Source organism: Rhinatrema bivittatum, chromosome 13, assembly GCF_901001135.1.
Source record: "Rhinatrema bivittatum chromosome 13, aRhiBiv1.1, whole genome shotgun sequence".
Lineage (NCBI taxonomy): Eukaryota > Metazoa > Chordata > Amphibia > Gymnophiona > Rhinatrematidae > Rhinatrema > Rhinatrema bivittatum.
In genome coordinates, this window is record NC_042627.1 from 4734359 (window position 1) to 4806447 (window position 72089).

General features: G+C 43.6%; 2 protein-coding genes across 2 annotated transcripts; both read left to right on the plus strand.

Annotated features, from left to right (window-relative positions):
- The first annotated feature begins 1310 nt into the window (after positions 1–1310).
- Positions 1311–18386, plus strand: LOC115075229 (proto-oncogene Mas-like). Its single transcript, XM_029575510.1, has 3 exons — positions 1311–1407; positions 3810–3961; positions 16052–18386. Exon 3 carries the CDS (start codon positions 16239–16241, stop codon positions 17223–17225), a length of 987 nt encoding a protein of 328 aa, XP_029431370.1. The 5' UTR covers positions 1311–1407; positions 3810–3961; positions 16052–16238; the 3' UTR covers positions 17226–18386.
- A 41881-nt stretch (positions 18387–60267) lies between these two features.
- Positions 60268–63485, plus strand: LOC115075240 (proto-oncogene Mas-like). Its single transcript, XM_029575532.1, has 2 exons — positions 60268–60352; positions 61311–63485. Exon 2 carries the CDS (start codon positions 61627–61629, stop codon positions 62584–62586), a length of 960 nt encoding a protein of 319 aa, XP_029431392.1. The 5' UTR covers positions 60268–60352; positions 61311–61626; the 3' UTR covers positions 62587–63485.
- Positions 63486–72089: the final 8604 nt, after the last annotated feature.

Consider the following 72089-nt stretch of genomic DNA (forward strand, 5'->3'; position numbering starts at 1 on the left):
CCAATAGGGACCCGGGCCGCTTGGACTTAGGTGGGCCTCGCAGGGTCTCCTGGAGAGATGAGAGTCAGGCGTATCCATAGATAGGAAGGGATCGCGGTCAGGTTTGAGACTGGAGGTCAGGTGGAACAAGGAGGACCAGAACAGCGTGGGTGATGACAAGGCTAGGAACAGAGCCAGAATCTTGAGATGTGGTCAAGCAGGCAGAGGTCAGAATCCGGGGATCAATCCGAGGAGTGGTCAGCAAAGCAGGGGTCAGGTTCCGGAGGTCAGACGAGATCACAGGCAGGCCGAGGTCAGAAGGCAGGCAGCAGGCAGACGAGTCTAGGAGCAGACTGCAGTCAGGAGGCAGGCAGCAGACAGGCAGGTCGAGGAGCAGACCGAGGTCAGTACTAGAGAGACAGTCCGAGGGTACTACCTGGGTAGACGAACAGATGAACAGGAACAGGAGGACGCTGGAGAACCAGGATGCAGGAACAAGGCAGGAACAAGACTGGAACAGAAGGATCCTGGAACGAGACTTGGAACAAGGCAGTGCAATCTAGCAAGACACTAACCCGATTGCCAAGGCAAGGAAGTACAAGCAGGGACTTCCTTATATCAGGGAATCAATCGGGGTGCACCGCGGAGCTAGGACCCGCCCCGCCCCTGGCCCTACAAGAGGCCGGGCAGTCGGCGCACGCGCGTGGCCAATGCCACTGAGGGCGCCGAGCTCCGGCGTGAGGCCCGATGCATAGTGGAAGGCCCGGCGACTGTTGCCACCGTGGGATGCCAAGGCCTGGAAGAGCTCGCAGCTGCCACTAGGGAGGCCGACCCGGGACCTGCCGTGGAACCAGAGAGGTGAGCAGGCCCGTGCGCGGATGGGCTGCGTAACAACAAATAATACTGCAGAACGTTTTCACAGTCCTTATCCAACTATTTGTGTACCAAGATGTTTGCTAGGCTCAATCACCTTTCATAAAAAAATTGTTTCTCTTCACTTCAAAACAATTCTAAGCAAGGAACAGAGTATTGAGCGGTCATTACTAAATAACAGAAATAAAAAAAATCCTTTACCCAAATGCTCCCTGCAGATTAAAGAATATCAAGGAACTCTGAAAAAGGTCAAAGAAATAAAGTTACCTCACTGGGAAAATGTCTGTTAAGACTGATGTAGCAGGACTTGTGCAGAACACTGATAAGAGGCAAAAGAGATGGGGGATCAGATGCTCACTGGACAGAGAAAGGGTGAGTAGGATGTAACAGCTGATATTGCAATGTATCTCATTCTCCTTCACTTCCTCTGAGAGTCATAGGAGCTTGAGACTCGATGCTCTGCTTACTAAGGAGAATGAGAAAATGAATTTCCAAGGCAGAGTCCTGAAGGAGGACAGAAGAGGAGCTGTGTATCTCCCTCAGGCTCAGGGAAAGGTGAGCGTCTCCATTCACTCGCTGTGTCCTCTGCTCCTCTGAAGGACAGCACTGTGCACTTATAGAGGAGCTGTGCATCTCCCTCAGGCTCAGGGAAAGGTGAGCGTCTCCATTCACTCGCTGTGTCCTCTGCTCCTCTGAAGGACAGCACTGTGCACTTATAGAGGAGCTGTGCATCTCCCTCAGGCTCAGGGAACGGTGAGCGTCTCCATTCACTCGCTGTGTCCTCTGCTCCTCTGAAGGACAGCACTGTGCACTTATAGAGGAGCTGTGCATCTCCCTCAGGCTCAGGGAAAGGTGAGCGTCTCCATTCACTCGCTGTGTCCTCTGCTCCTCTGAAGGACAGCACTGTGCATCTATTGCTTTCTCTCTCTCTCTCTCTCTGACTTCCAGAAGTAACTGGGCAGTAGGGACAATGACAGCAGCCAGGGACTGGTGCACTCCTGCGTCTTGGGATGAATGGGTTCATCACTCTCAAGAGTTTTCTCATGTTTTCAAGACCTTACTAAGACAGTTAATCGGAGATTTCATTTTTATTCCCTGCAAGCTCAGATTCTGTGTTAGAATCTATTTGACTTTTCTACACAATTTTTGCTTTTAATCTGCTGGTTGATCCTGCCAGTAGCATATGCTTGTCTCAAAGATTAAGCCATGCACGTGTAAGTACGCACGGCGGCCGGTACAGTGAAACTGCGAATGGCTCATTAAATCAGTCACGGTGCCTTTGATCGCTCCATCTGGTACTTGGATAACTGGGGTAGGGCTGGCGGCTTCGACTCATGTGAAAGATAACAGCAGTTGGGCAGGTTTTGACCCACATCACAGATAAAAGAAGTGCGTGCGTTCTATGGGAGTCGAGCTGACCTCCAGGGAGAGTGGCAATCAAGGACCAGATATGAAATAAAATGAAATATTTGAAAAAAAGAAACAACAGAAGAATTATTTTGAGAATAAAGAGGGTGGCCATAAAAAGGTATAATCACAGAGTGGTTATTTCATACATATGGCTACCGCACAAAACCACACATTAGGGTGTTCCCTATACAAGGTTAGTAATGGTTGATCCTTTAATCTACTCATGACAGTAAATATTGACTCAGGAATGGTCGGTGATAATCAAAGAAAATTCTGAGGCTACAAGAATATGGGGCACATGTGTTAAAGGTTTTTCTTATTTTGGATGTGCTGTGAGGGTCGATCTTCAGGCCAGGGCAGTCAGCAGGGGCTATGGCAGGGGGTGTGGTCCCTCAAATGATGCTACCCTTGGTTGGATTCCCCTTTGGATGATTTGGTCGCTTCTTAACAGGCGCATAAATACTCAGAACTGCTCCTACTGCCTCTGTGGCTGCAGCAGTGTCAGGAATCACTGGTGCCCTGCTCCCTGTGCAGGTGCATCGGTGCTACATGAACCCTGCAACTTGGTGAATTGCCTGTCCTGTCCCGCCCTGCCCCTTTTGACAGCCCTGTTCTATGGTAAATATGCTTAGTGCATGGGGTCCACAAACAGCAGCTATTTCTAGCAAACCCAATTGTTTCTGAAGCTGGCAAATGAGAGAGACACAGAGAGAAAAAGATGGAGGCATTGAGAGGAACAGGCAGACAGAGACAGGGGGAGAGATGGTGATAGTGATAAAAAGAAACAGACAGACGGGGACATAAACAGAGACCAAGATGGTGAGAGAAGAAATAACAGATAGGCAGAGAGACAGAAAGTGACACCAAGGCAGGCAAACAAACATAGAGGCAGAAATACTGAAAGACACAGGTACAGGACCTTGTTCAATAAAGTCTGGATTTTATAAACCATGCATTTAAATCCCAGGGTTTACATGTGTGGCCGGGCCTTACGCATGCCGGGCCAATTTTCAAATGGATCCGGCCACGCACGTAAACCCCGGGATGCGTGTAAGTGCCGGGGCTTTAAAAGGGGGCGGTCCAGGGGGCGGGGCTAGAGGTGCCCAGTACAGCGGCCATGTGCTGCTGTGTCGGGGGATCGCGGGCTAGCAGGGTGCCGGCGCGCGCAACTCGCTCCTGCTCCTTTGCTACCTACATCGGGGCGGAGTCGGCCCCGGAAGGGGAGGAGTCGGGGCGTCACCGGGGCCGACTCTGCGAGGACGGCGCGAACAGCGAAAAGGTAAGGAGCCTTTTTCACGCCGAATAACTACACCTTGTATGGTGCTGTTATTCGGCGCGACTCCGGCAGCAATCGCACCGCAGCGGTGCGATCTCTGCCAGCTGTGCAGGACGGCCCCCCCGTTTCGCCCCCCGCCCCCTGTTACCACCGGATCCAGCCCAAGGTCTTCTGTCTGGTGGCTTCTCTGGTGGCTTCTCCCTCTGCATGTCTGTGAACCTCCTTAGACTCTTTCTCTCTCTCTCTCTCTCTCTCTCTGTTCTTTTTCTAGAATGATGGTGGAGATCTCATCACAAAGCAGGATGACAATCCAGTGTTGGAGCTGGCTTCAGCTGTCAGGGGGATGGCTCCAATTGATATTTCTTTTCTTTAAGCTGGCCTCAGGAGGAGAGTCACAAGCGGCACTGGAAATGCCAGGAGTGGGTAAGAGAATACCTCATTTCCAGCTGGGGGGGGTTTTAGGATCCAGGGGTGCAAGACTGGTGGAAGTCCTGGGCCTGAGGTTGCAGATGAGTAGAGGGTGGGGATGAGTGGTAAGAAGAAGCCTTATTACGAAATTAAAAAAACAGACAAGGGGATGGGGGTGCAATCTGTGGGCCATGCATCAATTGTTGTTTAAACTTTACAGATGGGTTTGAGGGAGTGGAGGGTGCTCAGCGCAGCAGGACTAGTATTGAAATATTGCAGGGGGGGGGGGGTGTTGATTATCGAGCCACAGGCCCTTAAGAGCACTTTTTTTTTTTTTGCAGTGCTCTTACCTGGCTCTATCCTTTGGAATACATCCAGCTAAATCTTTAGTTATCTGGTTACACAAGGTTAGATCATTTTAGAGCTGCTCTCAGGCAGGTCTAACGTTATCCAGCTAACTGAGCTGTATACAAATAAAAATCACCCAGATTAGCCTGAGTGCCTCTTTTGTATCCAGCTAAATTGTAATGACTTATCCAGCTAAAATCTTGATAGATAAATGGCACAATATTCAAAAACTTGCCAATTACCCAGATAATTTCTAAATGCCTTTGAATATGGACCTCATGTGACTTTGTGCCTATGAACAGCAAGATGACTCCTAATTCAAGGGACCTCTGATAAAGTAACCAAACAGTTTTTCAATAAGAGAAATGGAAATATATTAGTGGAGAGGCAAAAATCCCTATCATTCTATGTAGTAAGAAGGTGTAAGAAATTCCATAAGTGCTCCTTGAGCTTGTCACGTTTCTTGTATGTCTGAGCCCAAATCAGCCACAGGTTATTAGCAAGGGAATGGTGAATAAAATGGAAAATGTCATAGTGCCTCTCATGGTGAGACCGCATCTTGAATACTGTGTACAATTCTGGTCGCCGCATCTCAAAAAAGATATACGTAATTGGGATGGAGAAGGTACAGAGAAGGGCAACCAAAATGATAAGGGGATGGAACAGCTCCCCTATGAGGAAAGGCTGAAGAGGTTAGGGCTGTTCAGCTTGGAGAAGAGACAGCTGAGGGGGGATATGATAGAGGTGTTTAAAATCATGAGAGGTCTAGAACGGGTAGATGTGAATTGGTTATTTACTCTTTCGGATAATAGAAGGACTAGGGGGCACTCCATGAAGTTACCATGTAGCACATTTGAAACTAATCGGAGAAAACTTTGTTTCACTCAATGCACAATTAAGCTCTAGAATTTGTTGCCAGGGGATGTGGTTAGTGCAGTTAGTGTAGCTGGGTTTAAAAAAGGTTTGGATAAGTTCTTGGAGGAGAAGTCTATTAACTGCTATTAATCAAATTGACATAGGGAATAGCCACTGCTATTATTGGCATCCATAGCATGGGATCTACTTCGTGTTTGGGTACTTGCCAGGTTCTTATGGCCTGGATTGGCCACTGTTGGAAACAGGATACTGTGCTTGATTGCCCCTTGGTCTGACCCAGTATGACAATTTCTTATGTTCTTATGTTTCTAGCAATTGTGATTTCATGCAAAAATACAATCATGCATTTGGGGTATAAAATCTCTCAGAAGCAGAACAGCATAGGAAGAGGTACTGATGGCCCTTACAGGGACTCTGGGAAGCATAGCATACTGGGAGAGAGATAGTAATGCTCCTCAGAATGACAAGGTAGCAAAGATCTCAGGGAGTGTTAAAGTGCATATCAATGGACTCTAGTACTCTTGCAAGCTGCATTATTAAACAACCATCACCCATACAACAGTATAATCGCTTCCAGATGGCAATGTTTGCTTTCCTGTAAATAATTTATTTTTAGCACTAACTCCATTCTCTGTTTGCTTTCAGAAACATTATTAAGTTTCATACAGAAGTTTTCCCGTTGTAGGTTCTTAGAGCAGCAGAAACACGAGCTGGATGCATGGATGGGACATTTTGCATTCGGAGATGACTTAGAAATGTATTGTGTTATAGAGTCCATATTTAAATTTAGCACTGAACTGAGGAGAGTCTTGTAGTTTGCTAAGAGGACTGTTTTTCTGAATTTGAGATTTTTAGGCCTGTACAGCAACTGCAGATTAACGATGTGTGAGCAAACTTCAGAGTCTCAAATCAAAATGACTATGCCCTGCTTCTATCTCTTTTCACAGTATAGAGGGAGAACTGTACAGCTCCTTTCAAGACAGAGAGTTGCAGCACATCTTATAGGACAGACACAAAGAAAGCTGCAGCACCTTGTACAGCACAGTCTAATTATTTTATTAATTTATTTGTTTAGAATATGTCTAGCCCTCTTATCCGCAATTCTAGGGAAGTTTTAGTTAAAACATTCATAATCAAAAATTATAAAACATAAAAACAAGTTAAAATACACTTAAAATTGATCAATCTCAGCCAAAAAACATAAAATATTCAGACAATTAATATAATTGACAGTTTATCCTGGTTCATATTTCTAATTATTCTTTAGATAATTCTTTTGATACTGATTAATTACTGATAATACTCGCAATTTACTACAGCATATACCATTGGAACAGTTGTGTCGGCAATAAACAAAACTCACATTATACAGCAATCTAACTACCTATTGTACAATTCGTGAACCCTATTTTATACACATAACTCTACCAGGTATTATAACATGTTTGTCTTCTTAATAATGAAAGATGGACTAGTCTAATAGCTCATTAACTGGACTAAAATAAATCACATACAAAAAAGAAATCTCTGCAAGAAGACAAAAAACAAATGTATTTTTAGCATGCAAAACCGTCTGTGATTCACACAACCTCAAACACCTGTTTGAAAAAGGTAGGCTTTTATCATCCTACAGTGTTTCACTAATGATTCTTTGGATTTAATTTGCAAAGGAAGGTCGTTCCAAAGGTAAGGCGCCATACCTATGGGTCATCATCACAACTCAATTTGTTGGTCCCTTCAATGAAATCCAGGGAAAGATTGTTTTACTTCATTGAACGGACCGACAAATTGAGCTGTGATGGTGACCTAAGTGTTCTCGCAGGTTGATAAATCTTTAAAAGTGCATTAAAACAAGATGGTGCCAGGTTGTGAATGGCTTTAAAAACATAGATCAACACTTTGAACTTTATTCGAAAAGAGACAGACAACCAATGGAAATATGTGAGTACAGAAGTAATATGTTCCCGAATACCTATACCTGAGACAACTTGAGTCGCTGCATTTTGTATTACTTGCATAGATTTTAGAGAGTCAAACTGGTATTCCGAAATAAAGAATGTTACAATAATCAATGGTCGAAGTGAACAATGCATGTACCTCGGATTTTAAATCCTTCTCAGATAAAAACAATCTTAATTGTCAAAGCAACTGAAGTTTGTAAAACAACTTTGCACTATGTTCCAGATATTTGGCTTAAAAGAAAGAGAGGAGTCTAAAATGACACCTAAATTATAGACTTTATTGGATATATTAATCTTTATCCCCTCAAATAATTTAAAAAAGGGAGGCTTTCAGCAGCTATACCTAAATAAAAATAAAATTTCAGTCTTTTCAGTATTCAAAATGAGTCTGTTGTCAGTCAACCATTTCTTTTCTAGCAAAAAGACAAGAGATCACCTTTTGCAAGCCAATATTCACAGACAAAGAGACAGGGATATACAACTGGATATTGTCGGTCTGCATACAGATGATATCCAACATCCAAACTGGGCAATAATTAACATAACGGGAACAGATAGATATTAAACAAAGTTGCCGATAATGACAAATCTTATGGAACACTAGTTTCTAGAAGAGACATCAATGATTTAGTGCCATGAATAGACATTTATTGAAAACGATCTCATAAAAAGGAGCTGTAGCACCACCAGGAAGACTGAAGGAAAAAGATCTAATAGTGTTATGGTTTTGTGGGTAGTGGTCCCCTGGGTTGACGGCGAGGTGGAACCGCCCACAGGGAGGAGCCCTGTGAGTCGCGCCATCAGCAGGCATGGCCTGAGTAGACATCAGACACAGCTGTGGAACAGAGTCTTTATTAGAAAAGAAAGAGAATGCAGCTACCCGGGGAGTGGGTAGTGTAGGAGAATATAAGTCCGTAGCAGTGGGGTATATCCAAAGAGGGTCTCCAGTGATAATGGTCCGTGGTAATGGTCCGTGAAGCGGGATACATGGAAGGATCTCCCAGAAGAGATGAGTTGAATGAGGCCTGCAGCACAGGATGTAGGAACAGGGTTCTGAGCCAAGGCTGGAATGGAGGTGGCCTGCAGCGCAGGGTACACCGACAAGGAACTCTTGTGAAGCTGGTATCAAGTAGCCTGCTCCCGCCCACACCCCAGCCCCGGCAAGCTAGGCTTAGAAAATGACCCCCTTAGCCTGTTAGGTAGAAAAGCTATCTGGATCACGTTACTCGGGTAACTTTAGATGAATATATTCAGTGGGAGAGCTGTCCCACTGAATATCCATCTCACTTTAGCCAGTCCCTTCCACCAGCTTACTGAGCATGAACTTCAAGAAGACCACAGACATGAGCCACTGGATGTGGGCCAGCAAAATGATCCAATTGCTTCCTATACATCCCAGCAAAGGGGTTTCAGCTAATACTGAAAAAGAATAGGGCAACAACAAAATCAGACCTCTTCCTTCAGACTCCAAATAAAAATTGCCACAGTGATGTAATCCCTAGTACTAGTAACCCCATATTCATATGCTTGCAAGAGTACTAGAGTCCAGGCTAATTTTAAAATGGACAAGTGTGCACCCATACACGCACGTATCAGTTGCGCGAGAGAAGATACGCAGGAATTTTAAAGCACAAGAAGATGATATTTCTATTGAAAAGGAAATACGTGTTGAAAGGATCCGGATATTAAGTAGCAGGGAAGAAGGTTCAGGGAAAACACAAGATAATCCTTCTTCCCTGAGGGTGGTGGTGGTCTGGAATAGCTTCCTGCAGAGGTACTGGCAAGCAAAACTGTGGCAGAATTTAAAACAGGCTTGTGAGTGACAAAGAACACAGTGGTAAGGGCGGATAGGGGCTAGAGGTAGAAGAAATGAGGATGACGGGCTTGAAAGTGGGCCCAGTAATAGTGAAATGTTTGAGGGCTAAAGATGGGGACAACAAGCTTAATATGAAGAAAGTGCTGTTATGGCTGCATCAGGCTCCCAAGAAGGCTGGATTAATCTGTACGATGCAGCCATGGTTGCATCCCTAATGTAGGTAGTACAGCAGCATTAGTCTTCCAAAAAGCCTGGTAACCTACACAGGGCAGCCAGGATTACCACTCCAAGGAGGATTACAACATGGCCTGCCAGGAGAGGGGTGGAGGCCAGCCCATGTGCTTGGGACTGATACGAAGGGCAGTGTTAGGATCAAGGTTGATAGGCTGTGTAAAAGGCATTATTGTGTTGGGGGGCAGCTAGCATGACTTTAAGCCTGGGAATTGTTATGTACTGTAGATAGTGAACTATCTACAGTCCGGAGAATTGATGGACCAGAGGCAACATGGATTCACCAGGGGAAGATCCTGTCAGACAAATCTGATTGACTTTTTTGACTGGGTAACCAAGGAATTGGACCAAGGAAGAGCGCTCGATGTCATATACTTGGATTTCAGCAAAGCTTTTGATACGGTTCCGCACAGGAGACTGGTGAATAAAACGAGAAGCTTGGGAGTGAGTGACAAGGTGGTGACCTGGATTGCAAATTGGTTGACGGACAGAAGACAATGTGTGATGGTAAACGGAACCTTCTCTGAAGAGAGAGCGGTTTTAAGTGGTGTACCGCAAGGATCGGTGTTGGGACCGGTCCTGTTCAATATCTTTGTGAGCGACATTGCGGACGGGATAGAAGGTAAGGTTTGTCTTTTTGCGGATGACACTAAGATCTGCAACAGAGTGGACACGCCGGAAGGAGTGGAGAGAATGAGACGGGATCTAAGGAAACTGGAAGAGTGGTCGAAGATATGGCAGCTGAGATTCAATGCCAAGAAGTGCAAAGTCATGCATATGGGGAGCGGAAATCCGAATGAACTGTATTCGATGGGGGGGGAAAGGCTGACGTGCACGGAGCAGGAGAGGGACCTTGGGGTGATAGTGTCTAATGATATGAAGTCTGCGAAACAATGCGACAAGGCGATAGCAAAAGCCAGAAGAATGCTGGGCTGCATAGAGAGAGGAATATCGAGTAAGAAAAGGGAAGTGATTATTCCCTTGTACAGGTCCTTGGTGAGGCCTCACCTGGAGTACTGTGTTCAGTTCTGGAGACCGTATCTACAAAAAGACAAAGACAAGATGGAAGCGGTACAGAGAAGGGCGACCAGGAAGGTGGAGGATCTTCATCGCATGACGTACGAGGAGAGATTGAAGAATCTAAATATGTACACCCTGGAGGAAAGGAGGAGCAGAGGTAATATGATACAGACTTTCAGATACTTGAAAGGTTTTAATGATCCAAAGGCAACGACAAACCTTTACCATAAGAAAAAAATCAGCAGAACCAGGGGTCACGATTTGAAGCTCCAGGGAGGAAGATTCAGAACCAATGTCAGGAAGTATTTCTTCACGGAGAGGGTGGTGGATGCCTGGAATGCCCTTCCGGAGGAAGTGGTGAAGACCAGAACTGTGAAGGACTTCAAAGGGGCGTGGGATAAACACTGTGGATCCATAAAGTCAAGAGGCCGCCAATGAAGAGTGGGTGACTCGCCAGAATGATGGCTACTGCCTGGAGACAATACCCTTAGTCAATAAACATACACATGGTTACTGTGACTCCAACATCACTCTAAGATTCAACAGCAAGAGGAAATGTGGAAAAAAGGATTTGCACTCACAAAGACGGGAGTAGCTGGCTTGTTACGGCGGTTACTACCCCAAACCAAATATCCAAATTACTACCTCCACCTTCCTCTATTCCTGATGCCTTTCAACTAGCTTGATCACTCCATTCTTATACTTCACTTTCAATGCATATCCAGCATAGTTCTCTGCTTCAACAGCAGGGGAAAAGAAAAACTGTTACTTCACACATCCAGCTCTCTGCTTAAACGGCAGGGGAGAAGAAAAAAGGGTTCGCACTCACAAAGCGGGGAGTAGCTGGCTTGTTACGGCGGTTACTACCCCAAACCAAATGTACCTGATACTTCACTCTCGACGCATATCCAGCATGGCTCTCTGCTTCAACGGCATGGGAGAAAGACTGATACATCACGAATTTCCAGCATAGCTCTCTGCTTCAATGGCAGGGGAAAAGAAAAACTGATACTTCACGCATATCCAGCATAACTTCAACGGCAGGGGAGAAGAAAAAAGGATTCACACTCACAAAGCGGGGAGTAGCTGGCTTGTCACGGCGGTTACTACCCCAAACCAAATGTGCCTGATACTTCACTTTCGATACATATCCAGCATAGCTCTCTGCTTCAACGGCAGGGGAGAAGAAAAAAACTGATACCTCACGCATATCCAGCATAGCTCCCTGCTTCAACGGCAGGGGAGAAGATAAACAACCAATAAGGGCTGTATAACATAATCTGGGTAAAAACAAATAAGCATGGGTGTAGCTTGCTTATTGCGGCGGTTACTACTCCTACTACCTCTAACTAATCAAGCTAGATATTTCACTTGGATGCAGCTCCTCCACCGCTCTCTACATTAATGGCGGGGGTGGAAGGGAATTAGAACCAAGAGCTAAGAGAAACAGATAAGTATGGGAGAAGAAATGAGGGAAGCTTGCTGGGCAGACTGGATGGGCCATTTGGTCTTCTTCTGCCGTCATTTCTATGTTTCTATATATGTTTCTATATCTACCCACAGCAGTAGAGAACCAGAAAGGAAAACAACTAAGGGGTCTGTGAGGGCCACTGGTCCTTATCTGCCCCCATCGACTGATGTAACCTAGCAGACCTTGCTTGAATACTTTGTGAAAGACACTGACCAGGGCATCTGACCATTTCAGGCAATGAGAGCGTGGGAATCATGGTTGGTATTTCAGAATGCAAGTTTTCTCATTATTCCACATGAAATACCCAGAGGATTCCTTCCCCTGAACGTACTCAGAGAATTCTGCTTCAGTGCTCCTGATTCACTGATGCATTTACCGGGTCACAGTTTCTGGTGCATTCAGGTCCAAGAAACATAAAACAGGAGCTCAGATTTCCTAGGGATGCCTGCTCTTCCCAACTGATATTGCCAGGACCTGAGGAGAGACTCACTCCAGCAGAACAGAGGTGACTGCGAGAGGTAGAGGGAAGTTAATTCAATTACACTGTGCTTATAAAGAGTTTTCCTTAACTTTTCAGCTCTCCATTCCTCCTTCCACTCTTCACTGCTTTCCTCACCTCCTTCCCCCTCTGCTTTATTCTCCCCTCACTTTATCTTGTCTGATTCTGTTTCCTCCCTTCTTTTTCTTTCCTTTTAATCTCTTTCTATCTCCCTGTTTCTTTTTTTCTCTTTTCTCTTCCTTATCCTTCTGCCTACCTTTTTCTGCTTTCTTCCATCACTGTCTCTTTCCTCTCTTGCTTTTTTTAAATTTAAAATCTAGATGCAAAATAAAGAAAAAGAGGCAAAAAAAAAAAAGCACCAACAACATAAAGATCCTGACAGATTAAACATCAGACAGCATTTTCTAATCAAATCGTGTAACCCACTCTTGTTTTGATTATGCAGAAACAAAGATCAGTAAATAAAAAAAGATGATAAAAGGCCATACCTTTTTATTGGACTTCTATAATATATTATATTTATATTATACACATATTCTGCTTTTCGGCACTTCAGAATGGATTACATTCAGGTACTGTAGGTATTTCCCTCGCCCCAGAGGGCTCACAATCTCTGTAGGTAATTTTCAAAGGAGTTGCACACGTCCCTGAGCATGAGTCAGGAAATATGTGCATATGTGTGCCCGCATGCCGATTTCAAAGTTACCGTCCCAGTGTTACTTTCAAAGCACTGCCTCTAAATGGCCTGACGTACATCCCAAGGCTGCTGGAAGACTTGCAGTGGGAATGGGGAATGAGACCATTCCCTGCATGGGAACCGTCTCTGAAAGCTCCATGACTGCCTCGTAATCAGGGCATTTTTTGGGGGGTTCTCGGTCCAACTGTGGAATTCTTTGCCGGGTGAAGTATGGCAGACTGAGGATCTAGCTACGTACTCGCAGATGTGCACGTGTGGGTTTGCTTTGAAAATCCTCAGGTAATCGGCTCAGAATGCGCCCGGGTAACCGTGTAAAGTTGCACTTCCTCTTCAGAGGGCATAACTTGCCAGTGTACGCTTATGTGCGTACTTTTTAAGTTCCAACCCTGCCACCCAGAGCTCTTCTCTGACGCCTGTGTAAAAGTACCTGCAGGACAGAGTTATGTGCATAATTTTACAGGCACAGACTCCCGGGCTCTTGTAGCACAGCCATTTGTGTGCAGAAAACTGGGCTCTATGAGCTTAAATGCCTGTAGAAATGATCCCCATAATGTCTGATATTCTAATGATTGTACAAGTGAAATGTTTGCCTCATCTTTGTGTTTTTATTTGGCTTTGCCATTTATATGCTTATAATGTGCCCTGCTTTATGATTTTCTTGCTTCTAGGAATGTAAGAAATAATTAGGTTTTCATCTCCCCTGCCTGTCCCATCCTTCTACTTATTTATGCTGCTTTTTTCTTTCTCAGTCCCTCTTGCAGTTTCTCTTGCAGTTTTCTCTCCACTCCAAGCCTACCAATCCTGATCCTATCCACACTTCTCCGGAAGAACGTGGACTCAGTCCTTTCCCTTATTCTGTTTTTAGTATTTTCTCTCTTCTGACCCCTGCAGTGCTCGATCCTATTCTCAAGAGACCTCCTCTTGACCTCTACTCCCTTTCTATTTTTTATTCTTTATCATTTTTAAAATGCAGAAAATACAATAAAGGAACAGTCCAATGCACTTTCACTTACATTTTAAATAAAAACCATTTTGTTAATTGCATTTATTTTAAGACCATCACTGTACAGTTGGAAGTAATTCAAAATAATGAAAAAATTTACCTTCCTATCCCGTAGCTTCAAAAACATGGCACATGCTCTGGTAACCAACTCCAAATAACAGAGCCAATAATACACTAGAGTAATGTTCGCTACCACAGAAGAAGTGTTTTTTTGTTCCCAGTGGTATCACCCTCCTCTTTCGCAACCGAACGCCCCTGCTGCCACCATGCTGTCTCGCGCTCGGGATGCCGCCGAGCCTCCTGCACCCTAGCTTCCCATGGGCATGCATTCATGCCTCTCTGCTCTATTTAAAGGGCCTGCGGTGGGAAAGGTCCCATGGCCCTTATGGATGACATCACCACTCAGGGGCCATTTAAGGCAGGCCCCTGCGTGCAGGCAGCACCTTGGCAACAGGTCTCCTCTTTGCGGTCTGCTTGTTCCTGAGCTCCTGAGTTCCTTGCCTTCTCCCTTGTTCCTTGGATCACCTTGGCTTTTGACTTCGGACCGGATACTGACCACGAGATTCATCACCTGCCTGGAACCTGACCACGAGATACGCTGCCTGCCTCGACTCTTGCCTGGGACCTGCTCTCATACTTTGCTGCCTGTTCCTGAACTTGGCCTGCTTTCCAGCATCTTCCCCTGGATTTCCATCGCTACAGAGACCCCACATAAGTCCGGTCAGCCCCGGCACCCGAGGGCTCAACCTAAGGGGAACTTGGGCTGGTAGTGCTGAAACTCCAGTGTGGTTTCTGCTCTTCATCCGGCTCGCCTATGAATGATGGAGACCTGTAGGGCTCCTTCCCACAGGTAGCATCAACTCCCCCTCAGTCCAAGGGTTCACCAGCGCAACAACATTCCACCTCCCAGGACTGCTTTTTAAATACATTTTTGTTATTCAAATAAAAGCACACTTAACAGTCTCTATTCCATCAGCCATAATTCTTCTACCTGACAAGGAGCCATGTTTTGATGACATTTGCATCACGGGAAGCCGAGGCACAGCAGCTGGAGGTATCTATTTCATGCCTTTGTGCTGCACATGTTCTTTACTGTGAAGAGAGAAGAGACACGTAAGGTACTTTTTAAACAGGCGGACAAACCAATCAGGTGAACGTTATGGACAAACAATTCATTGGATCAACTGTAAGACAATATGCACTACATGTCATAGATCACATCAGAGGATTAAATGACTGAATGTCACTCCAGTTCTTCATTGCAAATATGATACTGAGCTTGATGGACCTTTGGTCTGATCCAGTATTGCAAATCTTATTTAAATCCCCTGGCTGAACAGCACTGAGTGTAAAAATCCCAAATTGCTTAGGGTGATTGAACTGAGCCACAACATTCCCACACGGCTAGGATGGGGCAATCCATTTGATCACTGTCCATGATAAATCTTGGAAATTATGATGCTGTTCTATACAATGTGTGACCAATGGAGCCTGCAACTTTTTTTGTGTTTTAGCAGCTGTGAGGTTCTGTTTACCCTACCTTAGTTGTCCATTTGAGTGGTCAGCAAAGATTTGATTGCAGGGGCACACAATCAGCTATACATCAGAGGACGGCAGGCAGTCTGACCTTCCTTTTAGCTTGTTCTCAACACCAAAGGTTGGATGCTTCCAAATTGTTCCTTCAAAAGTCTGCAACCACAAAAGGAACATGATCCACATGCCTGATGACTAGAGAGTAAGGGATGATCCATTTCCTCAGTACTGCAAAGTGCAGATTTGACCACCAAACCCCTAATGTTGCATCCCTTGGAATATGCAATACATGTTGAGTCAATAAAGACACAATGTAATGCAAAAACGAGCCATTGCTTAAAACTCTTGGTTTCAATTTCTGATGATTTATTTGACTGGAATAAATAATATGTACAGCACAAAGGCATGAAACAGATGCCTCCAAAATGCATGGACAGGAAAGCCTGCATTCTGAGCTGACTTTAGAAATGTGTCTGGTTGCCCTCAGCCCACATTTAAATCAAAACTGCAGAGAGGATATTCCTGTAGTTAGTTTATAAGCTGTTTCTGTTGCCTCACTTTTTTTGGACAACTCAAAGTTGAAAATGTTTAGATAAAAATTTCAGTCTCACACCAAAATGACCATCTCCCGTTTCCTTCTCTGTTCATAGTATAAAGAGAGAACTGTACTGCTCTATGGACGAGAGAGCGAGCTGCAGAACCTCCTACAAGACAAAGCAACAGACAGTGGAGCATTACCCAGAGGACAGAAATATAAAGATATAAGAGCAGCATCTTCAGGAAGAAAGAGAAAATGTCATCCCACTTATTATCCATATCTCCAGTAAAAATCTTATCATGAATGAGCTAAGCACGGTCTCCCTTTGCACCACAGCGATATCAGGATCTAATGGGACAGGAAACAGCAGTTTTACTGACAATCTCACCACCTTAGGATTAAGTCTGACCTTCGTTTCTTTGATCATCTCTGTCTTGGGACTGGCCGGGAATGGGATTGTTCTCTGGTTTCTTGGCTTTAAGATCAAGAGGAACAAATTCACCGTCTACATCTTGAACCTGGCCATAGCTGACTTCCTTTTCCTCCTCTGCTCTTTTTTACAAATATTCACAGATTTGCCAACCTCTGTAATAGATATAGAGTGGAATTTATCAAACCTTCTGACTGCCGGTTATATCTTAGTGTACAATACAGGGCTCTATCTCTTGACAGCCATCAGTCTGGAGCGCTGTCTGTCTGTCCTTTACCCCCTCTGGTACCGCTGTCAGCGCCCAAAGCACCAGTCCACCATTGTGTGTGTCCTCCTGTGGGTGCTGTCATGCTTGGTTTCTGGAATAGAATATTTCCTTTGCCTTGCTACTCATTTGAGTTTCGCACTTGACCTGAACCAGTACCAAATGTGTAAATACACTGTACTTGTTTCCATTGGTATTTTAACTTATCTTTTCTTCGCCCCTCTCATGGTGTTTTCCAACCTGACTCTGTTCATCAAGATCCGGAAGGGCTCTCAGCATAGGCACCCACCAAAGCTCTTTGTGGTCATCTTGGTCACAGTCCTCATCTTTCTCATCTTTGCTCTGCCCTACAGGCTTGTGCTAATAATGTACGAGATTTATTATGACTTCAGTTCATATCTTCTTGTCCATTCAACTCTCTTGCTCTCTGTCATCAACAGTGCAGCTAATCCCTATGTTTACTTCCTGGTGGGGCGTCAGAACAAGCAGAGGCACCAGGGCTCAATCAAGGTGGCTCTTCAGATGGTCTTCAAACATGAAATGGAAGAAGAGATGTCACCCAGCTCCATCAGAGTAATCACAAAAGTATGAAAAATCTATTATATAAACTAAGACTCCTGAGATAGTTGGAAGAAGAGTTACACATGAAAACTAGAGTGAAGAAAAGGTCATTTCTTCAACCCAATATTGTATCCTCCTCCAAAGCCTCTCTTATTTTATGACAGGTTTGTCAACCATCTTACAAAGTTCTTATTACTTTCTGGTTTCTCAACGATTTTACAAAGTCTTTATTGCTTACTGGTGATAAAACCCAAATACTGGACTCAAAGGCACACAATCAAAGATTTTGAGTTGCAAGAGTTCTCCAGGATAGCTTAATACTTCTGAAAGGTCCAGGGCTCCTTGTGGGGGAAGCTTAACTTAAAGGCCCTTTTTCATGAATCATAAATTCACAGTCCTTATATCCCTCTGCAAACAGCACTGATGATCTTTAAAGTCTATGACAGTGTGGTAATTTGGGCAGCCATGGCTTGGGAAACAGCCAGTGGGATAAAGGAGGCAGATTCTGGCTGTTTCCTTATATACAATTTTATTTACAAAAACTGAAAAAAACAGCTTCCAACGGCTGATTACTTCAGCAGTCCTTCCTTGCAGTTCCAAAAGCATCAAACATAAGTCATCTGGCACCCTGCCTGTTCCCTGGGGCTTCGCTAATCCTTATGGACCCTGAATCCTTATAGTATGGTGAGAGGAGCCCCCCTTTACCCAGAATCCCTTGAGGGGCTGATCTTTAAGGTGGACCAAGATAGCTGTGGCTGGTCCCTTAAGGTGGTTTGAGTGAGTTTCCTGTACACTCCCTCTTAAATATCTGTAAACTGAATGATACATTTACTCCTCAGGTCCTTTCCAGGTGAAATACACTTCTTTCTCATGATGATCCCAAACAGGGGCCCTGGTACCATGGCCACTTAGTCCAGAAAAACAAGAATATAAAAATCTTTCTGAAAGGGACAAACCAACAAGAGACTGGAAGGGTGGACAAAACTTTCTTCTCCTTTACAATGAGACAAATAGTCATAGAAGAAACAAGTCAAAATTTGAACTCCTCTACATCAGATCACTGACTGATCCATCCATTGGAGGTGGAATAGAGAGCAATGGATCTTCCCTAACACCAGGCCTAACCTTTTTTCCCCCTGCAGTTGAAGCAATGAGTTGCTCTGGATATGTATTCCAAGTGAAGTATCAGGCTTAATTGATTCGGGGTAGTAACCGCCATAACAAGCAAGCTACACCCATAATTATTTGTTTACCCAGACTATGTAATTCAGTCCTTGTTGGTTGTTACCTGAATATAAATCCTCTTTTCCTCTTTCCCTCCTGCCGTTGAAGCAGAGAGCTATGCTGGATATGCATTGAAAATGAAGTATCAGACTTATTTGGTTTGGAGTAGTAACCACCGCAACAAGTAAGCTACTCCCCAGGTTTTTTGTGAATGCAAATCCTTTTTACCACATTTCCTCTTGCCATTGAAGCATAGAGCAATGCTGGAGTCGCATTGACAGTGAGTATGTTTATTGAATAAGGGTATTAATCTCCAGGTAGTAGCTGTCATTCCCACAAGCTACCCCCATGCCTCTTCTCTTCATTCACAAACTCATAGAACACTGTTCCAACAGCCTTAAATTTTGAAGGATCTACCATACCTATAGTGCTTAAAGCCAGAAATTTGGGCGTAATCATTGACTCATCATTATCTATTCAACACCACATCTCATCAGTAGTAAGGTTCATTTATTACTGTTACTGATTTGTTTCAATCAAAAATATCTAATACTAGGATCATTTTTTAAAATAGATATTATGTTATTTCTGCTCGCTGTGTTTTTCCCAAAGCTCTCTGGCAAGGGGTACCAGGGCTTTACTGAAGATGTCCAAAGATGTGGTTCAAAAAGAATAAACAATAACAAGATCAGTCAGAAAGGCACAAGAGGGCAACTCAGAAAAATGTAAACTAAAAATCTTCAACATAAATTCAAAGAAATGGTTTATCCTAACTACAATGCTTCATGGCAGATATGTTACAGGCAAAGAATAAGTAAAGTTAGTTCACAAAACAAAAAGTGACTTAAGATGACTTTTTGAATAGCGTCAATAACACAGTAGTAAGGTCATCATTTTACAAAATACAACTGTTGAAGTGCTTAAAACTTCTCGAAGTGCCAGATCTCCATATGGTTCTCCAGTCCTTAATTTTAACAAAAATTGACTACTCAACTCACTGTACCTGGGAATTGCTGCTAATGTTTTTCGACCCTTGCAGTTAATTCAGAACTCTGCCATTCACATTCTGACAAACGCTCGATGGAAAGAACATATTACCCCAGAATTCTCACCTTGCATTGGCTCCCAATAACTTTCCGAATACAGTACAAAGTTCTAATGATAATCTTTAACTTGCTACATAATGACTTTACTACTTGGCTTAGCACCTCACTGCAAATATACAAACCACCGTGACAGTTGCGCTCTGCAGTCAAGAATTTGTTAGATGTCCCTACATCAAAGATGGCAAGACTGGCTATGACAAGGAACCAAGCCTTCTCAGTGGCTGGACCTAAACTGTGGAACTCATTACTAGAAACACTACGAAAGATTACTGGTGTGAAGGTATTTAAAAGGGACTTCAGACTTATTTATTTAAACAGGCTTTTAGTAGTTAATTATCTGCTTGCTTGTTCCAGTAATCGGCGAATGATCTCAGATGCAAAGGTGCCTAAACAGAATTTTATACCTCCTGATGTCAGTCGTGCCGCATACGTCAGGAAGTCATAAGTAGGAATTCTCCATCTTTAGGCAGTTGTGTCTAGCATTGTTGAGAATACGTGTAATTGTTATGATTTGAATGTTTTAATTATTGTGCATGTATATTGTAAACCGCTTCATGTGCTACTGTAGGCTGCAGTCTATAAAAATGTTATATAAATAAAAATGTAATACAATGCTTAAAAACAATGATGTATACTGTCTGTCACTTCACCGCTCAAGGATGTACCATTATAATAAATCCTCTGCAGAGCATCCCTACCTCTGCCATCAGTACCAATAAAAAAAATTATGTTTTGTAATTCAAACTTTATTTGAGACCAAGCAGAAACAGGAAGTAATCATATGACGTATTGAGCTATCACCTGTACAATATTTTCGAATTACAATAATTGGAGCATAATTACATAATTATGGCTCCAAAACAGAAAAGCCTAAGGCTTGAAAAATGATAAGAAGTATACCGCTAAGCTTTCTGTCACAGAACATTATCCATGACCAGCATCTTACTGTAACCATTCTTCACATGTCATATGTTAAGCATTTGTAAGCCTTGTTAAATTACAATAAAACTTCTATTTCCATTTAGTCTCTCCTTTTGTTTATTATGCCCAAAAACCAAATCCCAACCTTCCCCCCCGGGACTGCAATTAAACAAACCATAATCTATTAAATAAATATGTCTTCTAAAAGGGGAAGGTGGCCCTCAGCGATGTGTTTGCTTTTATTTCTATAGGCAGTTACTTTGCACAATCTATAGAGTTCTTCAGTGTGATTCTGAACTAGGGCTAGGGTGGGCACTATGCTTGCCCTCCATTTTCTGGCCATTTCACATCTAGCTGCTGTAGAAACAAATTTTATAAGTTGCTATTGCTGTTTATTCCCCGTAGCATATGGGTCATTTAACAATGCTGTTTTGGGTGTCAATATAATCTCAGTTTTAGTAATCATGCTCAGCCAATTGGATATATCCTGCCATAGTTTTTTTACTGCTGGACAATTCCACCACAAGTGAAAGAACGTTTCATGATCACCGCATCCCTTCCAGCATTTATCTGACACACTGGGATAGATTCGACGAAGCTTTGATGGAGTATAATACCATCTATATAAGAGTTTAAGCCCGCTTTCAACTAGTGTGGTGGATATCAGGCCCTTACTCAGCTTGCCATAAGTACTAGGCCAGAAATCCTCGTCTTGTTCCTCTCCGAAATCTGTCTCCCATGCCCGCACAAAAGTTGGTGTTTGTTTAAGTTCCTGATTTAATAATTTATAAATCCTGGACATTATTTTCTGTGGTCTTTCCACTGATTTACAATATACCTCAAACATGGTGACGTTTTTTGCAAGATCCTGTTGTACCAATGGGATCTGTAGGAAGTGCCGAAGTTGCAAATAATGAAAATACTCAGACTGGGGTAAATCATATCTAATCTGAAAGGTATTGAAATCTAACAATCCACAATTTTTCCACACCTGCGCGCAGCTATAAATACCTTTCTTTATCCAGGTAGCAAAGGATTGAAAGGGCCTCCCTTCCACAAAATCCTTACGATAATAGAGGAGGGTATTAATTGACCAAACCTTGAGGCCCACTAAAGTAGACTTCCACTTATTCCACGTTTGCAGAGTATGTAATAGTGTGTCAGGGAAAGCTTGAATAGGTGGCCATATCTTTTTGGGTTGCAAGGTAAGGCCTGTAAGGGGACATGGCCAATAATTGCCTGTTCAAGGGTCACCCATGGTTTACGTGGTGTCGTCTTATGCCAATCAATGATTGCTCTTAATTGTGCAGCGGCGTGATACCATAAAAGGTGGGGTATAGCCAAACCTCCTTGCAATTTGGGTTGAAAAATAATTCTTTGAGCTATCCTGGGATGCTTCCCTTTCCAGATAAACTTCATTATCCTGCGTTGCCATTTTTTCAGTAACTCTGATGAAATATTGTAAGGGATGGTCTGAAAAAGATAACTAAGCCTGGGCAGGATATTCATTTTAAGGTAGCAATCCGGCCTAACCATGATATGTGGTAGCAGTCCCACTCCTCTAGATCCCGGTATATACATGTGATTAAAGGTGGAGAATTAAGTTGAAAAATATCCGTCTTAGCACCAATATAAATTCCGAGGTACTTAATTTTTTCCCTTGTCCACTTGAATCGGAATCTTTGTTTAAGCTCCTTTTCTTGTATATCTGGAAGTATTATGATGAGAATCTCGGACTTATCCCAGTTTATTGAAAACCCGGATACAGTGCTTAATTGCTCTATATCCTTGACAATCTCTGGCATGGAAATCATAGGCTCTGTGATTGTGAGTATCACATCATCTGCAAACATGGATAGTTTTGAGGAGAACTCACAGACTTGTATGCCACTAATCCTGGGATTTTCCCGAATTTTTTGAGCTAGGGGTTCTATAAATAAAGTGAATAGGAGTGGGAATAAGAGGCATCCCTGGTGCGTACCACGTTCTACCTGGAAAGTTGCAGAATATCCCCCATTAACCTTTATGCAGGCCAGAGCGGAGTCGTAGAATTGTTCAGCCATTTAATAAAGAAAGGGCCGAACTTCATTTTTTGGAGCACTTTAAACAAGTATGGCCAATGGACCAAATCAAAGGCCTTTTCTGCATCCACGGCCATTAGTAAGAAGGGAATATTTTGCTGTTTCATCCACCATATACAGTCTAGGATTTTCTGGACGTTGTCTGAAGCCATGCGACCAGGAATAAAGCCCCTGGTTCTTGTGTCCTGGTTTGGCCTCTGTTGGAAACAGGATGTTGGGCTTGATGGACCCTTGGTCTGATCCAGCATGGCCTGTTCTTATGTTCTTATGACTGCAAAGAGCCAGGGTAATATTATGATGGATCCTCAAAGTTGCATCATTAAACAATCATTACTTTGCAACCACTTGAATTTGAGGGCAATTTTCAAATGTCAATCAGTAGCTGCAAAGCTGGAAGGTACTTTTCCCTGTGGACTTTGCAGTTCTCAAAATGAAACTACACGTATACTTTTCCATTGAAAACTACCCAGGGAAAAAATACTGTATCCACAGAGCTCTACTCCTGTTTCTTCTGCATGTAAGTTGTTTTCCCCCTTAAAACAACTTACATAGTTTCCAAAAATGTAAAACTATATGTGGGAACACCTCACCTCAACCTTGTTCTACAATGTGTGTGATTTTAGCTGTGAGGTCAGAGGGCAATTTTCAAAAGCCCTTTCACCTGGGTAAATAGCCATTTTGAGGGAGGGCAGGATTTGTAAAGAGGAAATAGTTAATATGGATGAGAAGACTAGCTAGACTTGCTAGTATGTTTTGAAAATTGCACTCTTTTATTTGGAGCATGCTAGCATGGTTTTCCCATCTACTTTCAGAAACATTATCAAGTTTGTAGCCAGAAACAATTCCTAGATCAAGTCCTCTGTTCCTGAGCTAGCCAAGGTTAGAGATTCTGCAGAGGCAGCATTCACAAGGATTGGGAGGAAGGCGTCCCAATCATCATGCAACAGCAACGTCTAATGACCATGATTGTAGGGTTGCAGGGAGACCTGCTGCATAGCCTCTGGCCCAGGATTGTCACTGCAGTGTTTGTTCCAAATGATTTGAAAGAAGGTTATAAAATTAAAAGAAAAACAACTAGATTCAAATTAAGCGTTATGTCATTATAGCCCAGTGAAGGCTGGTTCTAGTTGAGCTGGAAGTCCAAAGGAGCATATCTGTGCATGCCTCTCTAAAAGTGGATATCCCCCAAGAGTTTTGGCGGCTGGTTGAGCAGCCGAAACATACAGGATGCTTACATCCTGAGGTGAATTTAAAAGTGCATCATTGCACCAAGTTCATAGATTACCAAGCCTACATTTCAAGCAAACACCACATTGAACATATCTTTATTATTGGTTCAAAGCATTGTTTAATGAACTTGAATTTTGTGGCCCTAAACAACAATTCTGAGTTGGCAATGTTCTGACAAAGCAGAATCTCACATCAAAATGACCATGTCCTATTTCTTTCTCTGTTCACAGTATAGAGATCTAACTATACTTCTCTCTGAAGGCAAGAGAGAGAGCAAGAAGGAGCTGAGTAAGCCTCGGTCCAGAGGGAGTGCTGAGAGCAGAACCTTCAGCTGCTGGTGGTAAGTTTGGACTTGCTAGGAAGAAGCGTTTACATCTTAAGACAAAAAAAATTTCTTGAAGGACTAAACCATTACTGGCTGTTTATATTGTGTGCTAGTTTTAAGGCTCGTATTTGTTTGCCAGAGTTAGAATTGTCTGTGTAGTCATAAAATAAAATTTGAGTCTCTGAGCTAGTAAAAGAATTGTCTGCGAAATGGGAAATAGACTTCAATCCTCTGAGCTAGTTAAAGATAGCAATTTATTTGAATTGAGAGTTTGCAAAGGTCACTTATTTGATCTGAGAAGGTGAGAGTACTGGTTCCTGGACAACTAGTTACTAGTTTGATTCCTACCTTCCCACCCAGCCCAGATACTGTATATAGATTATCCCTTACACTAAGAGGAAAGTCTTCAAAATAAATCAGTCATTTAAAATAACATTCTAATTAACCCTGATTTTAGTGATTGACAATTTTAGTTCTGTTGTTGATCATCACTAGCATTAATCACTCTGTCACCATGACTTTTAAAAGACTCCTAATAAATTTAAAAGCCTTAATCATATTTAACAACCCTTAAATTGATATATGCCTACTCCTTAATCAGCTTTTAAGACTTTATCAACTCAACAAATTAGATGTATTGACCAATGATTTATGTCTAGCCACACATTCTTTATATTGTATAATGTATATTGGACCCAAAGACAAGCCTGGGAAACATTTTAGGGAAGGGGGAGCCTATTTTGACGAGATGGGTTCTACTTTAACCAGAGCAGAACAAAGATACTAGTGCTAACTTTTAAAAAGGAGCTAGAGCAACTTTTAAACTAGATCATAGGGGAAAGCTGACAGTCACTCAGCAGCACATGGTTCAGAGGTAGGTATCCTCAAAGGATACTAGCAAACCAAGTACCTGATTCACTAAGGTTTCTTCCATAGACACAAAATGGGAGACCAGCATTAATGAATCTGGCCCACAGATTGTAAGTTAGAATGTTCCAATAGAGAGGTGGTTATAAACGCTGAACCAATGTTCCAATAGAGAGGTGGTTGTTAAAGCTGAACCAATCTTCCAATAGAGAGGTGGTTATAAACGCTGAACCAATGTTCCAGTAGAGAGGTGGTTATAAACGCTGAACCAATGTTCCAACAGAGAGGTGGTTATAAACGCTGAACCAATGTTCCAACAGAGAGGTGGTTATAAACGCTGAACCAATGTTCCAGTAGAGAGGTGGTTATAAACGCTGAACCAATGTTCCAACAGAGAGGTGGTTACAAACACTGAACCAATGTTCCAATAGAGAGGTGGTTATAAACGCTGAACCAATGTTCCAATAGAGAGGTGGTTATAAACGCTGAACCAATGTTCCAGTAGAGAGGTGGTTATAAACGCTGAACCAATGTTCCAACAGAGAGGTGGTTATAAACGCTGAACCAATATTCCAGTAGAGAGGTGGTTATAAACGCTGAACCAATGTTCCAGTAGAGAGGTGGTTATAAACGCTGAACCAATGTTCCAGTAGAGAGGTGGTTATAAACACTGAACCAATGTTCCAGTAAAGAGGTGGTTATAAACGCTGAACCAATGTTCCAATAGAGAGGTGGTTATAAACGCTGAACCAATGTTCCAATAGAGAGGTGGTTGTGTCAAAGCTCCCCCAGATGAATTTAAATGCAGAGCACACAGACAAAAATAACTCCACACTGCCTGTATCATTTGATAATGAGCAGGTTGTTGGTGCATATAAACATAGAAATACAAAAAAAAACCTACTTTAAAATGTCTGCATGCAAATGCCAGAAGTCTTAAAAATAAGACTGGAGAGTTAGAATGTATGGTGCTAAAGGAAGATATGGACATAATATGCATCTCGGAGACCTGGTGAAAGGAAGATAACCAATGGGATATTATGATACCAGGGTACAAATTATATTGATATGACCGGGAAGATAAAATTGGTGGAGGGGTGGCATAGAGTCAAGCAAGATAAAAGTTTTCAGGAAACAAACTGGAATCCTTATGGATCGAAATTCCAAGGGAAGAGTATAGCTGTAGGTATATATCACTGCCAGCTTGGCCAGAACAAGGAACCAGACTGTATAATGCTAGCAGACATTAGATTGGTTAGCAAAATTGGTAATATTATAAAAATGGGAGACTTCAATTGCCTGATTGGGTAAATGTCACATCAGGACATGCAAGGGAGGTAAAGTTCATGACTGCTCCATGCAGCAGTTACTTATGAAACCGAGAAGGGGAACTCTGTGAGACCTAATTCTCAGTGGAAAGCAGGACCCTGGTGCAATAGATAAAAGTGGTGGATCTGCTTGGCAACATTGATCATTCTGTAATAAAATGTGACATAATCACTGGAGGGTGAATACTAAGGAAAAGAACCGCAGAAGCATTTAAATATAAAATGGGAGACTATGACAAAAGGAGGAAAGTACCAGTTGATAGAGTGTGTTTGGATTTTCTGAAGGCTTTTCACAAAGACTCTCATGAGAGACTCCAGAGGAAATTGGGAGGTCATGGGATCCGAGTCAGTGTCCTATTGTGGACTGGCACCTGGATAAAAGACAGGAAACGGTTTCCTGGTCGGTTTTCCAAATGGAGAAAGGTCATACGTGGAATGCCCCAGGGGTCTGTATTGGGACCTGTGCTATTTAGCATATTCCTAAATGATCTGGAGAAAGGAATGGGTGAGGTGGCCGAATTTCCAGGCAACACAAAATTGTTCCAAAAGTTAAAACATCAGCAAATTGTACAAAACTGCAGAAGGACCCTCTGATACTACAAAATTGGGCTTCAAAATGGCAGATGCAATTTAATTTAAACAATTTAATGCACATAGAGAAAAATAAATCCCAGCTACAAGTACACGGTGCTGGGTTCCCTGTTAGAACTCACTCACCACCCAGGAACAGGACCTCAGGGGCCTTGTGGGTAATATCCTGAAATCTTTGGCTCAGTTGTGACGGTGGCCAAAAAACAAATAGAACATAAGAACATAAGAAGAACATAAGAAAATGCCATACTGGGTCAGACCAAGGGTCCATCAAGCCCAGCATCCTGTTTCCAACAGTGGCCAATCCAGGCCATAAGAACCTGGCAATTACCCAAAAACTAAGTCTATTCCATGTTAACTGCGAATATGCACTAACTGAGAATGTGGTTCGTGCAGTTAGTATAGCTGTGTTTAAAAAAGGATTGGATAAGTTCTTGGAGGAGAAGTCCATTACCTGCTATTAAGTTCACTTAGAGAATAGCCACTGCCATTAGCAATGGTTACATGGAATAGACTTAGTTTTTGGGTACTTGCCAGGTTCTTATGGCCTGCATTGGCCACTGTTGGAAACAGGATGCTGGGCTTGATGGACCCTTGGTCTGACCCAGTATGGCATTTTCTTATGTTCTTATGTTCTAAAGTTACCCGGGGTAGCGACCCTATGGGGCGGTGGAGAGGAGAGAGGCAGGGGCGCCTTGGAAGGATAAGGGTACTTAGTGGCGATACCAAAGTCAGCTGAGAGTCAGCTGAATGGGGGAGCTAGAAATTATATAATTGAATCCTACTAGTTAGGTATACTTTGTGAAGGGGGAAGGGAAATCGGGGTAGGCCTGAACGAACAACCAGGTTTTTAGTTTTTTTTTTAATTTGGGGGTGAAGGTTTCTGTGCGTAAATCGGGTGGTAGAGCATTCCACAGGGTAGGGGCAGCAAGGGAAAATGCTCTGCTTATAGTAGAGGTCAGTTTGATTGAATTGATGGAGGGTGCGTGGAGAGTTCCTTGGAGGGCAGTACGAGTAGGTCTTGAGGAGGTGCGGGGAACGATAGGAGGACTGAGCCAGTTGAGATTTTCATTTGTGAGACTTTTATGTATGATAGAGAGGGCTTTGTAGTGTGTTCGTGCTTGTATTGGGAGCCAGTGGAGTTCAATGAGCGTAGGTGTGATGTGGTCCCTTTTTTTGCAGCCTGAGAGAACACGTGCAGTAGCGTTTTGTAATAGTTGTAAAGGTTTGATATGAGTCGAAGGGAGGCCAAGGAGGAGAGCGTTACAGTAGTCTATTTTAGAGAAAATAATAGACTGGAGGACAGTGCGAAAGTCAGAAAAATGCAGTAGAGGTCTGAGTTTTTTTATCGTTTGAAGCTTAAAATAGCAGTCTCTAATGATGGAGTTAATAAGGGTTTGAAAGTGAGCTGATTGTCGATGAGAACACCTAGATTGTGGGTGTGTGAAGAGAAAGAAGTAGCTGAGTGTTAGGGGGGGATAGAGGGAAACGGAAGTTTGTTGGAAATGATTAGGAGTTCAGTTTTGTTGGTGTTGAGAGCGAGATGCATATCTGTGAGTAGTTGGTTGATGGAAGAGAGGCAGGATTGCCAGTTTTGGAGTGCAGTTTGTAGGGAGCCAGTGAAGGGGAAAATAATTTGCACGTCATCTGCATATTTGAAGTGCTTGATGTGAAGATTGGTGAGAAGGGTGGTGAGGGGGAGCATGTAAATGTTAAAGAGGGTGGAGGAAAGAGAGGAACCCTGGGGGACACCCTGAGGGAGACTGATAGGTTCAGATTCAGTGTTATCAGCTAGGACCGTGAAGGAACGATTTTGTAGATAGGATTGTATCCAATAGAGTGCGTTACCAGAGATCCCAATACTGGTGAGAATGTTGAGGAGGATAGAGTGATTGACAGTATCAAAAGCAGCTGAGATGTCAAGCCTAGCAATCATATAAGAGGAGCCAGTGTCTATTCCTTTGATAAGGGTGTCAGTGAGAGAAATTAGTAATGTTTCAGTACTAAGATGCTTCCTGAAACCATATTGTGTTGAGGGAAGAATGTTGTGTTGTTCGAGGTGTAGAGACAGGCGAGAGTTGACAAGTTTCTCAAGGATTTTAGCTAGAAGGGGTAGGTTGGAAACGGGTCTGAAATTAGACAAGGTGGAAGGATCAAGATTAGGTTTTTTGAGTAGGAGTTTGACTACTGCTTGTTTGAGAAAATTAGGGACTGTACCTTGCTCCAAGGAGCAGTTGCAGATGTTAGACAGGGGTTTTGCAATTATTTTGGGAATAGATAGAAGAAATTTAGAGGGAATAGTTTCAGAGGGATGTGAGGTAGGTTTCATCTTTCTGAGGATGTTCTCTATTTCCAAAGAGGAAGAAGAGTCGAACGTGGAGAGGGTAGCTGGGGAGCTGAGTACAGGAAGAAACACATTGTTGGTATTATGTGAGAAATGAGCAGTGATGGAGGAAACTTTGTCTTTAAAGAAGTGTGCTAGGTCATTGCAGGGATTCTTGGCGGTAGTAGTAGGAGTCTGAGCATGGGATGGGTTGGTGAGGTCAGTAATCATAGAGAATAGGGCCTTGGGATTATACTGTAGACCATGTATCTTTCTAGCATAGTATTCACGTTTATTTAGGAGGATGGAGTTTCTGTATTCGTGCATGCATTGGTAATAGGTAGTTTTGGATGCTGGGAAGGGGTGCCTGCGCCAACATCTTTCTGCAGCTCTGAGCTGGGTTTTGAGAATTCTGAGGTCAGGTGTGAACCAGGGTTTTCTATTTGGACGGGCGGGATTGATGGTTTTAGTTGTTAATGGGCATAGCTTATTGGCAATATTACGTGTGAGGTCGACCCAGGAGGATGTGTAAAAAATGGTATAAGGGTAATATAAATCCTCTGCTAGAAAATAGGGGAGAGATGAGAGATTTGGAAGAATTTGCCACTTTCTATAAATGGGTAAGTACAATTGATCAAGATAACAGAGTTTTCAAGATGGTTGTATGTGATGTAAATGTTTCCACACTTATTAAGAAAACAAACAAACCATATTCATAAAACATTAAACAGGTTTGCAAGAAACGATACAAGATCTAGGTTACATTTTCAGTTCTTAAACATAAATAAGAAGATGAGGGCCTTGTTTTCCTGGACTTGTGGCTGTAATTTGGCCTGGGTATTAAGCTATGCAGGTGATAACACTGATTTATCACACCCCTGGAATTTGTATATCAAAGATTTCAGCCTCTAAATCCCAGCTGTGTTTTACTCGCTGGGTGACCCTCCTCCCCCCAGCCCCTCCCAAGCTCAGCCAAGTTTTACACAAAATGCACCCTCCTTTTTCCCCTCCCTACCCAACTGGACTCATCTTTTGTTGGAATTGTAATGCTCGCAGTGAGATCCCGGCAATGATCACCGTTGCTGTGATAGCAGCACAGGAAACGTAAGCTACCAAAACCACCCAGCAGAGCACTACACAATTTCTTTTGGAAAGTGCTCTTGCAGGGGTTTCTGAGGGTAGCGGTGGGCTTGGCCTGGCAGGGCCTGTTTCTAGCATATTGGTTGGGGGTCAGGGAATCAGCCACAACCCCGTTCCTCACTTTAAAAATAAAATAAAATAACTGTGTTACCCACCCAGCCAGTTAAGTCTAAAGTTATCCAATCATATGTGGCCAGATAACTTTAGGATTGCTCTGAGGCAGGTCTAAAATTATTCAGATAATTTAGGGCCTGATTTACTAAGGCTTTTCTCCCATTCTAGCTCTATGGGAAAAATGCTTAGTAAATGTTGCCCCTAGACAGATACAGCTGAAAATCAGCTAATTTAGGCCTAGATTTATTAAGCCATAGTAGAGCAAATCATGACTTAAACAGCATGAAACATGCATTAAATACTATTTATTACATGATATTGCCATATTGCGGCACTAATCACACGATATTGTGTGACAGAAGATTTACTCCCCTAGGGAAATAAGCTAATATGCATGTATTTGCATGCATAAAATTGCCTAGTGCATGCAAAGCAGCTTATTCATACCCAATCCTATAGTTTGAGGGAGGTGTAGTTATTTTCCCAAGGAAGCTTCAGGTTTCTAACGCAGATCCCCGATGGTCCCTTGGAAAAAATAAAAGGCCAAGGTGCCCAAAACATGCCCCCCCTCCAATAGTCCCAAAATCCAGATCACGCCCCAACTCTGCTCCTTGGAATTCCTATTTAGTAAGCACGTAATAATATGCGTGAAATCCTGTTCTGTGTGTACGTTTATGCGCTGACATCCCAGGGCTATCCTCAAAGAGTCACTTATATGTATAAAATCTGGTTTTATGCAAATGCATTTAAAAATTATCCCATACATAACTCTGTCTTATCTGCTCTAATTATAATACAGATAGAAAACTGTACTGCTCTTGGAGATCATAGAGCGAGCAAGAGAGAGTTACAGAACGATACAGAGAGCTCCATTGCCTCCTACAGGAATAAGAGACCCCGACAGCTGCAGCGCTTCCTAAAAGATAAACACAGAGAGCTCCAGTGCCTTCCAGGGAACAGAGGGACAGAGAGCTTCACCTCCTACAGAACAACACAGATTTTCAAGATCTGTATGAGGACAGAAGCTGAACAATATAATGACAGCCTGACTCAACACACCGAGAAAACATCAGCCTTCTTACTACTTATCCATCTTCCCACACCAGAAACCACAGGATGACTGAGCTGAGCACCGTTTCACTCAGCACCACTGGGATAATAGAAAATAATGGAACAGGAGAGAGCAGATCTGGTGAAGAGATGCTGAGCTTTAGTCTGTACTGCCTTTCTTACATTATCTCTTTCTTGGGACTGATTGGGAATGGGATTGTTCTCTGGTTTCTTGGATTCAAGATGAAGAGGAACAAATTCACCGTCTACATCTTGAACCTTGCCATGGCTGACTTCTTTCACATCGTCTGCTTCTCTATCTTGCAACTGTTTTTGCTCTCTTTGCCTGAATCATTTCTTTTCTTATACTATCCCGACATGATCCTGAATTTTGGCTATTTCTTTATGTACAACACAGGGCTATTCCTCCTGACAACCATCAGTCTGGAGCGCTGTCTGTCTGCACTTTACCCACTCTGGTACCGGTGCAGACGCCCAAAGCACCAGTCCACCATTGTGTGTGGCCTCCTGTGGGTGCTCTCATTTTTACTCACAGGAATAGAACTTTATCTTTGCAATTTTCTGAATAATTTTGAAAATTGTACATACACCATGACGATTCACATTGGTGTTTACAACTTTCTTTTTTTGACCCCTGTGATGGTGTTCTCCAGCCTGATTCTTTTCATCAAGGTCCAGAGGCGTTCCCAGCACTGGCACTCACCGAAGCTCTACAAGGTCATCGTGATCACTGTTCTCATCTTCCTCATCTGTGCCCTGCCTGTGAAAATGATGCAATTTATATTTTCCTATCAATTTCTCCCCATTCCAATAACTGTTCACCAGTTCTTTCTCTTGTTGTCTATCATTAACAGTACAGCCAATCCCTGCATATACTTCCTGGTGGGAAGCAGGAGCAGGCAGAGGGGCAGGGTCTCAATTAAGGTGGCTCTTCAAAGGGTCTTCAAGCAAGAGATGGAAGAAGAGATGACCAGCACTTCCAGCAGGGCAGAGACCCAAGTCTGAAAGTTATGTCATTGTAATCCAAGTCTCCTCACAGTTGGGAGACAATTGGACATGGGGAGAACTTTTTATATGAGTGGAGGTTTTGAAGGAATTTCTGCAGAAAAAACATGTTTTTCTACGTAAAAGTCCCTCAAAAAATTGCTTTTCCCCTGTGCAAAACATAAGCCAGGATGAGACGGGATAGGGGTTTATTATGATATCCTGGCATATTCTTTTTTTTTTTAATTTATTTTTTATTGAGTTTTCAAATTATGCATAAAGACACTGTTATTTACAGAAAAAATAAAATTAACATAAGAAAAACACTTTTCCATTCAGTTCTAAACCAGTAACAAAGTCTGATGAAAGCTTATAAGTAATCTAGGAGGCAAGCTAATTTTAAGCAGAATACTTCTAGGTTAATTTATAACAAAAAGAAAAAACATAGAACATGCTCCGTTTACATTTTTCTATTAACCATCATTCTCCTGAGAATACATTAGGACTGGGAATCTAAATATTGTCTCAACTGCTCCACTTCATTGAATATATATCTATTACCTTGATAGACAATTATACAACGACATGGAAACCTTAAGTAATATTTTGCTTCTCTAGAAATAACTTCATTTCTCATCTGAAGAAACAATTTCCTTTTTTGCTGCATTGCTCTTGTAATATCGGAGAAAATTCTTATCTGTTTCCCATAAAATAAATGTTTCTGCTTATGAAAATATACTTGCAATATTCTGTCTCTATCTGAAAACCATGAAAAGGTCACCAAGAGCATAGCTCTTTTCTCTATCACTGTCTCAAATGATTTTTCAATTATATCTGACAAATTATCTTTTGATTATTCCTCTTGCTTCTCATCTTCTCTTCTTGATGGTAAATACAATATCTTTGAAATTTGGGGCAACGAAGTTCTTTGTGTGGAATCCATTTTGTTTTAGGGAAATTGAGGAACCTTATGTTAGGCCTCCTCGGCTCATTTTCAAATTATTCCACTTTCTTCCCCATAATGGAGTCCAATTTAATCAGTTCAGCTTGGATTTCTTTAACTTTTTTTTTATTTTGGCCCCAATTTCTGTTATTTTCATTTCACTTTGAGAAATCCTTTTTTCTTGACTCTGAACATTCATTCGATTTTCTTTAACAGTTTTTGTCAAGTCAGCAATAGCTTTATTTAAGGTCACAATAGCTTTCCATATTACTTCTAAAGTTACCTTCTCAGGCATTTCAAGATTCAAATTTAGATTCCACCTTTCCTTTCTCAGGAGTGCGTCGACCCTCATACCGATCATCGGAGCCCCTGTACCTCTGGGCTCCCCGAAGTATCCAGCTCACTGGCTGAACTTCTCGTGATGGTCGGTGTCCTCGGGGTTAGCAGCTCCATCAGCGTTATTTGTTGTTGTTCGCCCCTCTGTTCACCGTAGGGCCCTGATGGAGGAAACAACTTTGTTGGTTGTCCGGGGCTGAGGGATGTTTTAGCTGGCCCGGAGTCTCGCAGCTGTTCCCCGCCAGGATCTCCAGTGGCCCCTGCCACCGGTAACGGCAGCATGGGTCTTCCAAAGGCGTCTTCGATCCTGAGTTGCCTTGCCGCTTCAGTTGGAGTCAAGGTAATTTCTCGGATCTTTGCCTTTCGCTTCGTGTGCGGCATTTTTAACAAAGGCAATAAGCAAAGGTAAATTCTAAGTATAGGCTTCCCAGGAGCTTCACAGCCTACGTCCTGCTATGCGGTGGCCATCTTGCCCCCTCTGACATATTATGGCACCAGTAGCCCCTGTCACATCGTAAGGGCAAAGAGCCTCCGGCACCATTTTGATTCATGGCAGGCCCGACGGCCTGACAGCCCGAGAGGCAGAGATCGCTCGCAGGACCCCGCTGGACCACCAGGGCTTTTAGTGAGTCTTGGGGAGGGATCGGATGGTGGGGGGGGGGGGGGTTTGTAATAAAGTAAAATTGAAGGGTTGGGGTGTGTTTTTGTTTTTTTTTAATAAATGTGCCCCTCCCCCCCCGCACTAACCCGAAAAATGAATTTTCCCCGAAGTTCAGAGAAAATCCGTTTTGGGGTTCGGGTCCCCCGAACCAGGAAGAATTAAGCAATTTTATTGAAATTGCCTAATTCGTGATAAAAGAATGCACATCTCTAACTGGGATAGCTGCTGGGGAAAGCAGGGGGACTAGGATATAGGGAGGGGAGGGGAGATAAGGTAGGTGGACAGTAGGCTCAGGCAGAAGTTAAAACTGTATACTAAGAGTTTGTCCAAAGCACAGTATGTAAAAAGAATCACTGCGTACTCTGCTGCATTATGTGTTACAATTTTGAATAAAAAGATGTTAACATAAACTCACAAATAACAGATTGCAGTAATCAAGTCTGCAGGTTATTAGCACATGAATAATTGAGGCTGTTGAATTAGGCATAATTGGGCAAAAGAAACTCTTGATATAGCAGATACTTGTGAGATCACACTAAGGTTGGAGCCTATAATGATGCCAAACTATAAATCTTCCCCACAACATGGTAAGCAAACCCAGTCCAAAGGTAAAACAGGGACTAGTCTCCAGTTAATAGTTTCTTGATCCATAAAATGTCAGTGTTGGCAGGACTTCATTTCAGTTTATTACAATCCAGACTGAGATATTTTGTATGCATTAGTTTAATGTATTCACTGCTGTGGAAGCAGGAGACAGTGACTGCAGGACAACAGTGAATAAATAGGAAAGCACCCATGGAGACAGATCACCTTTGGTCTGACCCAGTATGGCAAATCTTATATTCTTCTGTTCTTAAACAGTAATGCATATGGGATAAATGTATGATGCAGTTTTGAGGATGAGAGATTTTCCAGTGATTCTATAAAAGCAATGGTAACCGTTTTTCCAAAATAAGAAAGATTTGACAGAGCCAGCATCCTATTGAGCTACAGTATATCCCTATGTAACTGTGATGTAAAACTGTTGGCGAGGGTATTAGCTAGTAGATTGAGGGTAATTATTACATAAGAGCAGGACAGGGCGTAGAGCTGATGACTTGCATAGAGCATTGTGTACATTTTGATGCTAAGATGATGTTTGAGCATGTCTCATGGTCATATATGTTTTATATCCTAGAGAAAAGGGGATATAGATCTTCTTAAAAAGATTTAAGATGTTCTTACAAAATCACAAATCCTCTGTTTTGGTTAACAAACTTTTGTCTGCAGATTTGTTTTTACAAGTGAAGAAAGCATCATGGATGTCCATTATTCCCGCTATTGCTTCTTTTAACATAGGAAACATTATTTAGGGAACGTTAAGCTGATATTAAGATTAGCAACATGGAATTTAAGCTGCTTGCATATGTGGATGGTGTTTTCTTGATCATCACATCTCTATGCACATCACTGGAAATGCATAAACAAAACTAAATATGAAGCCTTGAACGTAGGGGAACAGCTTAAACATAACTGCAAGAGACAGTTTCTCTTAAAGCAGGCATCTGACCAATCTACAGGGTGGCCCATGGAAAAGTAGCCTGCTGCCAATGCACTGGTACTGGAGATGGGCTCCCTTTCCATTGTTGAGTTTGAAATCACCCTTAAGGCGCTTCTCCACATGGGACACAAGGATACCAAACCAAATTTAGAAGGAACAAATATAAATCTATTATTGCATATCCTTGGGAGACACAGGCAGCCAGACCTCTGCTTATGTAAAGCACCAGCTCCTGTCTCTCATTGTATGTCAGTGAGTGCTGCGTTTTATAGGTTTAAAACATACAGTGATGTCTATGAGCCTATGATTATCACTTACTGAGTTTGTCATATTAAAATAAGATGAACTAAACCTATGTTAATCTGATCCCTTTCCACCCAAATTAAGGGCCCCCTTGCTTAGCCAGATGTTCGCATCAATCCTCTGATAGTCCTTTGTCCTGTCAATCTTTCCATCCTCAGGGAGAATTGCAAACTCCAGTTTCACTGGGGTCCGTGAAGTTGAGACGTATCCTGTGAGAACTTGACCTCCTTCATTTGCCATTTGTGACCTCATGATCCTCCATCATAAGTTTTGGACAGCTCCATATGCAGTCCAGATGTCTCCCAGAGTCTCTCCAAACTGGGGTCAATTTAAGGTACTCGTGGCCAGAATTGCAAACAGGCCAAGGCAACAAAGGATTCTGGGGTCAATCATAGTATCCATGTTGGTTTCAGACTTAGGCTCACATATATTATTTCCCTCTTGTGCCACTTTCACATGGTAAGAGTGGCACACCAAAGCATCAGAGAAGCTGAGAGGTCAATGAAGATAGACCATGGCAAGGAGGCCTAAAAGTGTAGTCTAGCAACTAACCTTGGTATTTATCGGGTGTAGAGAACAGTTGTATGTGACCCTCCAAATTCCTAATAGGTAAGTGATACTCATACATGTATAAGCATTTACCAGTTAATGAAATGGTAACATTAAGACTGAATTACAATAGAGATCATCCAGCTCTGTCGTTGAGCTGTAAGTGTGACAGCATTGCAAAAGGTGTTATGGCCGCCGGCCGCGGGGCTGACTGTCATGGCCGCCGGGTCATTTGCCATTTGTGACCTCATGATCCTCCATCATCAGGCCAAAAGGGACCGACAGTGAAAAATAAAGGCAGAAGAACAAGCCCTAACTGGTACACAATATCTGATGCAATACGTGACATACAATCACTATACACTGTACATGTGCAACACAAACAATCAAACAATTAAGAAATATATATAAAAAATATATATACTCACAGGTTGATTATGTGGATTTGGGTCTATACTTACAAACAGATCTGTCATCCGCTTACTAACAGGGTGCGAGTTTAAGCCTCTCCTCTCTCTCTCTTTTGCTCTGTATCTTCTGGGTATCACTGCTCAATCATTGCTCATCCAAAACACTTAAGTCTGGTTAAATTCCTTCGGATGAGAAGCTAAATTTATGTCCAAGTACCAGTGTTGAATCTGACCCTGTCCACCAGATTCAGATGCAAGACTACACAAAGTACAGTAGCTGCAGCCACTGCTAGGTCCTTTCTTGGTCGCCAGATGTTGAGTTTTAATATACCCTTAAGGCATTTCTCCACATGAGATACAAGGATACCAAACCAAATTTAGAAGGAACAAATATAAATCTATTACTGCATATCCTTGGGAGACACAGGCAGCCAGACCTCTGCTTAGGTACAGCACCTGCTCCTGTCTCTCGTTGAATGTCAGTGAGTGCTACGTTTTATCACTTACTGAGATTGTCATATTAAAATAAGATGAATTAAACCTATGTTAACCTGATCCCTTTCAACCCAAATTAAGGGCTCCCCTTTCCTAGCCAGATGTTCGCATCAATCTTCTGATAGTCCTTTGTCCTGTCAATCTTTTCATCCTCAGGGAGAATTGCAAAACTCCAGTTTCACTGGGGCCCCTGAAGTTGAGACGGTATCCTGTGAGAACATGACCTCGTTCATTTGCCCTTTGTGATCTCATGACCCTCCATCATAAGTTTTGGACAGCTCCATATGCAGTCCAGATGTGTCCCAGAGTCTCTCCAAACTAAGGTCAATTTAAGGTTCTCATGGCCAGATTTGCAAATAGGCAAAAGACAGCAAAGGATTCTGGGGTCAATCATAGTCTCCAATTTGGTTTCAGGCTCTTATATATCAACACATGTCGTATGAAAAATTTAGTAAGCTGCAGTGCTGAAGGAATACCAGCCAGAGCCACAAAATGGGCCATCTTTGAAAAATGGTCGATGCTGACCCAGATAGTGTTGTTGCCATTGGAGGCAGGCAGATCCACTATGAAATCCGTGGTGATGTGGGTCCATGGCTCACTCAGAATAGGCAGTGGTTGCAAGAGTCCCCACGGTCAACCCACAGGAGACATCTGGCGGGCACAAGTGGGACAGGACTCTACATAGGCCTGTGGGTCTTTTCTCATGGCAGGCCACCAATAAAACTGCTGGCGTGTGGACTGGCTTGACCGGTATGTCCTACAGTCAAGGAATCATGAGCCCTTTGGTGTAGTTGACGAGGAACCACCATTTTTCCAAGTGGTACCGGAAATGTGGCGGAGAGAATGATCTTAGCAGGGTCAATTATATGCGGTGTGTTGGGAACGTCTTCTGTGATGAAGAACCTGGAAAGAGCATCGGAACGGCAATTTTTGTTGGCAGGTCAGTAGAGCAGCAGGAAATTGAATCGGGTGAAGAAAAGGGACCGTTGAGCCTAACGATGGTTCAAACAATGAGCATGGTGCAGATACTCAAGGTTTTTGTGATCAGTATACACGTGATCCGGTGTTGAGCTCCCTCCTGCCAGGGACGCCACTCCTCAAAAGCCAGCTTGATGGCTAGTAGCTCCTTATCCCCAATACCATAATTTTGTTCTGCTGGGGAGAACACCTGGAGAAGAATGAACACGGGTGTAATGTATGAGTAGTCGAGTATTGGCTTAGAACCGCTCCTACCCCTACGTCAGAGGCGTCAACCTTGACTATGAATGGACACTTGGGGTCTGTGTGGCGGCGACATGGCTTGTGAAGGAAGGCGGCCTTAAGATCTTGAAAGGTGGTCATGACTTCCGGCGACCACTGAGAAGGGTTGGTGCCCTTGCAAATCATGGCTGTGAGTGGTGCGGTCAGGGTAGAGTAATGGTGAATAAAAGAACAATAGTAATAGGCAAAGCCAAGGAATCTCTGTAGCGCTTTGTGGCCCATAGGTTGAGGCCAATCGCGAATACTCTGTAATTTCTGGGGATCTATCCTGAACCCTTGACTGGAAACCACGTAGCCAAGGAAAGGAACGGGTTCTTGCTCGAAAGAACACTTTTCAAGTTTAGCATAAAGCTGACTGTCCCGCGGATGCTGCACAACTTGAGAGACATCCTGGTGGTGGCTTTGTAAGTCTTGAGAGAAGACTAAGATGTCATCAAGGTACATGAGAGGCTTCTAGGAAAAGTAAAAAGTCATGGGATAGGTGGCGATGTCCTTTCGTGGATTGCAAACTGGCTAAAAGACAGGAAACAGAGAGTAGGATTAAATGGGCAATTTTCTCAGTGGAAGGGAGTGGACAGTGGAGTGCCTCAGGGATCTGTATTGGGACCCTTACTTTTCAATATATTTATAAATGATCTGGAAAGAAATACGACAAGTGAGATAATCAAATTTGCAGATGACACAAAATTGTTCAGAGTAGTTAAATCACAAGCAGATTGTGATAAATTGCAGGAAGACCTTGTGAGACTGGAAAATTGGGCATCCAAATGGCAGATGAAATTTAATGTGGATAAGTGCAAGGTGATGCATATAGGGAAAAATAACCCATAATTACACAATGCTGGGTTCCATATTAGGTGCTACAAACCAAGAAAGAGATCTAGGTGTCATAGTGGATAATACATTGAAATCGTCGGTGCAGTGTGCTGCGGCAGTCAAAAAAGCAAACAGAATGTTTGGAATTATTAGAAAAGGAATGGTGAATAAAACGGAAAATGTCATAATGCCTCTGTATCGCTCCATGGTGAGACCGCACCTTGAATACTGTGTACAATTCTGGTCGCCGCATCTCAAAAAAGATATAATTGCGATGGAGAAGGTACAGAGAAGGGCTACCAAAATGATAAGGGGAATGGAACAGCTCCCCTATGAGGAAAGACTAAAGAGGTTAGGACTTTTCAGCTTGGAGAAGAGACGGCTGAGGGGGGATATGATAGAGGTGTTTAAAATCATGAGAGGTCTAGAACAGGTAGATGTGAATCGGTTATTTACTCTTTCGGATAGTAGAAAGACTAGGGGGCACTCCATGAAGTTAGCATGGGGCACATTTAAAACTAATCGGAGAAAGTTCTTTTTTACTCAACGCACAATTAAACTCTGGAATTTGTTGCCGGAGAATGTGGTTAGTGCAGTTAGTATAGCTGTGTTTAAAAAAGGATTGGATAAGTTCTTGGAGGAGAAGTCCATTACCTGCTATTAAGTTCACTTACAGAATAGCCACTACCATTAGCAATGGTTACATGGAATAGACTTAGTTTTTGGGTACTTGCCAGGTTCTTATGGCCTGGATTGGCCACTGTTGGAAACAGGATGTTGGGCTTGATGGACCCTTGGTCTGACCCAGTATGGCATTTTCTTATGTTCTTACTACCACACATTGTTAAAGTATGTCTCTGAAGACCGCATTCATCAGATTCTGAAAAACCGCAGGGGCTTTGCAAAGGCCAAACGGCATCACAAGGTATTCAAAGTGGCCGTCATGAGTGTTAAACGTGGTTTTCCAATTGTCACCCTTGTGAATATGGACCAAATTGTAGGCTCCTCTGAGGTCCAATTTGGAAAAGATTTTCATTCCCTGAAATATGTCGAAAAGCTCCGAGATTAAAGGTAATGCGTAGCGGTCCTTTTGGGTGACCTCATTTAGGCCTCGGTAATCGATGAAAGGACGGAGGTAGTTGTCCTTTCCTACAAAGAAAAATCCCACTCCTGCTGGAGACATAGAGGACCAAATGAAGCCTTTGGCCAGATTCTCGTGGATATATTCCAACATGACCAGAGCCTCTGTTAGTGGTAATGGATAGATCCAATCCGCTGCGAATTAAACTAGGAAGCAGCAATAGGAAGGGCACTGCTCAGCCCTCCCCGGAAGCCCCGACGCCTCCCCAGAGCCCTTTAAAGGGCTGAAAACGGCTGCAGGTACTTCCTTACCTTCGGCGCCGCCGCCCTGCACAGCCCCCTTGGTCTGGGTCGGCCCTCCCCGCGCGATTGGCGTCGGTCCATCGGGGCCAGGGGAGGTGGACCAGGAACAAGCATCTCGCGAGCCCCCGAGGTTAGCAACCAAATTTTGAAAAAAATTAATAAAATAAGCTGCGAATTAAACTAGGAAGCAGCAATTGGAAGGGCACTGCTCAGCCCTCCCCGGAAGCCCCGACGCCTCCCCAGAGCCCTTTAAAGGGCTGAAAACAGCTGCAGGCGTCTCGCGCCTAAGGAGCGCGACAAAGGGGCCTGCCCCTTTGTGCGCCCCTTAGTGCGCACCAACACATAGAACAATAAGCTACCTGTGCCATATTATGCCTAATCTCCATTAATCTTACCGCCCTAAGCAGTTTCTCCTCAAGCATCCTTCCAGCTCCTCCAGAATTCAGCACCCAGCACCCAGCATTCATCCAGCCACCCCAGAATCCAGCATTCATCCAGCCACCCCAGAATCCAGCATTCATCCAGCCACTCCAGCATCCAGCATTCATCCAGCCACCCCAGAATCCAGCATTCATCCAGCCACTCCAGCATCCAGCATTCATCCAGCCACCCCAGAATCCAGCATTCATCCAGCCACTCCAGCATCCAGCATTCATCCAGCCACCCCAGAATCCAGCATTCATCCAGCCACTCCAGCATCCAGCATTCATCCAGCCACCCCAGAATCCAGCATTCATCCAGCCACCCCAGAATCCAGCATTCATCCAGCCACTCCAGCATCCAGCATTCATCCAGCCACTCCAGCATCCACCACCCAGCATTCAACGTCATTCAACATCCAGCAACTAACCAGCCCCTCCAGAATCCAGCATCCACACTCATCCTGCCTCTCTAGAATCTAGCACCCAGCATTCAACCAGCCCTCGAACATCCAGCAGTCAACCAGCCTCTCCAGTTAATCAACATGATGCAAACCTTCCCTATCCCCATCATCCCGCACTCCTCACTCAACAGAGTTAATTCTCCCTTTCCCAAGATACAACGCGCTAAGAGATCCTTGATCCCCATCATGATCTCCCCTCTAACCCAATTCCTAGGCCTATCCTTAATCACACTAACCCTCCTCAACTCTCAATCTCTATCAAAAAAGTCTCACTTGCTCAATGACTACCTACTGGACACCCAACCGGACCTGTGTGCCATAACTGAAACATGGTTAAAAAACACGGACATACCACTAATCAACCAATTACCAACACAACTTTACGATTTTTTCTCCATCCCTAGAACAAAAAAAAGAGGGGGAGGATTACTGCTAGCTGCCAAAAAAGAACTTAGACTAACCCAGCATGCAATTAAAACTTCAACTAAACTTGAAATCGGGCTTTTCAAATCTAACCAACTCCAGATCTGTCTCATTTACGCCCCGCCTGGGCTCCTAGAATCCGACCCATCACCCCTCATAGAGCTTATAGCCAAACACATCAATACCAACTCACCAGCGATCCTGCTAGGAGACTTCAATATTCATGTGGACTCCCCATCTCCCTCAGCCAACTGCGAAGCCCTCCTCTCATCCTTCATGGCCATGGGCTTCAAACAAATTATTAACAAACCCACGCATAAAGCAGGACACACACTAGATCTAATATTTACAAATGATCCGATCTCGACCACTGCTCTTCCTACCTGCACCCCCATCCCATGGTCAGATCACTCAATTATAGAAACGGAAATTTCCATAAAGAATAAACCCACCAACAACATCTCCAAATCCACAATCCAATTTAGAAAAACCTGCTCCATGGAAACTCTCAGCAACACGCTCTCCAAGGAACTAACTAACTTGGACCTCACAAATCCGGACACCGCCATGAAATCCTGGCTAACCATCACCCACGCAGCAGCTGATAAAATATGCCCTTTGACATCCAAAAATATTAATCCTGCCTATAGTAACAAAAAACCCTGGTTCTCACCAGAATTAAGAACACTTAAACAAAACCTTCAACATAAAGAACAACAATGGCGGAAGAACCCCACTAATACGGCACGGGCCTCCTACAAAACCACTATGAGCTATATAGGACCACTATTCTTCGTACCAAAAGAGGCTTCTACGCCAAAAACATACACTGCTTCATATACGACCCAAAAACACTCTTCTCATACGTTGCCACACTCACCACCCCTATTCCTCCTATCATCCCGGAAGAAGAAGCACAAAACAAATCCACCGAGCTGGCAGTCTTCTTCGACAACAAAATAAAAAATCTACTTATCCCGCTAACATCCCCCAACCCCACCCCTAACCCCAGTCACAACTCCCAGCCTCTTCCGGACCAAAACCACGCCCCATCGACTCACAAACGGTCCCTAGAATCTTTTGATTCCACTTCTTCCTTGGAAATAGAATCCATCATCAAGAAAATGAAGCCCTCATCGCATCCAATAGACCAAATTCCGACCAAACTCCTTCTTACAATTCCTAACATCATCGCCAAACCTTTGGCCGACATTATAAACTGTTCACTCACAAACGGAACAGTCCCAGACGCCTTGAAAACAGCTTCGCTGAAACCTTTACTAAAAAAACCCAACCTGGACCCATCTAATCCCACAAATGTTCGCCCTATCGCTAACTTACCTTTCATAGCCAAGCTAATGGAAAAACTGGTCAATACTAGACTCACAGACTACCTCGAATCCCACGACATCCTATACACATCGCAATTCGGTTTCAGGAAACGCAGAAATACAGAAACTCTCCTACTCTCATTAACTGACAACATCCTGTTGGGCCTCGACAAAGGTCAATCATACCTTCTAGCTCTGCTAGACATCTCGGCAGCGTTCGACACAGTGAACCACACAATCCTCATCGACCGTCTCATGGAAATAGGTATCTCAGGTGCTGCTCTCCTCTGGCTAAAATCCTTTCTAAGCGACAGATACTACAAAAGTAAAAATAACCAACAAGGAGTCGCACCCTGTAGCTGCCAAACAAGGAGTTCCCCAGGGTTCCTCGCTCTCGCCGACCCTATTCAACATATATCTTCTCCCCCTATGCCAACTCCTCGATAACCTCAACCTCACATACTTCATCTATGCGGACGACGTGCAGATCCTAATCCCCATCAAGGAACCCGTCTCCGACATGCTAAACTACTGGAATAGCTGCCTTCATGCCATCAACCTCCTTCTCACAAGTCTCTGCCTCGTTCTCAATACGTCCAAGACCGAACTGCTAATCATTTCCCCTAATGATAACAACATACTAGCCATCAATACTAACATACCTCTAGTAAATCAAGTGAGAGACCTTGGAGCCTTCCTAGACTCCAGAATGAATTTTAAAAAATTCATCAACAACACCACCAAAGAAGGCTTTTACAAACTACAGGTATTAAAACAACTTAGACCTCTCCTTCACTTTCATGACTACCGTTCGGTCCTTCAAGCCATACTATTCTCAAAGATAGACTATTGTAATGCGCTGTTACTTGGTCTCCCGGCCTCTTCTACCAAACCTCTTCAAATGCTGCAAAACGCAGCAGCCAGGATCCTCACAAACTCCCGCCGCATGGACCACATCACCCCGATTCTAAAAATACTTCACTGGCTACCCATTCGCCACAGAATTCTCTTCAAGACACTTACTATTATCCACAAAACCTTATTTCAAGAATCCTTGCTCCAACTTACCATACCCCTCAAACCTCACTCCTCTGCAAGACCCACCAGATCTGCATATAGAGATTCCCTCCAAGTTCCCCCCAAAAAATCCATTTTTCACAACTCTATTGAAAAACGGGCACTATCAACTGCTGGACCGCTTCACTGGAACTCCCTCCCGCCAGATCTCCGCCAGGAACATTGCCATATCACGTTCAGAAAAAAATTAAAAACTTGGCTGTTCGCCCAAGCTTACCCCTAAAAAAAGCCTCTGGGTCACCCACACAGTCTCTTACCTCACGGATGCGTCCATTTCCGCAACTCAAAGGAACTGTTGCCCGACTAATTGCACTATCTTATAATTTGCTTAATTTCATATACACTATGTAAATTTGTAAATTTGCTTAATTTTCATATATACTAGGTAAATTTGTACATAATTCTTATCCTGTAAGCACCCTCTCCTCCTTTTGCCCTTCTCTCCAGTTAGAATTTGTTTAACTTAACTTTTAAAATTTGTTAGAATTTGTTTAACCTATTTTTTCTCTAACAGCCTAGTTCTACATTCCCTGTTATAATGTAACTTTTGTTGTTGTTTGCTCTGTTAACTGGTTACCCCTAGTTTACTGTAAACCGGTACGATAAGACCTGGTCTTGAGCATCGGTATATTAAAAGAATTTAAATAAATAAATAAATAGATAGATCCTACCCCGAGGAGGCTCTGTGTTGGGCAAAAAGTTGATTGCGCAGTCGTAGGAGCGATGTGGGGGTAAAGTATCCATGGCCTTCTTCGAGAATACATCAGCAAATGAAGAGTATTGTGGTGGAAGGCCGGGAGGAGAGAGTGAAGCATTCAGAAAGGCAGAGGTGAGACGGACTCCAAGCACTTATCATAGAAGGAGGAGCCCCAACGAGAGAGCTGTAGGGTGACCCAGTTGAACTGCGGTGTGTGTTGTGCAGCCAGGGCAGTCCTAGAACAACCGGATGTATGGCCTTGTTCATAATGTGAAATGAAATGGTTTCAACATGCATAGATCCTGTACAGAGCTGAATGGGAGCTGTGGTGTGGGTAACCTCACCAGGTAGGGGTTCTCCATGAATGGATGAGAGGAGTAATGGTACTGGGGAGTGGATGGTGGGGATCCTGAGATGCTTAGTAAGTTGTTTTAAAGTAAAGTTCCCACCGGTCCCAGAATCCACCAAAGGCAGAGTGTGGAATTCCTTACTATCCATCTTAATGGAGACAGGTACTGTCAACGGAGGAGAAGGCGAAGTCAGACCTAGGTTCAGCGAGTCGTCCTCTTGCTGAACCTAGAACGTGGAGTTTCCTGGACAGACAGGGCAGGAGGCTATGGCATTTCCGGATTGGCCGCAGGACAGGCAGAGGCTGGATTGCTGGAGACGGTGACATTCCTTGGGAAAAAGTCGGCTGCGGCCCATCTGCATTGGTTCATCCTCAATTTTTCTCTAGGCTGCGTTCAGCCAGGGCGAAGAGGAATGTCGAGTCTGGGACGAACCTGGAATAGATTTCTTAAACACTCTGGTCTCCTGTGAACGCTCTTGCAGATGGCGATCGATGCGACCAGCTAGGTCTATCAGATAATCCAATGAGGCTAGCAGTTCGTGAGACGCTAACTCATCCTTAATCCGTGAACTTAGCCATCGAGGAAGATGGATCATAAGCAGTCAGAGTCCCAGTGAAGTTCCAACTCAAGGGTCCTGAATTCTATGACATAATTTGTTAATGATCGAGAACCTTGATGGAGATGGAGAAGAGATGTCCCGGAGATGGCTCTAACTCATGGATTATTGAAGATGGAGCGGAATAGGGCGAGAAAGCCAGGCAGGTCTCGAAGAACTAGGTCAGTGTGCTCCCAGAGGGGTGACACCCAGGCCAAGGCCTTACTATCCAAAAGGGACAGGATGTAGGTCGTCTTGATGATTACATCTGGGAAGTAAGCCGGTTGCAGGCAGAAGTGCATATTACATTGATTCAAAAAACCCCTGCACATGACGGGATTCCCTGAATAGTGTGGAGGTGCCAGCAAGGGCACGATGGGCCAGGGAACCATCTTAGAGGTGGAAGAAGTAAGCTTGGTAGACGTCATGGTTGCAGTCATGGTAATGTCTAAACGAGAACTCAAGTTATCAATGGCTTCTGCCAGTGTTTCCAAGAACTTTTGTTGCTCACTAATCTTCTGTGCCAGGCCTGGGATAGCCAGGATAGAAGAGACCTCTGCTGGATCCATGGACTTGGCAATCTGTTAGGATTCATGGGTTCGTGGGTCCTTAGCCTGAGGTTAGGGTTGGTACCACCTGTGGGGAGGAGCCCCACAAGTCCCCACTGTCGGCAGGCAAGATCAGCTGTGGTAGGAGATACAGTAGTGTAGAGGAATGGAGCGTCCTGCATCTCAGCCATGTGATTGTAGGTGCAGTAAAGGGAGTACTGTGGGAGATCCCAAGGAGCAGGGTGAGAGACACAGTTGTGGGAAATCCCACAGTACACTTGCTGAACTATAGAGGCAGGTAACAGAGCAGGAGCCTCCGAGAGAGAGAAGTGCTGGGCAGGACCCGAGGAGTGGGGAGTGCAAGACAGAAACGTCTGGAGTTCTGCAGCGGAGAGTGACCCGAGGGGTGGGGCTGTGCAGCAAGAGAGGTTCTGGTGTGGTGATGTAGGCCATCCTGCGGAGTGGGGAAGCCCAGGTGAATATCTGCAGTAGTGACGAAAACAACCCCGGGGAGTGGGGCTGCGCACGATGGAATCTCTGGCAGAGAATCGAGAGCACTACCCCGAAGAACGGGGGTGCTGAGTAAGGTCACTCCAGGAGAGAGGGGGCGCCAGCATAGCCATTTGGCTAGGGCTTACAATGTTCAAGAGGCCTACTTTTCTTGGCAAAATTTTAAAAAATGCTAAATCTATCTATTTCTAACATGATTAAATAAAAATTTCAATTGTAATTGAAGAATTTGCTAACAAAATAGCTAGTAAAGCCTTCTTAAATAAATAACAATTATTTGGAAAATTTAGAAAACGATTTCTCTTATTAAGTATCACATCAGAACATTACATAGGGGCCTACTTTTCTTAGCTGGCATGGGCCTAATTCCTGCTGTCTCTGGCCCTGAGTAGGGTCACTGAAACAGAACTGAAGCGATGCCCCGAGGAGCGGGGAAGCACAGGCACAGTATCTGTGAATACCGTAGGTGCTACCCGAGGAGCGGGCAGGCGAAGGTACAGTCTCTGTTGTAGAACGTAGACACTGCCCTGAGGAGCAGGGAAGCACAGGTACCGACGTTGTTGTAGAATGTAGGCACTGCCCCGAGGAGCGGGGAAGTGTTGGTATTGTCTCTGTAGAACATAGGTACTGCCCTGAGGAGTGGGGAAGCGTGGGTCCCGACTCCAAGCAGAAGGTGGTTCCAAGGAGCGACCCTAGGGAGTAGGGAGGCCGGTAGGCAGAAGCTCTGGGAGGTGCAGGGCTAGCACGAGGAGTGGGGGAAGCCAGGAGACGGAGTCTCTCACAAGAGCGCAGCAGGGCCCCCGGGGAGCGGTACCCGAGCAGAGGCCAGAGACAGGTAGAATCGATACAGGAACCACGGATCCGAGAAGCCAGGAGCAGGTATCAGTAGTGAAGGAACTCAATGCCAAGTCAGCTAGCAAGGGGCGAAGGTGGTGCTTAAGAATCCTGGCCTGGTGACGTCATCAGCCAGGGACATCCCTGAGGTTTCCGCCCTTGGGTCTTCAAAGGAAAGGCTGGTGGTGCGTGCACGTGCCTAGAAAGGCCCAGAGTCAGCGTGGATGGTGGTGACATCCCGGACGCCATGAGAAGTCTGGGAACTCAGAGGGATGCGGCGGTAGTGGCTATCCTCAGCCGCGAGTAGGCCCGGAGACGAGAGCTGATCAGTACATGAAGTGAGTTGCATCGGTCGCAGCCGTCTACGACCGATGGTCATAACAGTAGTTTTAGTATATGTATCCTATTTCCTGAGAAAGTGAGACAGACACCCCCCCCCCCCCCCCCCAGCCGTCCAATTGAACAAGCACTGAATGTGCCTCTTATTTGTAGCAGTATATAAGGCATGCTCAGAGGACTCAGAGTGCTGGTTCAACAGCCATCTTGGCATCTGCCCTGTGGAAGTGCTATTGTTTTGTTTCCTGATTTCCAAGCCTTGCCGTGTCTAAGTATCCAAGCCTTGCTCTGGTTAATGTTTTCATGTTCCAAGGTTCTTGCACTTGTATTTGAAGAGTCCTGCAACTTGTATTTATGTACAGCACTCCTGCACATAAAGCCTCCTCTTTCTCAGTTCAGTCTTCAGTGTCCTGCTTGTGTCCGTATCCAGTGTTCCTGTTCCATGAGTTTCTCCTAGTGATTCTCCAGCTCCTGACCTTGCCACCATGTCTCCAACCTGCCTCTCTAGGAAGTACCCTCCCTTCAGGGCAGCCCGGATTGCCAAGCCCAGACAAGTATGACAAACATCACCAGTTTCTGTATGGCATGTGAAATCAACCCAAATTCAAGACATAATTTCCTCCAAGCAACTTTCAAATTTGACTTCATTCCATGCCTCACCAATGTTCTTAACTGCACGGTAAATGTTGAAGCCCTTCCATAGTTCTTTCAGACTCTTAAATTTCAGTTGCCTTGATAAACTGTGAAAATGACACTAGGACTTTAAGGATGCTATACCCCCTGGTCCATGGGCTGCCATAGTGAGAGGGTGTTAGATGGTAGAAAGACCACTTTGAGGGTGAGGATCCATGTTATCAAGGATGGGAGGATGACATGAGATGTTGTCTATGATTAACAATGCATTAAAAGCAAGATAGGTTTTGATGCAATGATTTCTGACACACTGTACAAATTGATAATTAAACCAGCCCTCAAATATGTTTATAATTGCCTTTCAATATCACTGGAAATTGCCTTTCCATATCTCTAACAGAAATACCTTGGAATATCCCTTTAAAAGCCCTGGGGTTTTAAAATGGTGAATAAGAGAAGTTTTACTCTTACAATTACTGGTGGCATTGAAACAAGCATAAGTCTGCACTTAGTAGTTTTGTAACCTGGCATGAGTTTCTCCTCTTTCGCAATGTAAAGTCTAGATCTCATTCTGCTCCAAAAAAAGCCCAGTATCATCAACTTTAAAAACATGTGCACAGAAGCCACCTTCCTGAATGATTTTTGGAAAAGTTACAGGAAAAACACGAGCTGCCTCCTCATCAGCAACAACCCTGCTGTGATGCCAGTTTGCCCTCGCTTTAAATTACATAAACCAGCTCCACCATTGCACTCATAGGCCCAGTGGTAAGAATCTCTGCTTGTTGTCCCTTAGATTGGTGTAAAGACTTCTTGCTTTTGCCTGAATTATGCCCAGACTTTGATTCTGATCCTCCAATCAAATGATGAACAGTTTCTCAAGCTTTGCAGTAGGGCTGATTATGTAACCCCAGGGCGAGACGGATTCATTACTTGGCACCTGAGGCACAGAGAAAGAAATGTAGAGATGGACTCGCACCCGATGGAGCGCACGGTTAGCCGGCGTTTGGACGCGCGTTTTGGACGCACTAGCTTTATCCCCCCATGAATATTCCCCCCCCCCCCCCCCCCCCCCCCCCCCCCCCCCCCGAACCTAATAGTGCCCGCAACATGCAAATGCATGTTGTGGGCACTATTAGGTATTCCCGCGCAATTCAGTAATTTAGTGCCTGCTTTTCTGTGTACCCTCCTCCGACTTAATATCATGGCAATATTAAGTTGGAAGTCCCGAAAGTTTAAAAAAGTAAAAAAATTTTGAAATAGGCCTGCGGCTCGTGGGTTGGAAACCGAACATGGCTGTCAGCGGGCTCGAGAACCGAAGCCAGCAAAATTGAGCGTCGGCTGTCAAACCCGCTGACAGCCGCCGCTCCTCTCCGAAAAGAGGCGGTAGGGACGCGCTAGTGTTCCTAGCGCCTCTTTTTACCACCGGGCCTAATTTAAATAAATGTATTTACTGTATCGCGCGCACAGGAGAGTGGCTCTCCCGCGATTTTTACTGTAACAGCAGCACAAACTCTTTCCATAAAATCCTACAAAAAAGACAGAATCTGTACAACAAACTTATTACATAACAGTAGTAACACCAAGAACTCAAACAAGAACCCTACCTGTGAGAAAGCAGTACTGTGAATATTACACTGGGTCCTAGAATACCAATACACCACCTACTGAGGAAACAAAACAAACCTGATTACTATAGATCCCTACACAGACACTACACACTAGCAAAATATCTCACCTAGATCACACGCAGAGAGCAGAGACAGACCCTCACCAAATACAGAATAAAGAATCACAAATTAGAACCAGCAATATGCAAACAAAAACTGAAATGGAAACTCCAAGAAGCCAGACTTTGTCTACAGTGTAACAATGGAAAAACAAAACCACCATTCCTCATAAAACAATAAAATCAAGAAACATAAAGAATCAATTATAATAGTAAAATCATACTAATTAAAGAATCAGAAATGCCTTCTACAAAAAATACAAAATGTAAAAAATTTCTATCAAAAGTAATGATTTATTTATGGTATAAGTAATTGACTAATCATTGTTTACTTTATAGTTTTTTAAATTTATTTTTATTTAAAAAGACTTGTTACCCGTGCCCTCCAGAGTTTGGGGCGGGTTACAAATAATAACATTCACAGTAAAATCACAATAGGTAAACCCTCATCAAAAGCTTCTGAATTATACTTTCTAACTTATTTTCATTTGCAGCTGGATACCATCATATGGTACTGATCCTGGGGACCTGGTCCCTTAGCATTTAAAGGTTTTCCTTTCATAGGCTATGTGTAAGGATCAGAGGAGCAGTACTGGAAGTCATGAAGAAGATCTCCACCCTGGAGATCAGAGGATGGAGTTAAAGTGTATATAGTAGAAGGCATAAGATGGTTAAATACGCTCCCGGGTATAGTACAATCTTTTCTATAATTCTTTAAAGTTGTGAACTGTAGATAAATAAACTTAAGTTTCAATTCAATGCTATTTTTGGTGACATGGCCTAATCACCACCCCTTACTGTTGTGAGGCATCTGGAACAAGTGAATCCTGCTCTTGCTATGGCCTAGGATGTCCTAAGCTTTGTTGGTGTGAGGAAGGGGTAAGAAAAATACATTCAGTATCTTTCCAATGTACACCAGTCCATTAAAGTATTTTAATATTATGTTAATTCAATAATGCAGAAATAATGCAGAAATTAAACATTTGTAAAAAGTGTTCTTATGTTCTTATGTAATAAAGAGAATGTTTAATAATTATGTTTTCCATTTCTCCAAAATATTTCTAAGCAAGGAGTAGTATACTGGGTGCTCTTTAGTAAATAGCAGGAATTTCAGACCTTTGACCCAAACATTCACTACAGATTCGAAACAAGCCAGGAACTTAAAAAAGGACAAAGAAATTACCATATTTAACTGGTAAAAAAAATAAGTCGTTAGACTAGTTGAGTCAAATAGTTCTGCAGAGCATTGATAAGAAACCGAAGAGATGGGGTCTGAGACACTCATTGGATGAGTAAAAGATTGGACAGGAAGTGACTGCTGGCAGTTCTGTATCTCTTCATGAGCTTCCCTTTATCCGGCATCATGAGAACCTAAGATCTGATGCTCTGCTTACCAAGAAGAAGGAGATTAAGAATTGCCAAGGAAGAGCCCTGAGGAAGGGCTGAAGAGGAGCTGTGTAGCTCCCTCAGACTCAGTGAAAGGTGAGCTTCTCTCCATCCATTCACTCTTTAGTCTCACATGTTCTGTCTTCTGCTCCTCTGTTTGTTCATCTGTCTGGTGTTTTCCTCCTGTGGATCTATAGCACAGATTTGCAGACAGGAGCAGGAGTGACTATATTATACCTCAGCAGTATCTCTTCCCCTAGTATTTGCTATTAATATCTCTTTTAAGAATGACGATGAGAAAAATGAAGTATAGGAAATAAACGAGCTCCCTATCTATCTTTCATGCAGATTCATTATGGGAAATTAGTTTCATTATACTGGTAGCATGAGGGCCAGTGGCGTGAGCTGAAATTAAGTAGCACAGAAATGATATTATAAGCTCTCTCGTAGGGACAATGGCAGTTGTTTAGCAGTGATAGGGAGAGAGACAGCTGGCAGGCAGGACAGACAAATGCCTCAGTGACAAGGACACCTGCAGCTGAGCAGCAGTGACAATGGCACAGGCTAGGGACAGGTGAGTCCATTAGGTCCTGAGCTGAATGCATTCCATTGCTCAAATTTATGTAATAAAACCAGAAGATAGACCAGGCTGAGTCAGACCAAAGATTCATCAAGTTCTCGACAGATCCCAAAGCATAGATCCCTTTCTTGTTGCTCACTCCCAGGGATAAACGGGGGTTTTCCTAAATCTACCCAGCTAATAACTGTTTATGGACTTTTCCTAAAAGAGCTTTCTCCGATTTGTTTTAAATCTGCTGGTTCTTAGTTTCATGGAGTGTCCCTTAGTCTTAGTATTGGAAAGGGAAGATATCTATCCCCTACTGACCTATTGCATCTCACTGATGATTTTATAAGCCTCTCTCATATCCTCTTTTATTTGCCTCTTCTCCTCATTCTTAAAAGAGATATTAATAGCAAATACTAGGGGAAGAGATACTGCTGAGGAATAATATAGTCACTCCTGCTCCTGTCTGCAAGCTAAAGAGCATAATCTGTTAACCTTTCTTCATAACGGAGCTGTTCCATCCTCTTTCTTACTCTTCTTTACAACTTTTCTTTATTTTTTGAGATGGGTGATTAGAATTGCACCTGATACTCGCACCATGGATTGAGACAGCACAATTACTAAATGCTGATCTATTTCAGACATTAATACATTTGTATTTAGCTGATAACTGGATCTTACGTACAGCATGAGGTATTCCCAGAGAAGGTAAAACTATGACTTAGTCCCACAGCAGCTCTGTTTGTTGGGGGTTTTTTTATTTTATTTTTATTGCATTTTCCACAATTATATAACATTACATTATAAATAGAGTACAGGTATTGACAACAATTAAATAATCTATTGAAACAAGATACAGTTATAATATAAGTCTCATACCTCTTCTTTATATACAAAATACGAGCTAACGTATTTAAGCTGATAAGTAAATAGGGATCTACATTCCACATTAATTATACAATCAGAGTTTTTACACTGGATAAATAATGAATTGCTTCAAGCCATTCTCTGTCATAGTTGGAGTATGAGAGTCCAAGAATTTTTGGAGCTGAGACACTTCAAAAAACACATATTTATGATTAGAGAAATAAATCTGACATCTACATGGAAATTTCAAAGTCATTCTAGCTCCAGTAGCTTCTACTTCTGATCTAACACTCAAGAAATCTTTTTCTTCTAACCTGTGTTGACCTAGCCAGGTCTGGATAAATCCAGATCTTTTGGCCATGAAAAAGCTGCATTCGTTGTTTCAAAAACATCTCAAAACAGTATCATGGTCAGCTGTAAAACTAAAGTATACACATGGGGGTAGATTTTCAAATAGCGCGAATTGGCCTACTTTTGCTGGCGCAACAGGCGCCAGCAAAAGTACGCGGGATTTTAGCAGATATGCGCGGAGCCGCGCATATCTGCTAAAAACCTGGATCGGCGCACGCAAGGCTATTGATTTTGTATAGCCGGCGAGCGCCGAGCCGCGCTGCCTACCCCCGTTCCCTCCCCTCCCTTCCCCTACCTAACCCACCCACCCGGCCCTGTCTAAGCCCCCTTTACCTTTGTCGGGGGCTCTTGCGCGCCGGGACGCAACCTGGGGGCGGGTACGGAGGGCGCGGCCACGCCCCCGGACCGCCCTGGGCTGTAGCCACGCCCCCGTACCCGCCCCCTAAACGCCGCGCGGTTCGGGCCCGCCCCCGACACGCCCCCCTCCGAAAACCCCGGGACTTACGCAAGTCCCGGGGCTCTGCGCGCGCCGGTAGGCCTATGTAAAATAGGCTCACCGGCACGCAGGGCCCTGCTCACCTAAATCTGCCCGGATTTGGGCGGATTTAGGCGCTCAGGGCCCTGCTCGCCTAAATCCGCCCGGATTTGGGCGGATTTAGGCGAGCAGGGCTCTTAAAATCCACCCCATGGTGTAGTCCATGTTTTAATTTTGGTATCTATTCTAATGATATCTCCAAAACATCAGAGACATCAATTGATACCTCTGATGTTACCCCTTCAGCTGATCTACCAGATATAGGTTTTATTGGCAAATAATCGACTTTTGAGACAACAGGTAAATTTTGTTGCTGCATCTTCAATATGGGGCAGATTTTAAAAGCCCTAAGCGCACCGAGTCTATTTTGCGTAGGCCCGGCGACACGTGCAAGCCCCAGGACGCGCGTATGTCCCAGGGTTTGGAAAAAGGAGCGGGGAGGGGGCATGGCCAGAGGCCTCCGGAGGGCCACTAGGCCAGGGAATCGCGCACCGGCACTCAACCGGTGCGCGCAAGCTACGCCTGCTCAGAGGCGGACGCAACTTGAAAAATAAAGGTGAGGGGGAGTTTTAGGTTGGGCTGGGAGGCGGGTTAGGTAGGGGAAGGGAGAGGAAGGTGGGGGGGACGGAAGGAATAGGGAAAGCCATTGGGGCTCCCCTAGGGCTCAGCGCATGCAAGGTGCACAAGTGTGCACCTTGCATGCGCCGACTCCGAATCTTATAACATGCGCGCAGCTGCACGCATATGTTATAAAATCGGGAGTACATTTGTGTGCGCCGGGTTGCGCCTACGCGTACCTGATAAAATCCGGCCCTGTGTGTATTAGGTATCTATCGAACATTTCCTTTGCTGAAGTTAATCTAACCACTGGAAAATGCAGAATCCTAAGATGCAAATATTTTTGAGTTTTCCATGAATTCTAACTTTTTTTCATTTACCAATTCTGAATTAACAAATTTCTGTTGAAATACTTCCACTTGTTCTAAACGTTTTTCACATTTTAATATATTTGTTTTATTTAAGGAAACTGTATTCTCCAAGTTAGAAAAGCTCTGCTGAGTACTCATAATGGGGTAGATTTTTAAAAAATGTGCGATCGCGTACTTTTGTTCGCGCACCAGGCGCGAACAAAAGTACGCTGGATTTTATAAGATACGCGCGTATCTTATAAAATCCTGGATCGGCGCGCGCAAGGCTGCCGATTTTGGGCAGCCGGCGCTCGCCGAGCCGCGCAGCCTGCCTCCGTTCCCTCCCCTCACCTTCCCCTCCCTTCCCCTACCTAACCCACCCCCCCGGCCCTATCTAACCCACCCCCCCACCTTCATCCATGGATTTACGTCTCCCTCCGGGAGACGTAAATCCACGCGCGCCAGCGGACTGCTGGCGCGCCGAGACTCGACCCGGGGGCGGTTCCGGAGGGCACGGCCACGCCCCCGGAACGCCCCGGGCCGAAACCACGCCCCCGGGCCCGCCCTGAAACGCCGCGTCGATCGGCCCCACCCCTGACACGCCCCCGACACGCCCCCCAAAAAAACCCCGGGACTTACGCGAGTCCCGGGGCTCTGCGCGCGCCGGCGGCCTATGGAAAATAGGCCGCCGGCGCACAAGGCCCTGCTCACGTAAATCCGGGCGGATTTACGCGAGCAGGGCTTTTAAAATCCCCGCGAATATTCTGGGATAAATTTACAATGGCTTTCTCAAGAGACTTTATCGCAGTCCATAGTAAACCTAATGTAATCTCAAGTACATCTTGAGGTATAATAATGTTCTTCTTCACCCCCCACAGCCTGGTCTCCACTCTTCCCACGTTCCATAGTCAAAGGTGATATGTTGTCAGGACTGCTCGTCCCAAAGAGAAAGTACAATTACTAAATGCTGATCTATTTCAGACATTAATACATTTGTATTTAGCCGATAATTGAATCTTACGTACAGCATGATGTATTCCCATAGAAGGGAAAACTATGACTTAGTCTGATAGCAGCTCCGTTAGCTATGTACATTTCTCACAGTTTCTGTACCTTATGAATAATAATGTTATCCTTACCTACAGATTGTTCTTCTTGAAGGGCCGGATTTTAAAAGGGTTACGCGCACCGAGCCTATTTTGCATAGGCTCGGCGGGACGCGCATATGTCCCGGGGATTTCCGGGGGGGGGGTCGGGGGCGTGTCTCGATCCGCATGTCATCGGATGCGTGTCGAGAGGCGTGACGTGGCCGGTGCGTCATCCGGGGGCGGCGCCGCGGGCGTGGTTTCGGCCTGGGGGCATTCCGGGGGCATGGACGCGGCCTCCAGACCAGCTCCCGGACCGAACCATGGAGCGCGGCTGCCGGCCCGGCACGCGCAAAGTTACGCCTGCCTCGAGCAACTTTTTCAACAAAGATAGGGGGGAGTGTAGATAGGGCTGGGGGGGTAGGTTAGGTAGGGGAAGGGAGGGTAAGGTGGGAGGAGGCCGAAGGAAAGTTCCCTCCGAGGCCGCTCCGAAATTGGAGGAAAAGGGCAGCGCGCAAGTTGCAGAAATGTGCACCCCCTTGCGCGCGCCGACCCCGGATTTTATAAGATACGCGCAGCTACACACGTATCTTATAAAATCCAGCGTACTTTTGTTCGCGCCTGGTGCACGAACAAAAGTACGCACGCGCGCTGTTTTTTAAAATCTGCCCCATAATGTTTACTACTGATGGTAAGCAGATTCTATGACATCTGAACGGTGAACTTAAGCTTGGCCTTGGAAAAAGCACAAACAGGCAAAAGGCCAGCTTTCTAAAATTCTGCACTTTATAGAGAACCCTACTGGGTTTCTATTAAGAAGCCCGTGCCATTAGGGTAGGCAGAGACAAAGCATTCCTAGTGGATTGCAGATCCCCCAGGTGGGCTGCCGTGTTGGTTACTTCTCACTAATATAAAAAGGAGAGACACCTAGATGAGGTGTGCATTTTCAGTTGCACTTTCTAGCAGGCAGGATGTTACTGTTCCTGCTCTTGTTGTGTTTCTTTTTTTTGGGGGGGAGAGGACCCTTTGGGTCTTATGGATTTAGACCTGGGTATGGAAAGGTAGAAGGGGTGCTTTTAAGGAACGTTATTTCCTCTCATTTGAAATAAGTTTTGAAGGACGTTTCTATCCATCTTTCCTTCCTTTTATTTGGAGTTTAATGACTGGTTTTTATTTTTACCAGCCAAGCAAATTCTTCTTGGCCAAGAGAATTAAGTGGCCATCATCTGGAGAAGTTTCCAGAGGAGTCTCTCACTCAGAGATGATGCATGGAATGGATCTTTATTCTTTCCTGGGAGCAGGAGATGATGGGAAGAAAGGAGAAATGTGGCGCCAATCTGGGAGGAATTTGGATAAGAAGCTTATTCTTGAAATTTGAATTAAAGTATTGTTAGAACCACTGATGTGACTAGCAGGAAGTGTGTGTGAGATATAGACCCAGGAGAGACCAACCAGTGATAATATATTATTTATTATAGCTCTGGTATATATAACAGAGCCCACGGTAAGCCATCCCCACAGAAAACATCTTTCAATGCCTAGCTACGTCAATGAACAGGAGCTCTCTCTCACCCAAGCCAGTCTCTTCCCATTTTGGCCAGAAAAGAAGGAAGCAGGATGCCAGTATCTGGTCAGTAGTTGGTTGCTGCTGGTGCTCCTGTTGCTGCACTCTCGATGCTGCTGTACTTTGTGTTGTTTTTGACTCATGTTACTACAGTATTTTCTTTCATAGACTGAACTATGTCCTAGGCTGACGTTTTTCCTCTTAATTAGCAGTAGAAACTATTTGATCCATGCTTGGCTGAGCTGTTTCAGTGGCTGGTTATCGACTTCAGAAAACACACAACTTCCAACTGGCCATAGGTTAAAGAGGCTGGGAGAGAGAGCAGAGGAGATGTCACGGTATGGCCTAAGAACAGTCCTCCTGCAGGACCTATGCCCGTCCATTTTCCGGACGAATGGAGCATGTGGAGACATTATGGCCGGGCTGACCACCGTACATGCAAAGGTCGTGCTTCTTCAAACTCTTCTCTCCTTGGAGGTCAAGTGTCCATGACCAAGTTGCATAGGTTCATCTGTATCAGCAGCAGGAACTACTGGAACCATCTGAGGTGTAGAGACAGCATTGGCCTAGTTTCAACCCGGGTAACACCCTAGGCCGGAGTTCCTTCACCTTGTCCTGGAGCCGGTGATCAATTCGAGTGGCCACAGCTATTAATTCATCCAGCGAGTCAGGTGTCTGGCGAGCGGCCAGCTCGTCCTTCAAACGGTTATCCAGGCCTCTGCAAAAGAGAGTCTTCAGACATCTAGGGTCCCAGCGGAGTTCTGCCGCCAGTGTTTTGAATTCTATGGCAAATTCAGCTAATGATCTGCTGCCTTGCTTCAAATCCACTAAAGCAGAACCAGCTACAAATATTCGAGCAGGGTCTTAAAAAACTGATTTAAATATCCTAAAAAAAGGGGATATTGTGAAATGGATAAAGATCTTCTTAAAAAATCACAAATCCTCTGTTTTGGTTAACAAAATTTTGACTGCAGATTTTATTTTACAAGTGAAGAGAGCATCAAGGATGTCCATTATTCCCGCTATTGTTTCTTTTAACGTAGGAAACATTATTTAGGGAACGTTAAGCTGATATTAAGATTAGCAACATGGAATTTAAGCTGCTTGCATATGTGGATGGCCTTTTCTTGATCATCACATCTCTATGCAGATCATTGGAAATGCATAAACAACACTAAATATAAAGGCTTGGATGTAGGGGAACAGCTTAAACATGACTGGAAGGGACGGTTTCTCTTAAAGCAGGCATCTGACCAATCTACAGGGTGGCCCATGGAAAGGTAGCCTGCCCCCAATGCACTGGTACTGCAGCTGGGCTACCTTTCCATGGGCCACCCTGGTAGTTATTTCCGGGTCCAAATTCCAAAAGATGTGTAAAAAATGGTATAAGGGTAATATAAATCCTCTGCTAGAAAATAGGGGAGAGATGAGAGATTTGGAAGAATTTGTCACTTTCCATAAATGGGTAAGTACAATTGATCAAGATAACAGAGTTTTCAAGATGGTTGTATGTGAGGTAAATGTTTCCAGCACTTATTAAGAAAACAAACAAACAATATTCACAAAACATTAAACAGATTTGCAAGGCATGATACAAGATCCAGGTTAACATTTTCAGTTCTTAAACATAATAAGAAGATGAGGGCCTTGTTTTCCTGGACTTGTGGCTGTAATTTGACCTGTGTTTTAAGCTATGCAGGTGATAACACTGATTTATCACACCCCTGGAATTTGTACATCAGAGATTTCCGCCTCTAAATCCCAGCTGTGTTTTACTCGCTGGGTGACCCTCCTCCTCCCCCAGCCCCTCCCAAGCTCAGCCAAGTTTTACACAAAATGCACCTTCCTTTTCCCCCTCCCTACCGAACTGGACTCGTCTTTTGCTGGAATTGTAATGCTCGCAGTGAGATCCCGGCTACGATCACCGTTGCTGTGATAGCAGCACAGGAAACGTAAGCTACCAAAACCACCCAGCAGAGCACCACACAATTTCTTCTGGAAAGTGCTTTTGCAGGGGTTTCTGAGGGTAGCGGTAGGCTTGGCCTGGCAGGGCCTGTTTCTAGCGTATTGGTTGGGGGTCAGGGAATCAGCCACAACCCCGTTCCTCACTTTAAAGATAAAATAAAATAACTGTGTTACCCACCCAGCCAGTTAAGTCTAAAGTTATCCAATCATATATGGCCAGATAACTTTAGGATTGCTCTGAGGCAGGTCTAAAATTATTCGGCTAATTTACAGCCTGATTTACTAAGGCTTTTCTCCCATTCTAGCTCTATGGGAAAAATGCTTAGTAAATGTTGCCCCTAGACAGATACAGCTGAAAATCAGCTAATTCAGGTCTAGATTTACTAAGCCACAGTAGAGCAATATCATGATTTAAACAGCATGTTACATGCATTAAATGCTATTTATTGCATGATATTGCCATATTGCGGCACTATCACACGATATTGTGTGACAGAACAGAAGATTTCCTCCCCTATGGAAATAAGCTACTTTGCACGTATTTGCATGCATAAAATCTCATAATGTATGCAAAGCAGCTTATTCATACCCAATCCTATAGTTTGAGGGAGGTGTAGTTATTTTCCCAAGGAAGCTTCAGGTTTCTAACGCAGATCCCCGATGGTCCCTTGGGAAAAATAAAAGGCCAAGTTGCCCAAAACATGCCCCCCCTCTAATAGTCCCAAAATCCAGGTCATGCCCCAACTCTGCTCCTTGGAATTCCTATTTAGTATGCACGTAAAAATATGCGTGAAATCCTGTTCCGTGTGTACGTTTATGCGCTGACATCCCAGGGCTATCCTCAAAGAGTCACTTATATGCATTAAATCTGGTTTTATGCACGCAAATGCATTTAAAAATTATCCCATACATAACTATGTCTTATCTGCTCTAATTATAATACAGATAGAAAACTGTACTGCTCTTGAGATCATAGAGCGAGCAAGAGAGAGTTACAGAACGATACAGAGAGCTCCATCGCCTCCTACAGGAATAAGAGGCACCAACAGCTGCAGCGCTTCCTAAAAGATAAACACAGAGAGCTCCAGTGCCTTCCAGGGAACAGAGAGACAGAGAGCTTCACCTCCTACAGAACAACACAGATTTTCAAGATCTGTATGAGGACAGAAGCTGAACAATATAATGACAGCCTGACTCAACACACCGAGGAAACATCAGCCTTCTTACTACTTATCCATCTTCCCACACCAGAAACCACAGGATGACTGAGCTGAGCACCGTTTCACTCAGCACCACTGGGATAACAGAATATGATGGAACAGGAGAGAGCAGATCTGGTGAAATGATGGTGATCCTTAGTCTGATCTGCCTTTCTTATATTATCTCTTTCTTGGGACTGATTGGGAATGGGATTGTTCTCTGGTTTCTTGGATTCAAGATGAAGAGGAACAAATTCACCGTCTACATCTTGAACCTTGCCATGGCTGACTTCTTTCACATCTTCTGCTTCTCTGTCTTGCAACTGGACTTTCTCCTTTTGCCTAAAATGATTCATTTCTTATACTATCCCGTCATGATCCTGAGTTTTGGCTATTTCTTTATGTACAACACAGGGCTATTCCTCCTGACAGCCATCAGTCTGGAGCGCTGTCTGTCTGCACTTTACCCACTCTGGTACCGGTGCAGACGCCCAAAGCACCAGTCCACCATTGTGTGTGGCCTCCTGTGGGTGCTCTCATTTTTACTCACAGGAATAGAACTTTATCTTTGTGATTTTCTGAATAATTTTGAAAATTGTACATACACCATGATGATTCACATTGGTGTTTACACCTTTCTTTTTTTGACCCCTGTGATGGTGTTCTCCAGCCTGACTCTTTTCATCAAGATCCAGAGGAGTTTCCAGCACGGTCACTCACCGAAGCTCTACAAGGTCATCGTGATCACTGTTCTCATCTTCCTCATCTGTGCCCTGCCTGTGAAAGTGATGCAATTTATATTTTCCTATCAATATCTCCCCATTCCAAGAATTGTTCTCTCTCTCTCTCTCTTGTTGTCTATCATCAACAGTACAGCCAATCCCTGCATATACTTCCTGGTGGGAAGCAGGAGCAGGCAGAGGAGCTGGCGCTCAATTAAGGTAGCTCTTCAGAGGGTCTTCAAGCAAGAGATGGAAGAAGAGATGACCACCACTTCCAGCAGGGAAGAGACTCAAGTCTGAAAGTTATGCCATGTAATCCAAGTCTCCTCACAGTTGGGAGACAACTGGACATGGGGAGAACTTTTTTTATGAAGGCAAGTTTTAAAGGAATTTCTGCAGAAAAAATACGTTTTTCTACATAGAAGCCCCTCGGAAAATTGCTTTTTTATTCTGTATGGTCCAGCGTACACCGGATCTTTCCACATTCGGTAGGTAAAATTGTGTCGATAAACTAAATCAACAACTGCATACACCCTCGAGGGTTCTAGCACTTCGGATTGCTTAACTCTACCAGCATGTATTTGCTGTGTTGCCACCTGTACACTTTTGAGAAATACAAACAGGTAATCTGGTACCTTAGTATGTTTCTGATACTCAACTTGTTGTGGTAAATTCATAGCTCTGCCCATATACAGCTCCAAAGGTGTGACTCCTATAGATCTCACCAGGCTCATTCTAAGTGCCATCAGGGCAGCTGGTAAGGCAGTAAGCCAATTTTGCTCATAAGACAACATCAGTTGTCTTAACTTAGTTTTAAGAATCCCATTCATTCTCTCTATCAAACCTTTAGAATTTGGGCGATACACAGAGACATGATTGCATATGATGTTCAGATCTGATGTTAACGCATGCATTAATTCATTTCTGAAAGGTGATCCATTATCTGTCACGATTTTTACTGGTACCCCAAATCTGGGTATAATGTGGGTCAGCAATGCTTTTGCCATACAAGTACCTCCTTCCGCTTTACAGGCTATGGCCTCCAGCCATTGGGTATATGGACAGACACACACAAGTAAATAGCGATAGCCAGAACAGGGTTGGCCATTCTAAATGCCATTCTAAATAAGGTCCCTGTGGTTTTGGAATATGTCCACTAGGGGCCAATGCACTTCTACAGGGATTTGCAGTAGCACATATTGGACATCTGGTCACATATTGAGAACAAAGTGTCTATAAATTTGGAGCCCAGATGCTTTGAGACAAATTGGTGTACATGGTATTTGCACTGTTGTGCATAGGCCAGTGAGACTCATGTAACATCAGATTTAAAATATTCAAAGCACAACACAGAGTACCAGCTGGATGCACCCAGCCTATATCCTTGGTATAAGTACAGCCTGCAGATTTCCACTTTCCTGACTCTTCCACTATAGCAGATTCCTACAATTGCTGCACTGTTCATAATCCTGCTTCCATTTGTGCTCTGGTCTGCACTAATTCCTTTACTACTGGCTGACAAGTTGTCTGAGCAACCTCTTGTGCTGCATAATCTGCCAATGCATTTCCTCTATAGGTCCATGTATCAATAGCATGGTAGGCTTTCACCCAACAAATAGCTGTTAATAATTCTTTCTCTCCTCTTTCCAGTAGGCGTAATAAAATAAGTTCCCATAACTGTAAATGTGAGAGAGGTTTTCCAGAAGCGGAGATAAATCCTCTCCTTTTCCATTTTCTCAGGTATTCTTTAGTAGATGAAAATATATAGTGTGAATCTGTAAATATAGTCAAAGGGACATGTGCACAATTCCTTAAAACCCATGCTATAGCACATAATTCTGCTCCCTGTGCAGACATTTCCAGTGGTAATGAAAACTGTTCCCATCTAAGTCTTGATCTGCAGAGTTGTACTGAACAGCAGCAAACCCTGGGCTTGCTTTTGTACAGGACCCATCCGTAAACCAAAAATCTCCTTCTACTAGGGGTTCATTAGATAGAACAACTTTATCAGGTAAGGGCAGTGCAGTTAGTCTGCAAGTATGTGGAATCAAAGGTGTTACTTCTAGAAGGTCCTGGAGGAAATTAAATTTGGAAGCATTTGTAATTATCCTATGTAACACTGTAGATGTCAGTAATATGGCTGAATATTTACCAAGTCTTGTAGTGGTAAAAGAAATATGGGCATCTCCCATAAGTGTTTTAACTGCATGAGAAGTATGTAATACAATTGGAATGCATGGTACATATGACTGCAATTTACAAAAGAGCTTCTGTACATGCCACAATCCCTAATTCACAATCTGAGAATCCTTGTTCTATCACCCCGAAGGTGCCAGAAAAATAAGCAAGGGAAGTTACATTATCATGCTGAGCAGCACCAGCTGCCAATCCTTCAGAGCCATGATATACCCACAGGTCAATCTCACAACTTAAATCAACAAGAGCCAAACTAGGAGCATTTAATACTGACTGCGCTAAATCCTGCAATAGTTCCAGATCTTTTTCAGTTAGGGTCAATTTATCATCACTAGCTGGGCTGCCTTTGAGATGCTGTCTAAGTAACTTGCTTTTGGTACTAAAAGCTGGAATCCATAACCCACAGAAATTCAGCAGACTTAATAAGCCTATTAGTTCTACTTCTAAGGATTGTAACAAATCTCTTCCTAACAAATTTACTGGACAATCCGCAGCATACAAAAACTGACTCATCACTTCTTTTCCTTTTAACTGTACACTAGTTTTTTCTGTCCCCTGTACCAGCTTATTCTGTCCTTCAAATCCTAGAGTTCGAATAGTTTCATCTGACAATTCAACTCCCTTTGGAAGTAAGTATTAGCCAAGGAGCCTAATAAAACATTATGAGGTTGTTAGTTAATATATATTGTCAACCCCCATGGTCTGCTGTTCCTGCCCTAATTTTCACCACTCCTAAGATTCATTGGACATACCCATTTCCTGCTCTATACCTCTGGATCTCGTTGGCAGGATCCCAATGAGGAAATCCTCCTTGTCTTCCTCTAACACCAGGTCTGTTTCTGTCAGGATTAGCCCTGCATTCATTTGCAAAATGTCCAAATTTCCCACCATACCAACAATCTACACCTGCTCGTCTATCAGGTCCAATACCAGCTCCTTCTGAGGAGCTCCCATACAGACCTCTTCCACCTGTCCCTCTTCTACCTCTCAACATCTCTCTGCCATGGGAATTATTTCCTCTACGTGTAATTACTGCACCTATTAATTGATTCTGGGGATACCATGCATCACACCCATCCTGTCCATGTCGTTGTTCTGACTCAAGTTCCTTATCTGGAAATGCTTTAACTCCTACTGTCCCAGACACCTTATTTTTCTCTCCCTCTTTTCATTTACTTAGCTCTTCTACCTGCATAGAACATAATGAAGTTTGGACTTTAGTCAAATCATCAGCTCCTTTACCTTTTTCTCTAACATAAAGATCACCATGGTGGCAAATATTGAGGAACATTTCTGGCCACATCTTACTTTCCAATCCTACCACCTGATCTAACCTTTCCTATACACCTTTTGGTAAAGTTTTCCTTAATGCTTGATAAAAGAGAGGTAACATACCAAGCTGATCAAATGGCTGTTCCATTTGCTGGAACCATTCCTCCTGCATTGCTTGCACATGCAGCCTGATATCAGATTTACCATCCCGTGCACGTGACATAAGGGTTGATAAATCTCTTTGTGCAGGGAAGTTTTGACGTAAAGCTTCACAGATATTGTGATGAAAGTGATTAAAAGGATTACCATCATATTCTGAATTAGCTAATGTGATTTCCTTCATTCTAGCTTGTCAAAACAATGCATTACATCAACTCCAGGAAGTCAAGCTAATAATGCTTTAATATCTCCTATGGCTAGGGTCAGTCCACTGGTTAGTTTTTCAAACTGACAAATCCATGCACCTGCACCTTTCATTAAAGGTGGCAACTGCAGGATTAAATTAGTCAAATCAGTAAACTGCCATGGAGTATAATGAGAGAAGACCTGACCCTACTCATTAAGGCTCCCTAGCAACAGGGGATACTGTGTAGCTTCAGCTCCTGCTTGTCTTTCATATTTTTCCCATACAATTAAGCGAGTATTCATATACTGATCATCCCAATCAGGGTCCCTGTAAGGACCTCTAATACATTGACAGGCTACAGTCATGTCGCTGGAAGATAAAGAGCCCTGTCTTGGATAGGGGGACATATCTCCTCCCATCCCCTCAGTCCATTTGGATAAACTATCCACCCATGGATCCACATAATAGCGACTATCTTCACTCTCAGCCACTATTTCCTTTGATGTCTTTTTATGCAAAGTCTGGACTACCATTAACAGGTCTCCATTTGCATCCCTACAGGCTTTCTCCACATCTGCTCCTTCATGTATTATCACACATCCCTGAGTGTCACATTTCCAGAATGTCTGGTTTTCATAACAGTCCTTAATATGTTTGCTCTTCTTGCCCTTTTTCTGTAAGTTTGGTTCTCACCCCCCTCATCTGCAGAGCTACTCGTTCCTTCCTCCTCTATGCTTTCAGCTGTCGGAAGCGTAAGAACATCTCCAAACATTTTTCTTAACTCATCTACAGTCAGACCGTATTGAACAAGGTTAACGAGTGCATTAACCCTTTAATAATGCAAGTCATCTCCTGCCACCCTTCCTGTAATGGAGGTGGAACAGATACATCTGCTGGCTGAAGTGCCACAGGCGCTGCCACTGACAAAGGTACAGTAGAAACTGCTGTTGGTAGAGAAGCCGCAGGAGCACCTACTGACTGAGATATTACAGAAGTACCCACTCCTGAACTATCACTAACAGGTAGTGGAGTCACGGGCGGAGGGTCTAACTGCAACGGCTTATAACCTGGAGCTACATCTTTCGGATCTACAGGTCCTAACTCAGAAGGAACAGAATGTAGTGAAAATTGACCTAACTGGCTACAGGCATCTGCAGAGATGGATACAAGCCTGAAGAGCTAGAGTCAGGGAGCGTGGAATAATTAACAGAAGCCCTATCCGGGGCATATGGTGGGGGCACTTTATCCCATTCAGTATCCTTATGGACATAATCTCTCTGCCTACACCATAAGTCAAAACTTGCAAATGCTAATCTAAAGATTGTCCTTTCTTTGAATCCCTTATATATCTAAGCTACTTCAACAACACAGAAGGCTGCAAGAGTGCCTGCTTTCGAGCAAACAAAACTAGGATGTCCTTTAGACTGTTGTCCTGACTGTTTGCACAAGTTATCATGAAAATGTCAAATCTGTTTATCATTAAGAGGGTTTGCTTCTTTTTTTTAATTAATATTTTTATTGAAATTTTCATAATATACAAATTAAATATAAATTCAATTAGACAATAACAATTTTCTTTAAAATTTTACAATTAAAATATAATTTGTAATTTTGCTTCTAATACCAAATCTAAAGGAGTTTTCATATTATCCACTAGATGGCTCCCCTATACTAGAATAGATAAACTGACTATACACACAACAACAAATGCGATCTCCCTTGTTTCCCCCATTAACTTTTTCTTTCTCCTCTCTTTTATTTTCCTTTTTGGTTAATAATGAAGAGAGCTATCAGGATAAAGAAGAATAGATGGAATCCCAAGAAGTTAAACTCAAAAGAATTGAGTTCGCATCAGTCCATCTTTGAGAATCATTTAAAACACAAAGGGCTATAGCTCGGCCAAAAGGGGCCATCAGTGAAAACTAAAGGCAGAAGAAGAAGCTCTAACTGGTACACAATATCTTATGCAATATTTGAAATACAATCACTATACACTGTACATGTGCAACACAAACAATCAAACAATTAAGAAATATAAATAAAAAGAATATACTCACAGGTTGATTATGTGGATTTGGGTCTATACTTACAAACAAATCTGTCATCTGCTTACTACCAGGGCACGGGTTTAAGCCTCTCCTCGCTCTCTTTTGCTCTGTGTCTTCCGGGTATCACTGCTCAATCATTGCTCATCCAGAACACTTAAGTCTGGGTAATTCCTTCGGACGAGAAGCCAAATTTATGTACGAGTACCAGTACATAAGAACATAAGAACACGCCGTACTGGGTCAGACCAAGGGTCCATCAAGCCCAGCATCCTGTTTCCAACAGTGGCCAATCCAGGCCATAAGAACCTGGCAAGTACCCAAAAACTAAGTCTATCCCATGCTACTGTTGCTAGTAATAGCAGTGGCTATTTTCTAAGTCAGCTTAATTAATAGCAGGTAATGGACTTCTCCTCCAAGAACTTATCCAATCCTTTCTTAAACACAGCTATACTAACTGCACTAACCACATCCTCTGGCAACAAATTCCAGAGTTTAATTGTGCATTGAGTGAAAAAGAACTTTCTGTGATTAGTTTTAAATGTGCTACATGCTAACTTAACTTCATGGAATGCCCCCTAGTCCTTCTATAATCAAAAGTGTAAATAACCGAGTCACATTCTACTTGTTCAAGACCTCTCATGATCTTAAAGACCTCTATCATATCCCCCCTCAGCCGTCTCTTCTCCAAGCTGAACAGCCCTAACCTCTTCAGCCTTTCCTCATAGGGGAGCTGTTCCATCCCCTTTATCATTTTGGTTGCCCTTCTCTGTACCTTCTCCATTGCAACTATATCTTTTTTGAGATGCGGCGACCAGAATTGTACACCGTATTCAAGGTGCGGTCTCAAAATGGAGCGATACAGAGGCATTATGACATTTTCCGTTCTGTTAACCATTCCCTTCCTAATAATTCCTCACTACTGCCACCTTGTGGCTACCATCTAGCTGTTAATAAAAGAACATTTCCCTGTGTTTTGTGTAGCACGAGTCTAGCCCAGTGCTGTGGCTCCTCATGGGGCTCCTCCGTGTGGACATGGTCACCTCCAAAGCACCCAAGGATCCAAAAAACACACGTAATCACAACAAGTAGGATGATATGCGGAGAACGGCAGTCCTCCCTCTGGCCACAGAGTAGACTCCGAAGATGTAGCTCGGGCTGTGCACTGCAGAGGTGTAGGTAGATCTCACCCGATGTTGATGATGGAGGGTCCGGTAGTGGTCCGCAGAGTGGAGTACGCCGAGAACCCTCTCTTGATGAGAAGATGAGGTGACAGATCCAGTAGTGGTCCACAAGCGGAGTACGCCGAGAATCTGTGGTGTGAGACAAGCAGAGCGCCCAAGGCAAGATACTCACTAGGCCGATATGCTGTCGACGATGTGGCTTCCACAAGAAGAAGATAGTGAGGTAGGCCAGCGCCAAGCTGGAGTTCAGGCACAGGTACCGGGTGTAGATAGGAGCAGTAAGGCCCTTGAGGAGCAAGTACCTGGGTGTCCTTCTGAGCATGTAACTGGAAAGAAGAGGAAGAGAGTAGAACCCCTGAGGAGCGGGTGTTCCAGGAGTCTTCTTGGAGCGAGGTAACCCCGGAGGGTAGGCAGGAGCAGAAGGCCCCCGAGGAGCGGGTACCCAGAGCATCCTGTAGCGAGAGTAGGTACGCCGAGAAGCATATCCGAGAGGAGTGAAATTAGCTTAGACTTGAATCCTTGCTAACTCGTAGCATTGTTAAAACTTGGAGGTTAAATACCCAGAGGTAATGACATTATGCGGTGGGGACGCCCCCGAGGTTCCCGCCATGACATATTCATAAGGAGAGGCAATGCGCGCGCGTGCCCTAGGAGGCCTCAGGAACATGGCGAACACAATTGCCCATGCCGGTCCGGGGACACCGGAGAAAACGGCAAACAAAAGCGGAGGCAGCCATCTTTCGCAGAGAAGTAGGAAGAGAGAGAAAAGAGGTGAGGCAGAGAGGGCGCAGCCGTCTGCGACTGACGGACGCAACAATAGTCATGCAGAGAATGTCCATCTGTGTATTATTTTTAAAAAATTTTTAAATGCAAATTAAAAAGCAACTTCCCTTAGTTATCGGAAGTACCAGCAGCAACACTGATTAAAGATGACCGGGGCATGTGCATGTATGGGTGTTATGAAGGTCCCATCTGCAGCTATTTCTTTGAAGTATCTGTGCCTTTTCTATAATTCTTTAAAGTTGTGAATTGTAGATAAATAAACTTAAGTTTCAATTCAATGCTATTTTTGGTGACATGGCCTAATCACCAACCCTTACTGTTGTGTGGCATCTTGAACAAGTGAATCCTGCTCTTGCTATGGATTAGAATGTCCTAAGCTTTGTTGGTGTTGTGAGGAAGGGGTAAGAAAAATACATTCAGTATCTTTCAAATGTTGCCTTACAGTGTACGCCAGTCCATTTAAGTATTTTAATATTATGTTAATTCAATAATGCAGAAATTAAACATTTGAAAAAGTGTTCAATAAAGAGAATGTTTAATAATTATGTTTTCCATATCTCCAAAATATTTCTATTGCAAGGAGTAGTATAGTATAGTACAGTATAGTATTAGTAAATAGCAGGAATTTCAGACCTTTGACCCAAACATTCACTACAGATTCGAAACAAGCCAGGAGCTTAAAAAAGGTCAAAGAAATTACCATATTTAGCTGGTAAAAAGAACAAGTCGTTAGACTAGTTGAGTTAAATAGTTCTGCAGAGCACTGATAAGAAACTGAAGAGATGGGGGATCAGACACTCATTGGATGAGTAAAAGGAAGTGACTGCTGGCAGTTCTGTATCTCTTCATGAGCTTCCCTTTATCCGGCGTCATGAGAACCTAAGATCTGATGCTCTGCTTACCAAGAAGAAGGAGATTAAGAATTGCCAAGGAAGAGCTCTGAGGAAGGGCTGAAGAGGAGCTGGGTAGCTCCCTCAGACTCAGTGAAAGGTGAGCTTCTCTCCATCCATTCACTCTTTAGTCTCACATGTTCTGTCTTCTGCTCCTCTGTTGTTCATCTGTCTGGTGTTTTCCTCCTGTGGATCTATAGCACAGATTTGCAGACAGGAGCAGGAGTGACTATATTATACCGTATTATACCATATACTATATTATACCATATTATACCATATACTATATTATATTATATTATACCAGACTAGAACCCAGTCATCAAGAATTCAAAAAAGACTGAAGACTTTTCTCTTCCAACAAGCTTTCCCAGACGCTTAATCTTACTGTGACGGACAGACTTCCTAATTACTAGGTATCCCTTAATTATGGACACTGTATCAATTACTACTTTTAAGAATCTGCAACTGGACAATTATCTTGGAGCTCAAAAATTCACGTTATTTCTTATATTTATTTGGCATTGCTTATATTTATAGTTATTGCTACGTTAAATAGTTATACTTCTTATATAAAATATTATATTTCTTTATTTATTTCCAGTTAAACTATTATTACTTTATTTAGTACTATGTTAAATTGACAACCAGTTATACTGTTCCATATGTTCTACGGTTCCATGTAAAGCTCCGCTCTCTGTTGAGCAGTTATTCATTTTATGCAAACCGGAGTGATTTGTAGTCCCTACAAGAACGTCGGTATATAAAAATTAAAAATAAATAAATAAATACCTCAGCAGTATCTCTTCCCCTAGTATTTGCTATTAATATCTCTTTTAAGAATAACGATGAGAAAAATGAAGAATAGGAAATAAACGAGCTCCCTATCTATCATCCATGTAGATTCATTATGGGAAATTAATTTCATTATACTGGTAGCATGAGGGCCAGTGGCGTGAGCTGAAATTAAGTAGCACAGAAATGATATTATAAGCTCTCTCGTAGGGACAATGGCAGTTGTTTAGCAGTGATAGGGAGAGAGACAGCTGGCAGGCAAATGCAATAGTGATAAGGACACCTGCAGCTG

Bases quoted from the DNA above. Each gene is read 5' to 3' on its own strand.
- LOC115075240 (XM_029575532.1), top strand. From the start codon at position 61,627: ATGACTGAGCTGAGCACCGTTTCACTCAGCACCACTGGGATAACAGAA.
- LOC115075229 (XM_029575510.1), top strand. From the start codon at position 16,239: ATGAATGAGCTAAGCACGGTCTCCCTTTGCACCACAGCGATATCAGGA.